Below are 69,884 nucleotides of genomic sequence, written 5' to 3'. Positions count from 1 at the left end.
CTACCTTCCATACACTGGGGCTCTGCCCTTTCCTTCCTATGGAAAAAACCTCTCCTTCTTTTCCAGGTGCCATGATCAGAACTGGGATTTCACCTCCAACATTCCCTATTGTGACAGACTGGAGGAGATTGTTGGCTCAAAACCATTCATGCGTCAGCAGGAAGGGGCAGATCCAGCCTTGCCCTGCCCCAGAACCCCAGCACTGCCCTGCCCTGGAACCCCAATCCCCCCAGAGCCTCTATCCCAGCCCAGCAGTGGCTGCCAGTCCCTGGCACAGCACAGGCAATGCTCCACAGCCACCTCTGGAGCCACAGCCCAGCTCCTGAGTGACCAAATGAGCCCAAGTCCCACCTGGGGAAAGGGCCCAGGAAGACCAAGGGGTATTGAAGGCTGACCACAAGGCAAGCACACATCTTGACCCTGCATCCTCTTGGAATTTCCATCTGAACAGTGCTGGAATCCAGACATTGGGAGCTGTGTGTGTGCTCCTCTGTGCCATTATTGTTTTCTTCTCTTTTTGTGTCTGTGATGGGAATGTGCCCTTTTTGTTCACTAAAAACAGGAGAGAGCATAAGGTTGTGATGGGAATGTGACCTTCTTGTTCACTAAAAACAGGAGGAAACATAGTGTAAACAAGTAACCGCCAACTAGCATGCGATAACATATGAGACTAAACATTGCTGAGCTAATCAACTCCAAATTGTTCCAAGTTCCAGGTTCCCAGAAGGGGGGGGGTACCGAGGAAAAGTACCAGAGGCCTTCATCGACGACCACCAGGAGGCAGAAGGAGACCCTCTAACAACCGGGCGGACATGCGCGGAGAAGCACCGGAAATGCGACGGGGCTAAGAGAGCGGGAGGGTACAAAAGGGGGAACGGACCAACTTTCGGCGCGGCAGTTGGTGGAGCGAGGACTGCCCTGCCGCCCAGCGCTGCAATTTGCTTTCTCTTTTCTGTATTAATAAATTGGCTATATAATTGACCCGACTGGCCCATTGCGCTCATTTGTAACAACTTGGTGCCGTGACTCGGATCGGTGGCCATCGGAGAGGTCTCTCAATACTGGGGGGGGCGCCCCTCCAATTCGGAGGCCCCAGGACCCGACCGACGAACCCCGAAAAGAGGAAAGGAGGAAGCAAAGGGAGGTTGCAGGCCCAAGGAGACCCCTTAAAAGATTTGTGCACAAAGTCCGGACGAAGACGCGGGACGCGTAAGTATTACGGGATCTGTCCGGGTGGGGTTGGGATCCCGGAGTGCGGCGAGTGTGTGGTGTGTGAGAGGAGAGCTGGCAGCCAGACTTTCCAAGTGAGTGTGGACCCTTAGTAGTGCGTTTCCCACAGACCCGCGAGGGCTTGGGCCACGAACCAGGGGAAGCGAAAGTTGATTGTGTGAAAGAAGGCACTCCGGAAGAATGGGACAAGGGAAGAGTAAGCCCCCTGCCGAGGTGAAACTCCCTCCGATACCTAGGGAAAGCCCTTTAGGGTTTATGATAGAAAACTGGGGACACTTTCCAGGCACACGGGACAAGGATAAGGCTAAAATGATTCACTATTGCGTGGAAGTATGGGGAGGGAAAGAAATCTCCAAGAGTGTGTTTTGGCCTGTATTTGGCTCTTCAGAAGACTGGGTAAGGCAAACCTTAAACATTTGGGTAAATAGTAGAGAACCCCCCTGTGCTCAGGAGGAGAGTAATTATGCTAAAGTTTGGGCAGAGAGACCCGAAGTGTTTCTCTTCAAACTTTCTGAAACATCGAAAGGGAATAAGAGTAAGAAAAAGGGGAATAAACCAGAAGACACTTTAGTGCCACCCCCACCTTATGTACTCCCACCCCAAGCACAGGCAGCGGAGGCTCCTCCGAATGCACCAGCAGGGACAGACTCGGATTCAGATGGGCCCGAATATACAGGGCCAATGACTCGAAGTCGAACCAAGAAAGGTTTATACCCCTTAAGAGAAATGCCTATGGGGGGACCCCAGGCCGGCATAGGGTTTGTATCGGTGCCCCTAAGCTCAGGAGATGTTAGGGAATTTAAGAAAGAAATGGGACACCTTTTGGAAGACCCGCTTGGAGTGGCCGAGCGGGTAGATCAATTCTTAGGACCCAATATGTACACCTGGGAGGAATTACAATCCATACTGAATATCCTATTCACGGCAGAGGAAAAAAATATGATTAGAAGGGAGGGAATGCGCATCTGGGATGCGCAGCACGCGCAGGGGCCGGCAGCAGATATAAAATGGCCATTACAAAATCCTAATTGGGATCATCAGGACCCGGCCCATAGAGTGCACATGCAAGACCTCAGAACAATAATTGTGCAGGGAATCAGGGAGTCTGTCCCAAGAGGACAGAATATTAATAAAGCCTTTAACGAAAGACAGAAAAAGGATGAGACCCCCACTGAATGGCTAGAAAGATTAAGGAAGAATTTTCAGTTGTATTCAGGAATGGATCCAGATGGACAGATGGGACAGGCAGTGCTAAAGGTACACTTTGTTTCCAAATCCTGGGAAGACATCAGAAGGAAAATACAGAAATTAGAGGATTGGCAAGACAGAGGGTTAGACAAGTTGCTAAGAGAAGCCCAAAGAGTGTATGTGAGGAGAGAGGAAGAGCGAGATAGGAGACAAGCCCGAATAATGATGGCGGCAGTGCGCGAAAGCCAGGGAACGGATAGGAGACCCGAACAAGACAGAAGGGAATTGAGGCGGAGTGGGCAGAAAAGCCCACGGGATAAACAGGAATTGAAGGTGTGCTTTTACTGCGGACGGAGAGGACACTTTAAGAGGGAATGTCGGACGCGGATTCGGGACGAGAAGGAGTTTAAGGAGGACTAGGGGGGTCAGGGGCTCTATCTCTTGGGGACCCAGAAACATCAAAGGGAGCCCTTGGTAAAATTGAAGGTGGGTCCCCAGGGCCAGGATATTACCTTCCTGGTTGATACTGGAGCTGAAAGGTCCACACTCCAGTCATTACCTAAAGGGTGTAAGTTATCTAGGGAAACCGTTACAGTAGTGGGAGCAAAAGGGGAACCGTTCGAAGTTAAAGTTATAAAAGAGGTAGTAGTAGAATCGGACTCCAAGATGGGTATTGGGAATTTTCTATTAGTACCAGAATCAGATTATAACCTATTAGGCAGAGATATGATTGTAGAATTAGGTATTCAAATCAAGGTGGTAGAACAGGAGATTCAGATTAAGTTGTGTCCCCTAAGATTAGAAGATGAGAGAAAAATCAACCCTGAAGTATGGTATAATCCGGATAGTGCTGGCAGATTAGAAATTACCCCCTTCAAGGTAACCATTAGAAATCCGGAGATTCCAGTAAGAATAAAACAATACCCGATGTCTTTGGAAGGGAGCAAAGGGTTGAAACCGGAAATTGATAGACTAATCAAACAAGGATTATTAGAACCCTGTATGTCCCCTTATAATACCCCAATTTTACCAGTAAAGAAATCAAACGGGTCTTATCGTTTAGTACATGACCTGAGAGAAATAAACAAGAGGACGATAGCTAGGTTCCCCGTGGTGGCTAACCCTTACACATTATTGAGCAAACTAAGCCCGGATAACCACTGGTACAGTGTAATCGACCTGAAGGATGCCTTTTGGGCTTGCCCCTTAGATGAAGCGAGCAGGGATTATTTCGCCTTCGAATGGGAGGACCCAGAGACAGGGAGAAAACAACAGCTTAGATGGACGGTGTTACCCCAGGGCTTTACAGAATCCCCTAATTTATTTGGACAAGCTTTGGAACAAATTTTGGAGGATTACCAAACCGAACCGGGGATAACCCTGATACAATATGTAGACGATCTATTGTTAGCAGGGAAAGATGAGGAGGGAGTACGAAGAGAAAGTATAAAACTTTTGAATTTCCTGGGGCTTAAAGGACTAAAGGTTTCGAAGGCTAAGCTGCAGTTTGTAGAGGAAGAGGTAAAGTACTTAGGACACTATCTCAGACGAGGTGAGAAAAGAATAGATCCGGAAAGGGTGCAGGCTATTCTATCATTGCCAACCCCCAGGAACAAGAGACAAATCAGACAAATCTTAGGTTTAACAGGATACTGTAGACAGTGGATAGAGAATTACAGTAGTAAGGCCAGGTTCTTATACCAAAAATTGACTCAGGATGGGTGGATGAAATGGACTCAGGAGGATACAGAAAACCTGAAAGAATTAAAGGAGAGCTTGGTGCATGCTCCAGTTCTAAGTCTCCCTGACTTAAAAAGACCCTTTTATTTATTCGTCAATATAGAAGGGGGAATTGCCTTTGGAGTACTAACCCAAGAATGGGCAGACAAAAGAAAACCGGTAGCGTACTTATCGAAACTTTTGGACCCCGTGAGCAGGGGATGGCCTACGTGTTTACAAATGTTAGCCGGGTGTGCCTTATTAGTTGAGGAAGCTAGGAAAATTACCTTTAACAGTAATCTTAAGGTTTTCTCCCCCCATAATATCAGGAGCGTAATGCAGCAAAAAGCAGATAAATGGATATCAGATGCTAGGCTCCTGAAATATGAGGGGATTTTACTAGAAGCACCAAATTTTACCCTAGAAACAACTGCTATTCAAAATCCGGCTACTTTTTTGTTCGGGAATGTAGAAGAAGCACCTTTAATACATGATTGCTTAATAACTATTGAAGAACAAACCAAGATTAGGCCTGACCTGGAAGAAGAGGAGCTAGACGAGGGAGAAAAGTTGTTCATAGATGGGTCCTCCCGGGTGGTAGATGGGAAACGCCAATCAGGATACGCTATTATTGGGGGCACAGACTTACAAGTAGTGGAATCAGGGGCTTTAGATAAATCCTGGTCAGCACAAGCCTGTGAACTATACGCTATTCTAAGAGCTTTGAAGCTCTTGAAAGGGAAAGAGGGAACGATATATACCGATTCTAGATATGGGTTTGGGGTGGTACATACCTTTGGAAAATTATGGGAAGAAAGGGGATTAGTAAACTCACAAGGGAAGGGATTAGTTCATCAACAATTGATAACTGAAGTACTGCAAGCCCTGAGGGGACCAAAAAGAATAGCAGTAGTACATTTGAAAGGCCACCAAGTAGGAACAGACCTCAAGACGAGGGGTAATAATGCAGCAGATCAAGAGGCTAAACGAGCAGCGGCTAGAGAAATGCTCTTGAGAGAAAAACCAAGGGAGCAGGATAGCCAGGAAGATCCAGAATTGGTCTTCACTCCTGAAGAGGAGGACAAATTGAAGAAAATGGGACTGTCTAAACTTAATGGGGAATGGGTAACTCGGGATAAGCGGAAAATATTGCCAAAAGCCGTAGCCCAAAGAGTCCTATATAAACTACACCAAGGTACACATTGGGGAGCACAAGGGTTAGCAGACCACTTCGCAACCCAATATATGACTATAGGGCTACATGATATCGCCAAATACATTACCAAGAGTTGTCCAACATGCTTACGGGTTAATCGAAGCAACCTGAGGAAGTTGCCCCCAGGGGGTCGGCCGTTGGCAAAAAGACCATTTTCACATATACAAATTGACTTTACTGAACTTCCAAAGGTAGGGCGGACACGATACCTCTTGGTAATGGTGGACCACCTTACCCATTATGTAGAAGCATTCCCAACTACCAGAGAAACCGCCCATACTGTAGTAAGAATCCTATTAGAGGAAATAGTGCCAAGATATGGAGTACCTGAAACCATAGATTCAGACAAAGGGCCGCATTTCACCTCAAAGGTAACCCAAGATCTAGCCGACTCCCTAGGAATAAGGTGGGAGCAACATACCCCTTATCATCCCCAGAGTTCGGGAAGGGTGGAAAGAATGAACGGGGAAATAAAAAAACAGCTAACCAAATTAGTATTAGAAACTAAGTTGTCCTGGGTAAAGTGTATACCCCTGGCATTACTAAACATTAGGACACAACCCCGGGCGGACACAGGGCTATCCCCCTTTGAGATGCTATATGGAATGCCCTACAACTTGGAAAAAGTACAGATAAACCCTAATATCAATAATAAGAGTTTGAACAGTTATTTGGTTACCTTGGAAAAATACAGAAAGAAACTGTGGGAAAAGGGAATGTGGGTTCAACGACCTCCCTTGAATCTTGTGTTACACCAGGTTCAGCCAGGAGACTGGGTGTTAATCAAGAGTTGGAAGGAAAATCCTTTAACCCCAAGGTGGGAAGGCCCATATCTTACCCTGCTCACCACAGACACTGCTGTGAGAACTGCCGAAAAAGGGTGGACTCACGCCAGTCGAGTGAAAGGACCAGTGAACCCTTCCGACTTTCCTGAGCATTCACAGAACTGTCAGTGGAGAATAAAAGGACCCCCAGACGGCCTAAGACTGACATTCACCAAAACACCAGAAATGGGCCGTCATCCCGATGACTGAGCAATGGGAAAGGCTAGGACCAGCGGACCAAAGGAGGGTCCAACAGAAGCTGTCATTAACTTTACAGCCGTATCTACTAAGTTTAGCACGCTTCAACTCAGCAGCTCGAGAAGCCTTAACGAATCCTCCAGACAATTGGGTCTGGTGGATTGAAACTTATGGACCCCAAGAGGAACCCTCGTTCCGACCTCTTAAACGCAGTCCCTGCTGTAGCTGCGGAAAAGAACTTTGTGAGGCATGGGTAGCCTTTAAATGTGGAGGTTGTAATAAGGTTTATTGGAAAGAACAAAGGTTGATATATCACTTGTGGTGTGGGAGGTGTGCAGGCAAGGACATTAGGAGGGGAGATTGGGCTCTAGCATTAGAAAGAGAGAACGGAATACCTTATACTCAATTTCGGAGTGTGTATGAGACCCCAGAACAGCTCTTGTTAGCATGGGCAAGGTGGCAAATTAAATGTTGGTTGAAAAAGTGCCGACAGATCGCCAATTCCCGTATTCTAACTGCAAGGTGCCGACATACGGTACCATACTTAAAGACCTCAATAGTCGGACCCCTAGGAGAAGACATAGACCCAGACACAGCTTTAAATAATTGGATTGCTAAATTTGAACGTCTACATATCAAGAAAAGCCGGGTCAATCCGTCCCTGTCATAAACTTTGTAAAAGGTTGTGGTGAGTCCACTGCCAGAGAGGGAGGGCTCCCAGAAAATACTTACCAACCTCGTCGGGAGGGATAACTAGGGAAAGGACTCTAGAATATCCTAACCAGTCTCTTGGTCCTTACAAGGGTAAAACTCGTAAGCGAAATAACAGCTACAGGTGCGACTCCCTGTTAACCCTCTTAAGAGGCGAAGGAGGTGCAAACTCCATCCCTCAGAAGATCCTTGCCGCCGAGAAGATAACAGCCCTCGTAACTAGTCGCAAACTAGTTGACGAGTGAGGCGGAGGGATACTTAGTGGAAGGATGGAATTTCACAAAATGGGAGCACCAATAGAGCTTACAGGCAGGGATCAAAAGAGCCAAGGGACTCAAGTTGAAAGGGTGAAACTGGACGGGCTGATTATTCATACCCATACTGGCAGTGGATGTTACTCAACTTTAATGCGAATATTGATGATATGGTTGCTGATCAGGGAAACATTAGGGGACAGCGTAAGCCATGAACCCTTCAAATGGTCACTTATTAGGTGGGAAGATCAACGAGTCATAACAACAACTACAACTTCAGGAGTCCCCTCCTTTAGGTGTCAGCTATGTGACATTATCCAGGCTAAACCCTGTTTAAATAGGATAGGGTTTTATATGTGCCCAGCGTCGAATCCAGGGAAACCATACTGCAACTATCCTGGACACTTTTATTGTGGATATTGGGGATGTGAAACTATAGCTCATGGCTTTACCCCAGGAGGAGGGAGGGACTCATATATAAGAGTCGGATGGTACCCATGGGGCTGTACCCCTCCCCGATTTGATTTTGCCGGTGGAGTGACAACGGGGGGGAACTGCCAGTCCATTCAGATAAACGTGACCAATGACAAAATTAACGATCCAGTTTGGGTCACAGGAAAAACCTGGGGGGCAAGATTATGGGAACCAGGAAAGGATCGGGGAGGGCATTTTCTAATAAGAAAAGAGCCAGTCCCTCATGATCCGGAACCTGTGGGGCCGAACCCCGTACTTACTGAAGAAGGGAGAAAGGGAGAAAGGGGCAATTATTCATTAGTAGAAAATCTCACAAGGAAGCCGACTCAGTCGGGAGATTGGCCACTAACAGCTCCACCTGCTCGGGAGTATAGTATGCTGTGGAAAGTGATGCAAGCTACATTTAGAGTTCTCAATACTACGAACCCAAATTTAACCAATGAATGCTGGTTGTGCTATACTGTTAACCCGCCTTTTTATGAAGCTTTGGGAACTACAGCAAAACCTAGGAGGATTAACGGAGCCAATCCACGGGAGTGCCTTTGGAAGAGAGGCCAGGACAGAACCCCAGGGATATCAATAGTTCAGGTAACAGGGAAAGGGAGGTGCGTAGGAAAAATTCCATCAGACAAAAAACATCTGTGTGAAATAGATATGACAACCGTCAAGTCTGAAAAACCGGCTAAGTGGCTTCTCCCTGCAGTAAATCCCAAATGGGTATGCAATACACTGGGAGTCACTCCATGTATATCTATACCTCATTTCAATGAGACATTCGAGTATTGCATACAGGTTGTGATAGTTCCCCGAATTATATACCATCCAAAGGAATATGTATACGAACATCAGATCACTCCTGAACATCATTTAGTGAAACGAGAACCCTTTACGGCCACAGCTCTTACAGTAGCCGTCCTATTGGGTTTAGGAGGAGCAGGAGTAGGAACAGGGGCAACTGCCCTAATAAATCAGCAGAGGGGTATGAAAGACTTGAGAGCCTCAGTAGATGAAGATCTAAGTAGAATCGAAAAAGCAATAGATGGACTAGTCAAATCAGTAAGATCTTTATCGGAAGTAGTACTCCAGAACAGACGGGGATTGGATATACTGTTTCTACAACAAGGAGGGTTGTGCGTAGCATTACGAGAGGAATGTTGCACATATGCAGACCACACTGGAATAGTGATAGATACCATGGCCGAGCTCAGAAAACAATTGGAAAAGCGAAAAAGGGAAAGGGAAGCACAACAAAACTGGTACGAATCATGGTTCAATCGCTCCCCTTGGCTCACCACACTCCTGTCCACTATAGCGGGACCTCTCATATTGTTTATCCTAACAATCACTTTCGGGCCTTGCATATTTAATAAATTGATCAATGTGGTAAAGGGAAGATTGGAAACCGCCCACCTCATGCTCATTAAGGCGAGGTATGAACCTCTAAGCGATGGGAACACAGAGGATTACTTAGAGCTCAGCAGAAAGGAGCTTGCCAGATTCAGTGAACAAAAAGAGTGACATAAAGAAAAAAGGGGGGTTTGTGATGGGAATATGACCTTTTTGTTCACTGAAAACAGGAGAAAGCATAAGGTTGTGATGGGAATGTGACCTTCTTGTTCACTAAAAACAGGAGGAAACATAATGTAAATAAGTAACCGCCAACTGGCATGCGATAACATATGAGACTAAACATTGCTGAGCTAATCAAATACAAGTTGTTCTCAGTCCCAGGTTCCCAGAGAGGGGGGGCGCCGAGGAAAAGTACCAGAGGCCCTATTTGACGACCACCAGGAGGCAGAAGGAGACCCTCTAACAACCGGGTGGACCTGCGCGGAGAAGCACCGGAAATGCGACGGGGCTGGGAGCGCGGGAGGGTACAAAAAGGGGAACGGAACAGTTTTCGGCGCGGCAGTTGGTGGAGCAAGGACTCCCCCGCCGCCCAGCGCTGCGATTTGCTTTCTCTATTCTGTGTTAATAAATTGGCTATATAATTGACCTGACTGGCCCATTGCGATCATTTATAACACTCTGCAGAGGGAACTGGGCCCGGGGCTGCAGAGCTGCCCCACGGCTCTGCTGCAGCTCTGCCTGCACAGGAGGGGCTTCACGCCTTGGAGCCCCGGCCCTGAGGGCAGAGGCTTGGCTGGGGACAGGAGGGAGGGGGCTTGTTCAGAGGGAGGGGCTGCACTGGAGGGGATCCTGTGGGCATCTCTAAACTCTCCCTGCCACAGCATTGCTGGGTTTTGTTTTCTGTCATTGCCAGATCTTCTCTCTGCTTCCTGCAGATTTTCCTCCTGCAGGTGTTTCCCTGTGCCTGATCACTCCCTGCCAGCACTCACAGACCCCAAATCTCTGTGCACTCTCCCTGGCCCTACAGAACCCTGCCTGTTTGCAGGGCACTGGCTGGGGCAGGTTCTGTTTGCAGCTTGGAGAAAGGGCAGCTCACACTGAGCCTGACGGGTTTAGCAAAGGTGATGCTGCTTCTGTCCATGGGCAGAGCGGCTGAAAGCACATTAGGGATCTCCTGTGAACCTATTGATCGCTAAAAGTAACAGTTTGGATGTCTCAGGCACTTGTCAAAATTCATCATCAACCTTTAATATTTATCCCACTCCCTGCCATTCTCCAATACCAGGAAAATTAATACAAAGTCTTTGGAAATTTCTGCATTTTTATCAAAGTCCTTGTCTTGGAAATATTCTATGACTGATCAGAACCCCTAAGCATGTCAGAGCTTCATGAGCATTTCACCTCCCCTGCACCAGAAATACTCAGAGTTGGACTCACAGAGTCTGTAGGCATTGGGATGTTCCAGCTTTAGGAGATCAATCCAGGAGCTGCAGCTGCATTGTCCTACAGCCAGAGGTTCCTGTGCCAAGGGCTGGCAGTGATTCTGCCCCAGGCACTTCTCAGCACCTTCCCAGCCCTGACTGATTGAAGCTCTCTGTGCCTCTGGGCTGTGCCCGGGGGGGCTGCAGGCAGTGCCCCAGCCCTGCTGGGCTGGCAGAAGAGCTGCTCATCAAGAGAAATGTGCTTTTGAAGCTCTTCTTGCTTCCCAGGAGCTGCCTCTGTGCCAGGAGCCCAGCCCAGCTCAGCAGCACAGACACAGCACAAGCACTTTAATGACCCTCTGGGGCTTTGTGCTCAGGCCCTGAACATCAGTCCCTGAGAGGCAGCTGAAGAAACCTCTCCAGAACTCCAAGGCAGAATCCAACTCCAAAGTTTCTTGGACTTTTAATGGGTCCCACTGAGGGACACGACTGAGAAAGTGTCCCCAGGCCCCAGGCAGAGCAGAGAACTGGAGGCACTGATGCCAGGTGGGGACAAAGAGAAGCCAAGTCTTGGTGGCCTGGGGCACAGCAGCAGGGTCTGTGCCAGCAAGGGCTGGGAGGAGACACCTTGTCCTGAGGCCCTGGGGCCTCCTGGCACAGCCCCAGCCAGGCTGGGCACTGTCAGCCCCTTGTCCTGCCCTCAGCATCCCCCCCTAGCCCACATCCCAGTGGCCTCAAGGATCTGCTGGAAGGAGTCCCTGGGGAGCCTTGCTCACCAATGGCCCTGGGGGCTCCTGAATGCTCCCAGGGACTGCAGGTTTTTCAGAGGACTTTGGGTTTGGCTTTTGCCATGGAGTCTCTGAGAGGTTTGTGCAATCATGGGCTCCAATTATCTGCTGTAATTAGTCCCTGGAGAGGCTTTGTCAGTAACAACACTCAGTGGGGCTCATTAATGCTTCAAGATACTTCAGTTATTTGAAGGTACTTGGTGTTTCCCTTTTCATACAGACTCTGTGAGAGGTTTGTGCAATCATGGCCCCAATTATCTGCTTTAACGAGTCCCTTGAGAGCTTTGAATTAACACTCAGTGGGGCTCATTAATACTTTGAGATACTCAAGATTTTTAAGGTACTTTGAATTTTGCTTTTCACACTGAGTCTTTGAGAAGTTTTCGTGCCATCCTGGCTTCCAATTCTCTCCTCCAAGGAGTCCATGGAGGAGCCTGTGTTGGGGATAGACCTTAGTGGGCCCATTCATGCTTTGAGACACTTTGGGGTTTTCTTCTGACTTTGACTCCTGGACAGGTTTGTACAATCTCCTCTCAGATCCTGAGGTTCCAGGGCTCAGTTCTAAATGCACCATGGGGCTTATTAGCATCAAGCAAGTCCTGACAAACCATGGCTCTGCCTTGATTTCCCTCTGCTCTAGTGCTGTTCATCAGGAAGTTTTCCCGCTGGTGAAATATTTCAAAGATTTTCTAGTGAATATGTATTCTTATTTTCAAGGATGTCTTTTATTATTTTTCTTATTACACAAGAGGTGATTGAAGCATTCTGTGACTGGTATTGATCCAGGGACTCTGCTAAGGAGGTCTGGCCTGTTCAGAGAAGCTGTGCCTTGAGCTCTGACCCAGTGTCAACAACCTTGCTCCACATTCCCCAGCCCCATCCTGTCTCTCCTCACTCACTTGGGATCTGCTTTGCTTGGAGATCTGACTGCACACAGCCAAAGAGGGGTTTTGTCTTTTTAATTCTTTGAAGCAATCTAAAACTCTTGAGTTTCTCTCTTGAAAACATAGACCATCCTCAAGTCTGTGCCAAGCCCAAGGTGCCACCAAGGTGCCACCAAGGCCACTCCAGGCCTGCCCTGGGCCAGCTGTGAGGGTGGATCATCATCCCAACCTGCACTCGGCCATTGAAAAAGAAACCTTCTGCTTCATTTGATGCTGATTTCTGTTAGGGACCAAATATCCCCCTACCCCAGAGACAATATTTTCTAAAAAGTCCTTGTTGACCACACCAGAAACATATTTTTGAGCCCTGTAATTGTTGCTGGGGCCCCTTAAAGGGGAATGGCATGGCCACTAGGGCCTCTGCAACTCCTTGCCCAATGGCCTGGGCTTTTACGGCTGCTACGTGTTCTGCTGTCCTGAGGCAATTACAGCCTCAATCATCTGCAGGAGTGTGGGTTCCATCTCTAGTGGAAGGGCACACAGCCCTTTCTTACATTCCAGGTTGGCATTGGCTACCCCCAATGAGTTTAGTAATTCATTTTGAGTCTTTTCATCCCGGACTTGTTTCTCTAGTGCCTGTTTAGGGCAATCAATCAATTTCATGCAGGGCTCTCTGGGTTCTTGTCTTATGTTTACATAGTCCAAACTGGGGGTGCTACCATCCGGTACCTGGATTAAAGCTTTCAAAGCCATCTCTTTTATATCATCCAATACTTCTCTGGGGATACCTGCTGCTTGATCATCTGGCTGGCTGTGTTGTCCTTTTCCAGCTAGATGGCTGATTGTCAATTGCGCCCTTGCCTCATTATTAGCATAGTCTGCTATTCATTGATTTAGTAAACACTTCCATCCCCCTTTCCCACAGGGTGTATTCTGTAGGTGGTAAAAACATGCTCATAATATATTTTAAATCATAGGGGGTTACATGTGCTGTAAACATGGCCCTCATTAGGCCATTAAAAGAAGGTGAGTCCTGCCTCTAGTCTTTAGCTGCCCCACACAGCTCCTTGATTTCCCCGTAAACCAATGGCTGATACCTGGGATTCTGCTCCCTTCTTTCCTAATGTCCTGGGGCAATGAGGAGTTTCAAGACTATTTGCCAGTCTCCTTCCTTAACTGCTTCCTTCCAGATCCTTTCCCAGGGATCTTCTAGGGTTGAGGGGAGAGGTGGCTCTGGGGAATCCAAACTGTCTTCTGGGGAGGAAGAATAACTTGGAGCAGAAACACTTGGATTAGAAATAGTGTGACAGTTTGGCTTAGTATCCTTGACCATGGGGTTTCTATTGTTGCTGGAGGGTGAGTAAAGGGCGCTGCCATTTTGTCATTTTCTGGAGCTGTGGCCCAGGGTGGGGGTGGAATGAATGACAGTGGAGGCGTGACCTGCAATCCCGGGGATGGAGTCTGGAGGTTCGTTCAGAGTGGAAGAGAAGGTTGTGGGAGCAGGAAGTGGAGGAGCCAGGATGGAGGGAGGGTGGCCAGGCTCCCGAGCCACATTCGGGCTTCTTCCATCTTGGGTCTCCAGGGCACAATGCTCCAAGACAGCGTGGCCATTGCCATCTTGGACCATCATGGAAAGTCCAAGAAAGGCAGGTTTCAGGGGAGGTCCCGGGTTAGGAGTGACTGATGGATCAAGTTTTCGACACACAGCTTGCTGGTGAAGGGTCTCAAGGATGGTGTAGAAGAAGGGGAGCATGCGGGGTGCAATGGGGTCCCTTTTGATCGAAAGGTTGTACAATTTGAATCCCACAGAGTCATAAAATCATTTATGGGATGTGGATCAGTATTTTAAAAACATGGTGGCAAAATGGGTGATAAATGTCCTGCATTTTCCCAAACCCACCTGCAATCATCCCCATGAGGAAACCATCATCATCGCCACCAATGCTGGCTCAGGTCCCTTGAAGTGATAGTAAATCCACTGGGCCCAGCACAATCCACAGTCCCAGGGAGCCCTGGCCTATCTCTCAGCTAACCCCAGCTGATGCAACTGAATGTCAGGGTCCCAGCTCAGGGGCTAGATGTCACAGTGAGGGTGGCTGAGACAAACCTCTCTGGTTCCCTGACTTAAGAGTGAAGTTGGCGAAAATGAAAAGGAGCGGGTTCAGTGGATTTGCCCAAAAAAACCTTCAATAACGGGGTGAAAAACAATAAACATGGAGAAGTTGAGCACAGTATGAAGGGCAGGATCCAAAGACCTGAGATAAAGGGGAAGCAACAACATATACATTTGGGGCTAGCGAACTAGAACAATACCCATATAGGGGAAACAAGTAACCAGTAGGGAAGCTGAACTTGGACAACTTAGCATAACAAAGCTAAAGACTTACGGGAAATCTCCCAAGCTCATCCTAAGTTAAATAAATTATTCCCAGGGCTTGAACCTCATATAAATGATTCCCAGGGCTTGAACCTCATGCCAGGATCTTTCGGGGTAAAATCTGGCTGACTCTGAGTTACAGCCAAGCTAACTCCCACATTGCTGCTTCACACTGGCCCCTTGGGACCATGGGGCCCAACAGAGCCACAGTGATGTCCTTGGTTCCACAAGGCGCCACAGTGTCACAATGGTCCCTTGGATCCATGGTGCTCTGCAGTGTCACAATGGCCCTTCATTTCACAAGGCCACAAAGTGTCACAATGGTCTTCATAAGAAGGAAACCACAGAACCCCCATGTTTCAGGAGCTGATGAACGGCAGCCACCAGAGGCCAAGGCAAGCCTGACCTGTCTGTCCTGGCAGGTTTGTCTGGGAGCAACACTTACATATTCAAAATTATGAATGTGGAATCCTAATTCAGACATTTGTGCCTGGAGAAGGAGGATTTTTTCCACAAAAAGAAAAGCATAGAGCCCTTTCCAGTGTTTGGAAAACAGGTCAGTGCTGGTACTCAGGAATTCAAGACCAGCCAGATCTATCTCTTCTGGCAGCTTTTCTCTGGCAGCAAACCTTGGATACACAGAAATTTGGAGGTGGAATCCTAATTTTGGCCATGGATACCTGGAAAAGATGGACAGTTCTTTTCCATACAAAGGAACGCCCAGAGCCCCAGTGTTTCAGGGTCAGATGGGAATGACCTTCCACATTCCAAGGTCAGCCAGACCAGTCAGGTGACTCCTGGGAGGCCAAGGCAGCCAGACCTATTGTGTGTTCTCTTGGTTCCATGGGGCCCTGCAGTGTCACAATGGCTCTATGCTTCCATGAAGTCTTGCAAAATCACAGTGGTTCTCTTGCTTCCATGATGTCCTGTGGCATCATAATGGCCCCTTGGTTACACAAGTGCTTAAGGATCTTAGTGGTGTCCATGGTTCCCAAAGGCCCCACAGTGTCATAATGGTCTTTGTGTTCCATGAAGCCCTGCTGTGTCACCATGGCCCCTTGGTTCTGTTTGGGGCCCAGTATTGCAACAATGGTTCCACAGCTTCCCACAGTGTCACAATGACCCCTTCCCTCCATGAGGCCCTGCAGGGTCACAATGGCTCTTTGGTTCCCTGGGGACCCACAGGGTCACAATGATTCCATGGGGCCTTGCAGTGCCACAATGCTCTCCATGGATCCATGATGCCCCACTGGATCACAACGGCCCTTCGGCTCCATGAGGCCCTGAAATGCAACAATGGCCTCTTGGTTCCACAAAGCCCTATGGCTTCACACTGGCCCCTTGGGACCATGCGGCTCAACAGAACCACAGTGATGTCCTTGGTTCCGTGAGGCTGTACAGTGTCACAATGGTCCTTTGGATCCATGGTGCTCTGCAGTGTCACAATGGCCCTGAATTTCACAAGATCCTAAAGTGTCACAATGATCCCATGGTTCTTCAAGACCCTACAGTGTCACAATGATCCCATGGTTCCTCAAGACCCCACAGTGTCACAATGATCCCCTTGGTTCCACAAGTTCCTACAGTGTAACAAAGCCCTTTGGCTCCACAACGCCCCACAGTGTCTCAGTGGTCTCCACAGGAAGAAAAGAGCCGAGCCCCAGGGCCAGATGAGAGGCAGTCACCAGAGGCCAAGGCCAGCCAGACTTGACTGTATTGGCAGATTTTGTCTGGGAGAAAGCCTAGGGAATTTTAGAGGTAGAATCCTAATTTAAGCCATGGGAGCCTAGACAAGAAAGACAGTTCTTTCCATAGGAAGGAAAGCACAGAGCCCAGTGCTTCACAGTCAGATGGGAAGTGGCCCTTGACATGTCAAATTCAGCGGGACCTGTCAGACAGGCTCCAGGAGGCCAAAGCAGGCAGACCTGTTCCATGTTCCGCTGATATCATGGGTCCCCACACCATCACAATGGTCTCCTTGATTCCATGAAGTCTGGCAATGTCACAATGGCTTCTTGGTTTCATGAGCCCCAACAGAGTCACAGTGGTCCCTTGGCTCCATGCGGCTCTGCTGTGTCACAATGGCTCCTTGTTTCTATGGGCCCCACAGTTTGATCATTGACCCTTGCTTCCACAGGGCCCCTGAATTGCACAATGGTTTCCTTGATTCCATGATGTTCCAAAGTCCCACCACAGTTTCCTTGGACCCACATTGTCACAGTGACCCTTGGTTCCATGAGGTTCCGGAGTGTCACCGTGGTCACTGTCAGAGGCTGGATGAGATCGATGTCCCGAGACACCTCGGGATGCTGGGAATGCCCGTGTGGGGCCAGGGCCGGGTCAGGCCTTGGTTTGTGGTGGGAGAGAGCCCCGCCCCCAGCCCTGGCAGAGCTGTCAATCACACAGCAGGGGCGGTGCTATACCAGCTGTGATTGGCAGCAGAGCAGATGTTGATGGGACAGGAGCCCTGGGGGCTGGCAGGGACCTGCAGCTTGCAAGGTGCTCTGCTCTCCCTCAGGTGCTCTCGGAGAGATCCAATCTCAGCTGGGCACCTCAGGGCACAAGTGGCACTGCCTGTTCATGGGCACACAGCTGATGTCTGCCTGGAAATGGGCACAGGTTTTAATACCTGTTAGTGTCATAATATACCAGAAAATATTTCTTATCTGGATTACTTGAGTACTTATAAGAAATGGCAGAGTTTTCCCACCAGGAACAGGAGTTTCCTGGATCTCATGGATTCTTCTCCTGATGGCAGGAGAAAAAATACTGATCTTCCCCTCTACCTTTGCCAGCAACATTCAGTCTAGTATTTCACGGCCCTCTTCCTTCAGGTGTTTCCAGCTCTCCTGGTAAAATGGCCGTGTCTAAAGACATCTCTTCATTTAGAGCAGCTGGATCTCTGCCCTTCCCCTTGCTCCCAGATTTCCTCCTGCAGCTGTTCTCTGGTCAGTTCAATGTGTCTCCCTTGACTGGCTTCATGCTTTGAGCATCAGGGAGTTGCCCAATTTTTCAAAACTTTAAATGTCTTCTTAGTCAGCATCTTAGTTGTGTTTTTATCTTTTATATCACCTCTTCCTATGGCTCTGTCTAAAATCCTTCCTGTATGGCAATCCCTTGTGGATGGTGGACATGTCAGATGTTGCTGTCACAAGGAGCTCAGGGAAGGGTTTTCATGTTTATAGAATTTATTAAATTTTAACATGTTCACATTTTTTCTACTGGCCATGAAAAGAAACCCTTCTGTGCCTCAGAGTCTCACCAGTTCCTGGACCCTCAAAGGACACAAACCTGATCAGTTGTAGTTCCCACTCCAGTGGCTGCACTTGGACCTCCCTCCATAGCCGGAGCAGAGCTCCCTTGTCCCAGAAAGTGCCTAGCAAAGGAGGGATGAAGGAAACAGGACAGGCTGTGGGGATCAGGGGCAGGGCAGAGCCAGGGAGAAGAATGACTTTTGCATTTGATGGAGCTGTGCCTTCCCTTGGATTTGTTGGCTGACAATCAATGAACATCCCTCTGTGTCTCGGGCAGCTCCTTCTCCAAGGAAAGCAGGTGGGAGTTGGAGCCAAGGAGCTGAAAGCTGCAGGTGCAGCCTGGGCTGGAGGGAGCTGAGATTTGCACAAGGCTGCTCTGAGTGCCAGGGCTTGGATGGGGGAAATGGTGGGGTGGGGGTAGGAAAAGAGTCTGATTGATTGTCAGCCATGAAGGGTCTTGATTTTCATATCTATTCAGACTGCATGAGGAGGTACTTGGATTCACTGCCCATTGGAGATTGCACATATCAATGAATTAACAGAAGAAATAACCTAAATAAGACCTAAAATAATGTTTTCTCACTGTCTTTTAAAATAGAATATCTTCAGTTTGAATACACTACTGAAATCTCTCTAATTAACCACAAAATATTTAGAAACTGAAATCAAATTATCCCCAGAGGCTTGGCTTGTTAAAGTGTTCTGAATGTTAATGAGCCCTGGGACACTGAATTCCTGCACTGAAGAGCTGAAAGCTGAACAAGCCTCTGGAGCAGTGAAATCCAGCAGCAGCCTCCAAGTTGCTGAGGATGTCAGCAGCCCCCACTGAGGCCATCCCTGCCCAGAGACCGTGGGGGAAAGGGCAGACAAGGAGAGCGTCCCTGGGGCTGGGCCAGCAGAACTCAGAGGCACCAGCGGCTCCAGCTGGGCAATGGAGTGTGGAATGTGGCTGGGAAAGCCCTGCCTGGGCTGTGCCAAGCAGGACAGACAAGCCCTGACTCCCATCCACTAAAAAATTCTCTCAAGGAGACATTTAACAGGAATTGCAATTGTTTGTGTACTCCGAGTTGGACTCCCTGGAGAAATACCAATAAGAGATCCTCAGAAGCTGAAAACAACAAAACAGCCTTTACTGGCAAACACAGAAAATCAAAGAAACGTCAGGAAAAGGTTTAATATGATATTCAATCAACAAAAAACCACTTCTTAACACAATAATGTGGCCCATTCAAATTCAGAAACTGTAAGGATGTTCAATTTAATTAAATTCAAAATTTGCAAGGGGGATGGAATTAGAAGAGGATACAGAAAGAAAGACAAACAAACATTTAGAAACACACATACACACAGCTACTAACTCCTGGATTCCAGCAGTGTTCAGATGGAAATTCCAAGAGGAGGTAGGGTCAAGATGTGTGCTTGCCTTGTGGTCAGCCTTCAATACCCCTTGGTCTTGCTGGACCCTTCCCCCAGGTGGGACTTGGGCTCATTTGGTCACTCAGGAGCTGGGCTGTGGCTCCAGAGGTGGCTGTGGAGCATTGCCTGTGCTGTGCCAGGGACTGGCAGCCACTGCTGGGCTGGGATAGAGGCTCTGGGGGGATTGGGGTTCCAGGGCAGGGCAAGGCTGGACCTGCCTCTTCCTCTCTCACACATGAAATGTTTCCAGCCAACAATCTCCTCCTGTCTGTCACAATAGGCAATGTTGGAGGAGAAATACCAATTCTGGCTGTGGGCACCTGGATGTCAAGGACAGTTCTTTTCCATAGGAAAGAAAGCACAAAGCCCCAGTGTTTGGAAGGCAGGTGTGAATCTCACTAGGCCAAGGCCAGCCAGACTTATCAGTAATGGCAGATTTTGTCTGGGAGTTATCTTTGCATGTATCAAAATTTGGAGTTGGAAAACCAGTCTTGGCCCTGGGTGCCTGGAGAAGCAGGACATTTTATTCCAACAGGCAGGAAAGCATGGAGCCTTCCCAAGGCTTTTTGGGAACAAATGAGAGCTGACCCTTGGGAAACCACTGCCAGCCAGAGTTGTTCTGGCACTATTCCTGTGGGAAGAATCCCTGGATATAAGGAAATTTGGAGGTGAAACCCCAATTCTGGCCATGGGTGCCTGGAGAAGGACAGTTCTTTTCCATTGAGAAAAAAAAGCACTGAGCCCAGTGTTTCAGCAGCAGATGAGAAGAGACCCTCAACATGCCAAGGTCAGCTGGACCAGCCAGGCACTCCATGGGAGGCCAAACCAGCCAGACATGTTCCATGTTCCCTTGGTCTTATGAAGTCCTGCAGTATCACCATCGTTTCCTTGGTTCTATGGGGCCCCACATTGTCCTAATGGTCCTTTGATTCCATGGGGTCCAGCAGTGTCACAGTGGACCCTTGGTGTCACAAGGCACCACCGTGTCACAATGGTCCCTTGGTCTCACAGGGCCCCACAGTGTCACCATGGTCCCTTGGTCTCACAGGGCCCCACAGTATCACCATGGTCCCTTGCTTCCATGGGCCCTGTGCTGCTGCATTCCCCCCTCCCCTTCTCAGCCCACCCTGCCAGCTCAGAAATGCTCCTTGGGCCTCAGCCTTGGCCAACAGCCCCTGGCTCAGCTCCTCTGCAGCTCAGCACAAACACTGTCTGCTCCAGGCTCTGCTGCTGCCCAACCAGCTCCTGCTTGCTGGAGGAGCAGCCCTGGGAACTGGTTTTGTTCCCTCAGTGGCACAACATCCCTGTTCTCACACTGCCAAAGAAAGTTGTTGATGCCAAGTGTGGCCAGGATGAACCATTGCTGTGACTGCAGCCCCTCTCTTGGGGCCCTACAAACAGTGCTGCAAAAGGAGCCCCTTGGAGCTCTCCTGGGCCAGCGACTCCCTCTGAGTGGGGCCTCTCCCAGCCGGGAACTCTCCCGTTTGCTGCACTCGGGGATCCTGAACAACGAGGGAGCCTGGGCCGATCCCCCCACTCCTCCAGGCTCAACCCTTCACCCGCTGGGGAGATGCCAAAGCATCCACAGGGAGCATTTCCTGCCCTCAGGGGAATTTCTCACAGGTGCCTTGCACTGACTCTTTGTGTCTGTGTGCACACAGGAGTGCCTGTGCTGGGGAAATGTGGCAGAAGTGCTGCTCTCTGAGGTGCTGGAGTGCCTTGGATAGCTGAGTCAGGGCAGTAAGTAAGGTTATGTCATGAGGTCTAAAAGAAGTTCAATGTTTCTAAGAGTTGTTCTTTTGCTAAGTTATTATTTTTAATATAAGCTATCAGCTAATTTAAATACTGTTAAATGTTATTCCTCTGTAAAATTGCAAAGTCATAGATTTTTAAGTTAGGTTATATATTGTTAAGGGCTGTTCTTTTGCTAAATTGTGAAGTTGAAAGTAGAAGTTGAGGTTAAGGTATAAGTTAAGTCCTGTTAAGTTTGAGCTCTGTTCAGCTTTTAGATCATATTCCTTTTATCCTTGTCCTCACTGTCCTTGTGTCACACACACACACACATACACAGGGACAGTTCTTTGTTCATTTCTGTTTTGTTTGCCTGGATTTGGTTTGGTTTTGTTGTTGCTTTGTTCCCCCGGTGTGCCTGAAGTGTCCAGTCAGGAGCAGAGTGACTCTTGCCAAGGAATTTGTGGTGCCGTCCCTTAATATTAAATCTGGTTGTTGCTGATCCTTTGCCTGGGATTTTTTCAGCGTTCTCAAGCCCTCATTTGTAACAGGGTGAAGGAGCCCTGGCCCTGGAGGATATGGGATGCTGCCGGGGGATCCCTGTCCCCCTGTCCCACCCCCCAGGGCCCTGGCCCCCTGTCCCCGTGTCAGCCTCTGGGGTCGATCTCGTGGAATATCCTCTGGGGGAGGCTGCGGCGCCGGGGGCGGGGGGACCCGGGGGGACAGGGGACCCCACTGTGCACGAGCAGCGTTGGACTGCTCTGGGGGAACTGTGAGGGGGGGCTGGGGCAGAGTGACCTCCCCAGTGACCTCACACAGATCCTGTGATGTCACACAGCAACCCCGTGATGTCACACAGAATTGTGTGATGTCACAAAGCCCCCTATGATGTCACACAGCCCACTCTGGGATGTCAATCTGGAATGTCATGCAGCTGCTCTGTGATGTCACAATGTCACCATGTGATGTCACAGTCTGTTCTGTGATGTCACAGCTGGCTCTATGATGTTACACAGCAACCTAGTGGTGTCACAATCCACTCTCTAATGTCACAGAGTCACCCTTCATGATGCCAGGATCTGCTCTATGGCCTCATACCCTATCTATGATGTCAAAGACAGCCGTATGATGTCACAACCCCATCAGTTTAGACACAAAAACCTCTGTGATGCCATACTGCCACTCTGTAATGTCACAGCACACACTTTGACATCACAGCCTGCTCTGTGATGTCATACAGCCATGCAATGATGTCTCAGCCTGCTCTGTGATGTCACACAATCCCCTCTATGATGCTGTATCTGCTCAGTGACTTCACACAACAAATTCTGTCATGTCATAGCCCAACCTGTGACCTCACACAGCCCACTCTGTGCTGTCACACAGCCCCTTGCTGACATCACAGCTGCTCTGTGCCTCTAGGACACAGCCACAGAGGTGCCGCTGTGACACAGCCCCCTCTGGGACATCCCCCAGCCCCTGCCAGTGCTGAGCCCCTGTCAGCTCTGGCTGTGCCCTGCTGCTGTCCCTGAGCTGCCCTGGCAGTGCCCCAGCCCTGCTGGGCTGTGCACAGGAGCTGTTCCTGGCCAGAGCTGTGTCTCTGCAGCGCTGCCCTTGCCAGGAGCTGCCTCTGGGCCAGGAGCCCGGCCCAGCTCAGCAGCACAGACACAGCACCAGGACTTGAATGACCCTCTGGGGCTTTGGTGCTCTTTGCATCAGACTCAGTCCCTCAGAGTGTGCTCAGAGAACTTCTCAGGGACTCAAAAGGGAGTGAAATACTGATGTTTCTCATACTTAAAATAGATCCTTTTGAGGGACAGGTCTGAAAAAGTATCCCCATGTTCCAGGTAGAGCAGAACACTGGTGGCAGTGATGGCAGGTGGGGTCAAGCGATGGAAAAGTGTCTCTGATGCTGAGCAAACCTCTACCTCTGTCCCTGCAGGCTGTCGTCATCCCCCGGCTGCCCCACCTGGCTGGCCCCTTCCTTTGCTGACAGCTCTGCCTCTGCCTGCCTCTGCCTGCCCACACAAAGCCTTGCGCTGCTCCAGGCTTCTTCTGGGGGATGTGTTGCACCACAGCCCTGCCCTGGCGAGGGAATTCATTTCTCCTGGTGTCCAGTCTGGGCCTCCCCAGCTGCCCTTTGAGCCATTATCTTTCTCAGGATCATTTAAATATGAAGCTGTAGCATCTCTGAAACCACCCTTCAATCCCTCCCAGGCTACTCCTGTTCTGTCCTCAGTCTGCCCCACTGAGCCCAGAGCCATCAGCCTCTCCCTGCTGGTTATGTGATGAGACGTCCAAACCCCATCTTGGGAGATTTTTGGGTCCTCTCCAAGATCTGTGAAAACAGAAAAATAGTGGTCAAGGTTATTTTCTCTGAAATCTTGCAGTGACAGAACAAGGCTCAATATCTTTCAACTGAACGAGGAGGGATTTACATTTGTTAGAAGGAGAAATATTTACAATTATGAGAGTGGCCAAAAACTGCAACTGTTTTTCCAAAGAAGTGAATGCCCCATCACAGGAATGCTCCAAGATCAGGAGCTTTGTGCAACCTGACCCAGTGAAACCCTCCCATCCCCAAGGACAGAATTCCTGTTGTGTGGGTTCTCTGCTGTGCTGGGTGCCCTCACAAAGCTTCTGGCCAGAATGTCTGCTGAGGGCAGCCAGGCTGCTGCAGGGGCAGTGACCTCACAGCCATCACCATGGCAGCCCTGTGCCCTGGGCCTGGCTCTGCCCTTTCCTCTGCCCCTGCCTTGTCTCTGCTGGCATGAAGAGTTTTGTCATTCATATCTTGTCCCCAAGGTGCTGGGGCCAATGGCTTCCCAGGCAGGCTCCTGGAGCAGAAGTGGCTTTTCAGAGCCCAGGCAGAAATGAGCCCTGAGGCAGCAGCTCTGCAGTGCTGGCCACCAGGCCGGGCTGCCAAGGGAGGCTTCTGGCCATGCCCTGCAAGCAGCTGCTGCTGCCAAGGTGCCTTTGGTGCCTCAGGCTCTGCCTGGCACAGCTCCCAGCACGGCACTCTGCCCTTGTGCCCGAGCCCTTCCCTGTGCTGGGGCTGGCCTGGGGCTTTTCCTGCAGTGGCACCTGCCCTGCTCCTGGCACAGGAAAGGCAGTTCCTGCTGGAGCAGGAGGCTCTGCCTGCAATGGGCTCCAACAACTCCAGCAAGGCCCTGTTGACTGCAAAATTGCTTCCTAGAGCAGAATATTCTAATAATTGTTATAGCTCCTGTACTGTGGAGTAAACAACTGTGGTTAAGTTCTTTGTTCTAATAATGATCAGAATCAATAAGAGCTGTATTTATATAAATCTATCTGGTATTCCATCCTTAATCCTGTGGGACAAATTGCATTAAGTTCCAATTCCACCTGTCCAATCTTTACACTTTGACAAAGTCTGGGGCCAGCATTGGATCCAGTCACTCCCAGTCTCCTCTTTTAGAAGGAATTTTAGAAGTCTGATGGCCCTGCAGGGGTATGAGGATCCATGGTCGGTGTTGGGTGGCATTTCTCCACTTCATGATGCAGTAGGATTTTCTCCAATAAAGAAATAAAGCTTTTGCCTGAGGCTCCCACTGTGCCCATGACAGGAACCCCTGTCAGTGTCTGGGACATCCCGGCCCTTTGGCAGTCTGGGGACTCCTGGGATGTCACTGTGGAGCCCCCGTGAGTGCCTGTGACAGATTGGTGCCTTTGCAGCCCAGGGTGCCCTGGGATGTCACCATGGAATGGCTGTGACTGCCTCTGACCACACAGCTCTTTACCATCCCCAGAAACCCCTGGGAGGTGTCCATGGAGCCCCTGTCTCTGCCTGTGACATTCCAGCTCTTGAACAGCCTGGAGACTCTGGGAAAGTCCCCATGGAACCCCTCTGAGGGCCTGTGACAAATCTGATCCTTAGTGGGCAACCATCACCAGCCCCATTCCTATGGTCAGTTTCCATGCCAACCATCCCCAGACCCCTGTTGCCCCAGATCCACCGAATTGGCTGAGCTGGGAGGGACCCATCAGGATCCTGGCATCCAGCTGCTGGCCCTGCACAGGACACCCCAACAATGCCAGCCTGGGCCTGGCAGTGCTGTCCAAACGCTGCTGGAGCTCAGAGAGCCCTGGAGCTGGGACCCTTCCCTGGGGAGCCTGGGCAGTGCCCCAGCAGCCTCTGGGCAAAAACCTTTTCCTGAGATCCAACCTCAGCCTGCCCCGACTCAGCTGCAGCCGTTCCCTCCAGTCCTGTCCCTGGGCACCAGAGGGAAGAGGTTCCCACAGCCCCAGCCAGGGACCCGCTCCCAAGGCTGCTGCCATGGCCACCAGGGCTGGGACCAGCTGGGATGCTCTGTTTCCATGGGCCGGGATTCAGGAATGGGATTCCCCAATTTCCTGCTCCCGCTAAAACCGCGCTGCTGCTTGCTGCCCTCCCACCTGCCATGGAAAGCACAAAAGGCAAAGATCCCGGGCTGGGATAAGAACAATTTACTGGGAACAGCAACGAGATAAAGAACAAACAGAAACAGAAACAATATTGATAACAGAAGGGATAAGACAAACAATTTACAGGGAAAACTACAACACAACTGACTGGCTTTTCCCAGCAACATATTTCCCTCTCCTAGGAAAGGACACCCTTCTCCTCGGGGAGAGAGAAAGTCTCTTTCCTGCCCCTGGCAATGACCTGTGGTGGGAGTGGATGTAATGATACAACCCTGGCCAGCCCCTCATGATCTTCAGTCTCCCATCATGTCATTGGCAGAGGCAGGAAAATGGACAGGCATCTTCCCAGCATGGATCACAAGGAACATGGATCACAGGTCTCTTCCCAACATGGGTCCTCCAATTGGGTATGAAGCTGGAGCCAGGCACGAAGCTCTCCCTGCAGGGACATTTGCAGGGCTTCCCTTACTGGTGCTTCCGTAGGTGTCTGGTCAAGTCAGAGCTCTGGGTGAAGCTCTTCCCACACTGGGGACACTCGTAGGGCCTCTCCCCAGTGTGGATGCGTTGGTGGGCAATGAGGTTTGAGCTGCACCTCAAACCCTTCCCACATTCCCCACACTCGTAGGGCAATTCCCCAGTGTGGATCATCTGGTGGTGGATCAGGTGGGAGCTCTGCCTGAAGCTCTTCCCACACTCCAAGCACTTGTAGGGCTTCTCCCCATCATGAAGCTGCTCATGGGACATGAGCTCCGAGCTCTGCCTGAAGCTGTATCCACCTTCCTGGCTCAGGGTGGGTTTTCTCTCCTCAGAGCAACCTGGGCTGGGTTTGGTGCCCCTCCTCCTGCAGCATCTCTGGGGCTTTTCCTCCCTGTTGGATTCCAGCCATGTGGAGCCGCTCAAATCTGCCTCTTCCTTGAGATTCTCTTGAGGGGATTTGTCCTCCCTGGTCTCCATCCTCATCTCCTTGTCTGGGGCAGGTAGGACAAGGAGAGGATGGGATTTGCCCCTATGCCACAGGGAAAGGGAAGAAGATTCCCCAGTGCATCCCCAGCAGGAAAGCAGTGGGATTGTCCTGCAGCCGGAGGCATTGCTGGGCTGGGAGATGGAGCAGGAGAGAGGGGGAAAGGGGCACTGACTTCCTCCTCACCTGCCTGCGTGTCCCAGGCCATCTTCCTCTTCCTTACAGCCTCCTCCTCCATCCAGCCAGTTTGGGAATGAGAAATCCTGATTTGGGGAAAAATACAGAGTATGAGTACATTGGATTAGGGGGTTCCTCCTGCCCAAGTCCATCTCCAGTGTTGTGGCACATCCACAACGAGTCCCTGTGAGCAACCTGCACTCCAAGGGCCTGGAGCACGCTTGCTTAACCTGCTGATGGACAAGGCCAGAGACAGTTCCAAATGCAGTTTATTGCAATGTAGAGGGTCTAGACCCAGAAACAAAATGGGGCTGAGGACACAGGGTTTGATAAAGGGGGGAAAGGGGCAGGCCTGAGGGCCAAGGGCCAATGGGAACTGAGCACAGGTGGTGCAGAGGAGGGGCAGCCAACTGGGGAACCAATGAGGTAACAGGGGCGGAGCATTGCAGTAAACCTGGGCCAATGGGGGACAAGAGAGGGGAGAACATTCTAGGGGGGGCACATATAAGGAAAAAAGGGCAGCTGGACTGGGTGATACCAATGAAGCCTGCTGCATTCACGTGAGCCTGCAAATGCTGATGGTGCGAGCATTGTCCTCAGAGGGGTGTCTCTCTCTGACCCTGGTCACCTTTGCCCTGAGCTATTACAGTTCCAGTGTTGGGCACCTGGGCCTCCACACTCTAGAAGTCACTGGGAATCTGGTGCCCGTGTAAACCCCCAAAACACTGAGATTTAGTCCCCCAAAATACAGAAATGACCAAGATTCAGCAAAAACACCCAACCCTGGATTTCCCCTCTCTGGTCTCTCCACTTTTGGCTCCTGGAGGCCCCCTGTCTGGGCTGCTGCGGGTCAGGTTTGTATTGGTGTTCCCCTCTCTGGGCTGCTGGGGCTCCTGGCAATCCCGCAGGTTCCCCTTCTCTGGGCTCACCACTTTGGCATCACAGGTGTCCCGGGGTCAGCACTGTCCGGGGTCCCTGTTTCAGAGTCCTGGGGTATCCATGGCTCCCCCCTGTCCATGCTGCCAACATGTCCAGGCTTCTGGAGCACCCCCAGCTCTCGCATTGCCCGTTTCTGCTCCCCCCAGGGCCGGTTTCCCTGCCAGCCCTGCCGGTCCCGGGCGATCCCCAGGTGGCTCTGGGCTGACAGTGCAGCCCCTGGGCCGGGCAGAGCCAGCCCCAGCACGGGGGGACCCTGCATCCTCCGCTGCCTCGGCAGCCGCACCCAGCGCCGGGCACAGAGCTCGGGCAGCCCCCGCCGCCCCCTGCCCAGGGAGCCCCGGGGACCCCCGCAGCCGGGGCCGGCTCTGAGCGAGGCGGCCCCGAGCCCGGCTGCGCGGCCAGGGGGGCACGGCGAGCCCGGGGCCTCTGTGCCAGCGCTTCCCCCGCTCTCCCTCAGCCTTTGCCCGGCCCGGCCCCCGAGCACAGAGCTCTGCCCGGGGCTCCCGGCCCGAGGGGAGGCTCCGGGCCCGCCCGGCCGCTCCCGGCTCCCACAGCCCGCCCAGGGCCGCCAACAAAACATCCCAGCACCAAATCCACAAACCAGCCACTGCCACCCTGTCCTGCTGTGCCTTCCCAGGGACCCCAACCCCGCGGCAATGCCCCCGGCGCATCGGGACAAAAAGCTGCTCCAGCCCAGCCCCTCGGAAGCCCCAGCTGCGGCCCGTCCTTGGCACAGCGATCCCGGCAGCTGCCCCGCTGTCGCAGCTGGGCTCTGGAGCAGGGAGGCTCTGCGGGACCCCCGGGCTGGGCCCCCTCCCAGCCCGTGCCCACCCCGCACCTTCAGCCCGGCCTCTCTCGCTGCTCCGGCTCCTGCACAGTCCCCGCTCTCAATTCCTCGGCCCCCTGGGCTCTCCTCTGGGGCTCCTACAACACCCGGCAATGGAAAACAATCGATTTTGGTGCTCCCGGGTGAAGCCACAACTGAAACTTTGTTCCTTTGGCCTGGCTGCAGAGACCCCCAGGGCGTTTTCTGAAGGCGCTCCCTGCAAATGTCACTGTGCCAGGGCCCTGTCCTTGCTGTCACCTGCTGGGGCTGGCCATGCACAGAGCTCCTGGACTTGCATTTCCAGCTGCTGTGCAGCCAAAGATGAGGGACCTGCAGCTCTCTGAATGCAAAAACTGGAATAGGAGCCTCTCTCCAGGGGGAAATTTCCCCTCCTGTGCCAGCCCGTGGCAATGCTGCCATTCTCTGCTGCTGCTGGGGCACTCGGGGCTCTGGCTGGACAGCAAAGGTGACCCTGAGCCAGGAGCTTTCCTTGGCTGCAGCAAAGCCTCAGCACACAAAGCCCTTCCCTGCGCTGTGCCCTGTGCCAGGAGGGATTGTGCCAGCCGAGCTGACCCGAAATTTCTTCTCCCAGGCAGCTTTAGGACACGCACCATGGAGAAGCAAGAGCCCACTCTCAGCTTTGCGCAGTCCTGCAGAAGAATCCGGTGTGTGAAGCAGCCTGGGAACAGGGTTTGGTGTCAGGGGAGGAGAACTCAGAGCCCTTTTCTGCCCTGTGGGCTGAGGCTCTGCATTTGCAATGGCCCTGCAGCTGCCAAAGGGGCTCAGCTGAGAACAGTTCTGCTGAGACCCTGTCCTAAACCTGCTTTTCCTGCAAATGTGTTCAGAGGAATCCTCATTTTTTTGCAGCCCCAGGTCTTGTGTGTGGGCAGGTGTGACTGTTGAAGGATGGAAGACCTCTACTTGGAAAAGTACTCCTTTTTTTTTTTTCTTTTTCTTTTTTTTTTGTTTGCTTAGATTTGGTGTGGTTTCTTCTTTGGGGTTTTTTTGGGTTGTTTGTTCTTACTGGAGTTTTGGTTTTGTTTTGTTTTGGATTTCATTCTTTTTTTGGGTTTTTGTGTTGTGTTTTTTTTTTTTTTTTTGTTTGGGTGGTCGGGTGGTTTTATTGGAATGATTTTCTTTTCTTTTCTTTTCTTTTCTTTTCTTTTCTTTTCTTTTCTTTTCTTTTCTTTTCTTTTCTTTTCTTTTCTTTTCTTTTCTTTTCTTTTCTTTTCGTGTTGCAGAGGGGTGTTTTTTCAGGTTTTTTTTTATTAACTCCCATGTCAGTGCTGGGCAGAGCTCTGTAAGTGTGTCTGACACTTGTCTGTGGCACTGTGCAGGTGGCCAGGGGGACCCTCCCCGAGCTGTGTGCAGAGGAATCCACATCAGCCCAGGCCGGGCTGGGCAGTGGCCGCTCAGTTCCATGGACTGGACGCGGCTCTGGACGCTTCCCTTGGAGCGTCTGCAGGGAGGGAACGCTGGGGCTGTCACCGCTGGGGTGTCACACACAGGGGAACGCTGGGGCTGTCACCGCTGGGGTGTCACACACAGGGGAACGCTGGGGCTGTCACCGCTGGGGTGTCACACACAGGGGAACGCTGGGGCTGTCACCGCTGGGGTGTCACACACAGGGGAACGCTGGGGCTGTCACCGCTGGGGTGTCACAGACAGGGGAACGCTGGGGCTGTCACTGCTGGGGTGTCACACACAGGGGAACACTGGGGCTGTCACCGCTGGGGTATCACACACAGGGGAACGCTGGGGCTGTCACCGCTGGGGTGTCACACACAGGGAAACGCTGGGGCTGTCACTGCTGGGGTGTCACACACAGGGGAACGCTGGGGCTGTCAGCGCTGGGGTGTCACACACAGGGGAACGCTGGGGCTGTCACTGCTGGGGTGTCGCTGGGGCTGTCACCGCTGGGGTGTCACAGAGAGGGGAACGCTGGGGCTGTCACTGCTGGGGTGTCACACACAGGGGAACGCTGGGGCTGTCACTGCTCCTGCCCTGTCCCCAACAGCTCTGCCAGCGCCTCGAGGGGACACAAAGGCTGAGCCAAAGGGTGAGAATTGCAGAAGGGGCTGAGATGGGAGGGACCCATTGGGATCAGTGAGTCACAGAATCACAGAATTACTGGGTTGGAAGAGACCTTCAAGGTCATCAAGTCCAACGCAGCCCTAACACCTCAACTGGACCATGGCACCAAGTGACACATCCTGTCTTTTTTTTCAACATATCTAGGGATGGTGACTCTACCACCTCCCCAGGCAAACCAATCCAATACTTTACCACACTTTCTGCAAAAAAACCTTTTCCTAAAATCCAACCTATATCTCCCTTGGTTTAGCTTAATACTGTGTCCTCTGGTTCTGTCAGTTGTTGCCTGGAGAAAGAGACTGACCCCACCTGACTACAACCACCTTTAAGGAACCTGTAGAGAGCAATAAGGTGACCTCTGAGTCTTCTTTCCTCCAGACTGCAGCTGGAGAAAAGACAACCCGAAGAAACAACCCCAGCTCCTTCAGTCATTCCTCACAGGATTTGTGTTCCAAGCCCCTCACCAGCCTTGTTGCCCTTCTCTGGACATACTCCAGCCCCTCCATGTCCTTCCTAAATTGGGAGGCCCAGAACTGGACACAGCACTCGAGGTGCTGCCCAGCCAGTGCTGAGCACAGGGGAAGAATCACTGCCCTGCTCCTGCTGGCCACACCATTCCTGATCCAGGCCAGGAGCCATTGGCCTTCTTGGCCACCTGGGCACACTGCTGCCTCATGTCCAGCCTGCTGTCCATCAGTCCCTGCAGGTCCCTTTCTGCCTGGCTGCTCTCCAGCCACTCTGTCCCCAGCCTATAATTCTGCAGGGGGTTATTGTGGCCAAAATGCAGGACTCCACTCTGCCCTTCATCCAACCATTCCAGGTCTCCCTGCAGAGCCCTCCTACCCTCCACCAGATGGACACACGCTCCCAGCTCAGTGACATCTGCAGATTTACTAATGAAAGACTCAATCCTCTCATCCATGTCATCAATAAAAATATTGAACAGAGCTGGCCCCAGCACAGAGCCCTGAGGGACAGCCCTGGTGCCTGGCTGCCAGCTGGATGCAGTAGCGCTCACCAGCACTCTCTGGGCCGGCCATGCAGCCAGTTCTGAACCCAGCACAGAGTGCTCCTGTCCCAGCCCTGGGCTGCAGCTTTTCCAGGAGTGTGCTGTGGCAGACAGTGCCAAAGACCTTGCTGGAGTCCAAACAGACACATCCACAGCCTGTCCTGCATCCATCAGGAGGGTCACCTGGTCATAAAAGGAGACCAGGTTGGTTAAACTCGACCTACCCCTCCTGAACCCCTGCTGGCTGGGTCTGATACCCTGGCCATGCTGTAAGTGCTGGGTGATGGCACTCAGTATAAACTGTTCCATTTCCTTAGTGGGTACTGAGGTCAGGCTGACTGGTCTGTAATTACCAGGATCCTCCTTCCCACCCTTGTTGTGAATGGGTGTCACATTGGGCAGCTTCCAGTCATCTGGAACCTCCCCAGTGAGCCAGGACTGCTGGTAAATGATGGAGAGCAGCTTGGCAAGCTCATCTGCCAGCTCCCTCATCACCCTGGGGTGGATCCCTTCTGGTCCTGTGGATTTATGAACATCCAAGCAGCTCAGAAGTTCTCTGACTGCCTCCTCCTGGATAATGGGGGCACCATTCTCCTCCTTGATACCATCAACCAACCCAAGAGGACAGTTGTCCTGGGGACAAGCCGTCTTCCCACAAAAGATTGAGTCAAAGAAGGTGTTAAGCACTTCTGCCTTCTCCGCATCTGCAGTTACTAAGTTCTCTCCCTCATCCAGTATAGAACAGAGGTTGATCTTACCCTTCCTTTTACCATTAATATATTCGTAAAACATTTTTTTATTATTCTTTTCAGAAGTTGACATTTTAATTTCAAAATGAGTTTGGCCTCCCTGATTTTTTTCCTATATGCTCTAGAAGCCCTCTTATATATTTCTTGAGAGACCGGACCCTCCCTCCAAAGATGATTCATCCTTTTTTATTCTTAATGTCCTCTAAAACCTCCCTCCCCCTCTAGCTGGGCGATTGCCTCGTCACCTCATCTTTCAGCACACAGGGACAGTCTGTTCTTGTGACCTCAAGATCTCTGTTTTGAAGCACATCCACTTTTCCTGAACCCCCTTGCATTTAAGGACTGCTTGCCAAGGAACTCTTTGAATAAGCCTCCTAAATAGGTCAAAGTCTGCTCTCTGAAAGTCTAGTATAAAAGTCTTATTAATGTTCCTCCTGACTTCACCAAATATCAAGAATTTTATAATCTCGTGATCACTCTGCCCCAAGTAGCCTCCAACCACCACATCTCCCACCTGCCCATCTCTATTTGCAAACAACAAGATCTAACGCAGTACCTCCCCTGGTGGGCCACCCACCAGATGTGACAAAATGTTGTCCTCCACATACTCTAAAAATTTTCCTGGACTGCCTTTTTTCTTCTGTATTAAGTTCCCAGCAGATGTCTGGCAAGTTGAAATCACGAACAAGAACAAGGGCTGATGATCCAGAAACATCCTCTAGCTGCTTATAGAATGAGTTGTCAAGCTCTTCTTACTGCTTGGGTGGACAATAACAGACTCCCAGTAGGATGTCAGCCTTGCTGGCCTTCCCCCTAATTCTCACCCACAGACATTCAACTTCATCATTACTTTCAACATCCATAGCATCAAAGCCCTCCCTAATATAAAGGGCCACCCCTCCACCTCTTCTCCCTTTCCTGACTCTCCTGAAGAGCTTGTAGCCACCCAGTGCAGTGCTCCAGCCATGTGAGTCATCCCACCACGTTTCTGTGATGGCAATTACATCACAACTCTGCTGTTGGACCATGGCCTCCAGCTCTTCCTGTTTGTTACCCATGCTGTGTGCACTGGTATCCATGCACCTCAGCTGGGCTGCTGATTTCACCCCTAACTCAGGCTTACCACCCTTGGGCCTGCTTCCAGACAGCCCAGCTGCATCCCCTTCCCCCTTCAAACCTAGTTTAAAGCTCCCTCAGCAAGTTCTGCCAGTTCATGAGCTAAAAACCTTCTGCCCTTAACAGAGAGATGGAGCCCATGTGGTTCCAGCAGACCAAGTGCTTTAAAAGTTGCCCTATAATCAAAGAATTCAAAATTCTGCAGGTAACACCAACCCTTAAGCCACTTGTTAATAATTTGAGTCTTCTATTCATTTCACTGTTCTTCTTCGCCACCAGAAGGACTGAAGAAAAGACTACCTGTGCCCCCTAATAGTCCTATTAACTATCTGAACCAATGCCCTGAAGTCCCTATTGTGAGAATCCATGGGATTAGAGGATTTTAGAAAAGCTGGGAAAAAGAAAGGCCTCAGAGACAGTAAGGACAGTGAAATGCTAAAGCAGCAGAGAAGAGATATCAGCAGTAGTGGAGACATGAGAAATAGAACAATAAAGCTATGTAGTTTGGCATTCTAAGTTGCAAAAAGGTATATTTTAGTAAATATTTAGAAGGTTAAATATGAATAGGGCTCTGTGCTTTGTCTTTTATAAATGAACTATTGTATGAGAGAAAAAGTTGCTATTGTTTTAACCAAAGCTACGCATGCTTCATGTGGTTGGATAGAACTACTGTCAATATGCTTTTGCTCTCTGTGATTGGCTGAAACTGGGTCTGAAACTATCTTATGTTGCAACATTAAGTTTCCTGGGCCTTCTGTCTGGATAGCGAGCTGCTCGCATCGATCCATTGCCATAGCCATGTAATGAGACTGATGCTTCTTAAATAAATAGCTCACGACGCTATTCAGGTGTGGTCCCGTTGCGTTTGTGTCTGTATATAACTGCCGGCATCATCTTTTAATTGTCCTGACATTCTCCTTTTCAGTCTCATCACTGCCAGCCTGGAGTATCAGCAGTGGGTAAAAATCACAGGGCTGAATCAGCCCAGGCAGTCTCTCAGTATTATCTTGTACCCGGGCCCCAGGGAGGCAGAAGACTTCTCTGTGGGGTGGGTCCGGTTGACATATGGGGCCCTCTGTTCCTTTCAGAAGGGAGTCACTCACCACGATTATCCTTCTTTCCTTTTTGATGTTAGAGGTGGTAATCCTTCTTAGAGATGAATCATAACTGGGAAGGTCAATGGACAAATAATTTTCTTCTAAATCATGTGGCTGACTCTCCAGATCCAGGGGCTCATACCTGTTCTGAAGTGTCACCTGGCTGGGGAGTGGGGGTGAGGAGGGATTTTATTATTCCCTCCTCGAGTGGATATCTACTTCCACTCCCCTTCATCTCCTAGGTGTCCTATTGTCTGAGAATAGGAGGTATAAAAGACAGTAAGAACGCAGGAGAGCATTGCTGCACTGCCAGACCTCATGGAACCAAGGATCCACTGTGACCTGCAGGGCCTTGGGGACCGCGGTGCCATTGTGACACTGTGGGGCCCAAGGATCCATGGGACTTTGTGACACCAAGGGGTCCCATGGAACCAAAGGGACATTGTGACAATGGGAGGCCTCATGGAATCATGGAGACCATTATGACCATGAGGGAGGCCTCATGGAATCGCTATGACAACCAGTTGTCTGGGAGTGTTGTTCTGCTGGAAGGTAGGAGGGCTCAGCACAGGGACCTGGACAGGCTGGATCCAGGGACCAAATCCAACAAGGTGAGGTTTAACAAGTCCCAGTGCCGGGTCCTGCACTATGGCCACAACAACCCCTGCAGCACTACAGGCTGGGGACAGAGTGGCTGGACAGCAGCCAGGCAGAAAGGGACCTGCAGGGACTGATGGACAGCAGGCTGGACATGAGGCAGCAGTGTGCCCAGGTGGCCAAGAAGGCCAATGGCTCCTGGCCTGGATCAGGAATGGTGTGGCCAGCAGGAGCAGGGCAGTGATTATTTCCCTGTGCTCAGCACTGGTTGGGCAGCACCTGGAGTGCTGTGTCCAGTTCTGGACCAATTTAGGAAGGTCTTGGAGGGACTGGAGCATGTCCAGAGAAGGACAACAAGTTTGGTCAGGAGTCGGGAACACAAATCCTGTAAGAAGTGGCTGAGGGAGCTGGGGTTGTTTATCCTGGAGAAAAGGAGGCTCAGGGAGACAAGGCGGTGTCAGGGCACAGGTTGGACTTGATGATATCCAGGGCCTTTTCCAGACTTGCTGATGCTGTGATTCTCTGAAACCAGCCTTGGAGCAGTTGCAGGATGAGCCCTGGGCCTCGTCTTCAGAAGCTGCAGCAGCCCAGGTGCCTCAGCTTCTCCTGCCAGCCCCAAAGCCCATCCTGTCAGTCCTGCAGAGCCTCTGCAGCTCCTCCTCATTGCCCAGAACAGGGAGCCCCACAGGCAGACACAGCAGCCCAGATGTGCCCCCCTGGCCTGGGCTGCCTCTGGCAAGGGAGCAGCAGGAGGCACTGCAGGAGCCTGCAGACAATTCCTGCAGCACTTGGAGGATGATCCTGCTGCCCAAGGGACGTTCCCATGGTGCCAAGTCAGGAACTGCAATGGGGAGTGGGGCCAGAGAGGAAAGGGCAAACAGGGATGGGCTTTTTGCAGGGGAGGGAACAGGGGTGGGCAACAGGAAGAAATTAGTACAAAAAAAAAAGGGGGAAAAAAAAGGAAAGGTGAAGCCAAGGAAATGCTCAGGGCAGTTCAGGGGTGGCTGCCAGGCAGCCCTGGCTCTGAGCAACAGCGTCTGCAGTGGCACAGGAAACTCCCAGCTAATGGGAACAAACTTTGTGGCTGACTGCAGAGGCCAGGACAAAGCTGAGTGATTTCCCTGGTGTCTCCCAGCCCTTGCTGGCCCCAGGGGCTGATGGCATTTGTGCTCCCTCAGGTTCATGTCCCCACAGCAGCAGCATGGGTGTGCTCCCACCTGCTCTGTGCAATGCAAACAGGGGCTCCTGAGCCAGTGCTGCCGTGTCTGTGCCTGCAAGGCTGCGGCACCTGTGTGAGCTGGGGGAGAGGCCAGGGCTGCAGAGGGGGGATGTTGTTGGCAGCTCCATCAGGACGCTCTGGGACGCTGCCCTGGGCTGTGCAGCGCACTGGGGATGGATCAGCCCCTGCTCTGCTGCTCCTTCCCATCTCCCCCAGGGCCCTTGCAGAGCCCCAGCCATGCTGTTTGCCCCCAGCCTGCCCACGGCCAGCCTGGGGCTGCTCACCCTGGGGCTTTTCTGTGCTGAGCATTGGCCTGGCCGTGTTCTTGAGAGAGCCTGGGCAAGGAGCCTGCAGCCCCCAGGGCCTGGCCTGAGGCGTCAGCGCTGCCCCAGCAGTGCCCATGGCCTGTCCCTGCTGCAGCCCCGGCACTGCCACCCCCAGGGCTGTGCCCGGCCCCGAGAGCACTCAGGCCCTGCAGCAACACCAGGGCCACCAGGGCAGCGGGGCAGGGCCACGGCAGCAGCACTGGCAACACCAAGTGCTGCTGCTGCTGCTGGGCACAGCTGCTGTGCCAGCACTGATCTGCCCCAGCTCTGCACACAGACATTGCTGCTGCAGCTCCAGGGAAGGCAACAAAAGGGTATCTGTGCAGAAAACTCTGCTGGGAGATCCTTTAGTTCCTTTAAAACGTTTGAGACTGCAGCCCCTCATTGGCACAGTCTGTGGCCACAGGGAAGGTGGAGAGAAACAAAGTCAGAGATGGCAGAAACAATCGTCTAGCTTTAGGAAGAATATTTAAAAAGGAAAACAACAGGGAAATCAAAGAACCAAACCAAAAGAGCTATAAAAGATGACTTTTATTACAAGTGATTTGCCGAAATTGGCAATGAGTTTAATGCTTCCTAAGATGTGCAGTCATCAGTCTCCTCACTGCAGCCTTGAGCTCCTGGTTCCTCAGGCTGTAGATGAGGGGATTCAGGGCTGGAGGCACCACCCAATACAGAACTGACACCAACAGATCCAGGCATGCAGAGGAAATGGAGGAGGGTTTCAGGTAGGCAAGTACTGCAGTGCTGAGAAATGCATTTCTCCTGCATTTTCCCTTTTCAGATTCTTTCAGTCATCTCCTGAGAGGTACAGTTTGTTCTGGGGCTTTTCATGAACTGATTGTACTCTTGATTTAGATGGAGACTGTGGAATTGTTTTCAGATGTAGAAGAATCTGGACTGAAGACAGAAACAAACTCCCTCTGTCAGGCGATTTTCATCTTCTAGATAATTTTCAAGATGTCCTTGGGGGTGTTGGAATGATGATCACACAGCTCTCCACTTCTGGCTGCAGGCTCTAGAGTTTCTTTCTCTGCATTCAGTCAGGCTTGCATTCCCTAAGAGTTCTTGGTAGCCTGTCATGTTTTCTTAGGGTAGAACAGTAACAATGAAAACCTTACCATTGGCACAACTGCCCAGCCCACAAGGAAAAGAAAAGAACAAGCTGCAAAATTCTTCAAATATTTGTCCTGCTTTGCTGCAAGTGTTGTGCTGCACCCACAGTGTGGAAAGCTGCAGTTGGCACACCTTGTGACAGAAGCTGCACCTCGTTCTCCGGGAAAGGTTCTTGGAAAAAGCAAACAGGACTGAGGAGAAGATTCTGGAAAAACTGAAAGAGCTTTTAAGAAATTAAATGAAAATTGAAACAATTCAAGAAGTTTTTCTCGATTTATTTTTATGCTCCCCTTTTCCATCTTGCACTAGTTGTCCATCCCATTAATTCCAAACAGATCTCACTTCTAAGATCCATGAGTTGGCAAGTTTTAGACATTTTAAGATACCATGACCTACACACAGTTTGGCTTCCCCTGTTTTTCTTGGAAATCAATGCTGGAGAGGTAAGTGCAGTGCTTGGGTCAGCTACAAATTCTGCATTCAGGGAATGCGCTCTGGGAGTGTTTGACCCTCAGCAGGGACAATGCACAGCAGCGACTGAGGGGATTCCTGAGCCACTGTGCAGGAGTCCAGACTCTGGCTCTTGGCTGAACTCGGCAAAGTTCCCGTGTTTGCAGAGGCTCAGGGGCTGCCCTCGGGGAACGTGGGGCTCGGGGCGGGGGCGAGCGGGCAACGGACAAACGGACACGGGGACAAACGGCCCCGGAGCTTCAGTTGCAGCAGCAGCAGCAGCAGCAGCGGCAGCAGCAGCAGCAGCAGCAGCAGCAGCAGCATCGACAGACAAAACTTTAGATTCCCTTCCCCTCTCCCTCTCCCGCTGCCCCGTACCTCTCCCGCTCTCCCTTTCCCGGCGTCCCTCTCCTCTCCCCGCCTCCCTCTCCCCGTGCCGGGCCGGGCCATGCCCCCGGCCCGCCCCCGGCCCCGGGCGGGGCTGCCCCGTGCCCGCCCCCGGCCGTCCCGCCGCCGCCTGGCCTCAGCCCGGCTCTGGCCGTGCTGGCGCTGGCGCTGCTGGGCGGGCGTCAATGCCTGGGGCTGGGGCGGCATCGCCGGCTTTTGGCTCCGCCTGGCCCGAGCCCGGCCCCGGCCCCGACGCAGGGTCCAGTCCCGACCCCGACCCCGACCCCGGCCCCAGCCCCGGCCCCGGACCCGGTCCCGGCTCCTCCCGGGGCCCGCGGAGGACACAGGCGGCGTTGCCTCTCCCGCCGCCTCCGCCGCGGCTTGCCCGGCCCGAGCTCCGCCGCTCGGCAGCGCAGCCGCCGGGGCGGGTGGGGATGCCCGGCCCGGGGCGGGTGAGGGGCGCTCGGGGGCCGTTGCTGGCCCCGGGCCGAGCGCTGACAGCCGCGTCCCGCCCGCAGGGAAGGCGCAGGAGGCCCTGCAGGAGCGCTACCGCCTGGGTTCCCTGCTGGGGCGCGGCGGATTCGGCAGCGTCTGCTCGGCGACGCGGCTCTCGGACGGCGCCCCGGTGAGCGGCGGGGCCGGCGGTGGGCGGAGGAGGAGGGGGCGCAGGAGGAGGAGGAGGAGGATGGGGCTGGGCAGGGCGGGCGTTGAGCTGAGCCCGCTGCTCCCCTTGGCTTGCAGGTGGCCATCAAAAGGGTGCCACGGAACCGCATCCGGCACTGGAGCGAGCTGGTGAGTGAGCCGGGACAGCGGGAGAAGCCGGGCCGTGCCAAGCGGGGATGAGCCGAGCCCCGGCAGGGTGGAAGCCGCCAGGACGTCTCGAGGGGGAGTGGGCGTGGGGCCAGCGCAGGGCACAGAGCATCCCGGGCTGGCTGAGGGGTTGCCCAGCCCTGGCACGGCATCAGCCCCCACTGACGGCATCGTGCTCCTCCCGCAGCCCGACGGCACCAGCGCTCCCATGGAGGTTGTGCTGCAGGACAAGGTGTCCACAGGCTTCCCCGGTGTCATCCAGCTGCTGGAGTGGCTTGAGCTCCCCAGCGACATTCTGATGGTGCTGGAGCGGCCAGAGCAGTCTCAGGACCTCCTGCATTTCATTCGGGCACGGGGGTTCCTGCGCGAGGAGGTGGCGCGGCAGCTGTTCAGCCAGGTGCTGGAGGCCGTGCGGCACTGCACCAGCTGCGGGGTCCTGCACAGGGACATCAAACCAGAGAACATCCTGGTTGACCTGGCCACCGGGCAGGCAAAGCTCATCGACTTTGGCTGTGGCACCTACCTGCAAGAGACAGCCTACACTCACTTTGCAGGTGAGCCTACACAGGGCTGTGCTCCCGCTCCTGGCATCTCATGGCCCAAGATCTCACAGCCCAAGCTGGCTGTGGCAGCGGGGATTCTCCCTTTTGCTGCCACTCAGGGGACTGAATCTGCAGCTGAGTTGCTTTAGAGCAGGGCTGGGTGGGGAGTCATCTTCCAGCCCTGCTGGCAGGATTTGCCCACCACTGTGCCCAGGACTGGGGCTGGGCTGGTGCAGCCAGCCTGACAAAAACAGCTGTGGGTGGGGGTAGCAGAGAGGGAGGTCGGAACCTGTGCCCCAGGTTTGGTGTGCAGGGAAGTAGAAGGGCTTGGACTGCTCCACTCGCCCTGTTTGCCTTGGCTTCATAATATGTTTGGGGCAATGCAGGCAGGGAGAATGAGGGCATGGTTTTTCCCCAGCACACAGTGGGTTTTTCCTTTGCGTGTCATGGTCAGGCCTAGCCAGGGCTTCCGCTGTCCTCTTCCCACACCAGTGGCTTCTTTTCCAACCCAAAGTTTGTACACCAGTCCCAGGTGCTGGTGAGAGGGCAGTGGTCACCCTGTGTGCCACTGCTGCAGCCCCTGCACGCCCAGGGATGCTGGGGCCAGGCTCTGGGAGCAGCAGCATCCCCCTGATGAACTCCATCTGTATTCCACAGGAACACCATCATACAGCCCCCCGGAATGGACCCGCTTTGGCTGGTACCATGGCGAGCCAGCTACCATCTGGTCCCTGGGCATCCTGCTGCACCAGATGGTCTGTGGGAAGATGCCTTTCAGGAGGGGCTGGAACTTCAGCTGGGGCCAGCTCTCACTGCCACAACGGCTCTCTCCAGGTGAATCCTCTTCTCTGGGCATGGGGGGAATGCCAGTGCTGGGAGACAGCAGCGGGCTTGGGAGCATCCCGCTCTGGCATCTGCTGAGGAGGTGGCACATGTCCTGCTCTCCCCCAAAATCAAGAAAGTTCCGGCCCAGCTCTGAGCGCATCCAGCATGGCCTGGGCAGGGAACAGTGGGGCAAAGCAGACAGGAGCCTTCTCCAGCTGACGGGCAGTTTCTGATTTCTCTCCCCAGAGTGCCAAAATCTCATCGGGTGGTGTTTATCCATGCACTCCTTGGACAGACCCTCATTAGAAGAGGTGTTCTGTCATCCTTGGATGCAGGATATTCCTCTGCCATAGAAGAAGGGAGAGAGCCACAGTCACACTGTGATGCAGGGCCCTGGTAAGTTACAGCTGCACACATGCCTTGGCAATGAGAAGCAAAGGAACCCAGCCCGTGTCACTGTACCAGGGTCATGGGATGGGAACACGCAGCCCTTGTGCTGGAGCTGAGCTGCTCTGCCCAGCCCTGGTGGCCGCCATCCAAGCAGGTTTTGCTTGTCCTGGTTCCCTGACAGCTGGGGCCCTGGGCAGAGCCCTGACAGCCTGGTCTCACCCCAGGGAAGGAGAAGGAGCTCCCAGAGAAGCTGTACCAGGTGGGGCTGCTGCTGCAGGAGACAGCGAGGATGACATCAAGGATGACAACCTCTTCCTCAACCTGGCCACCAGCAGTTGAAGGTGATGCACTATTATTGTGGCACCTTCTTCAAAGCCAAACTCCACAGGGAATTTGCAGATGAATCCACACGTGGGGAAATATGCTCCCAGATTCGGGCATTGCCCAGCCTGGCTGGGAAGCAAAGGTTCCCCCTTGGCTGGGGCAGATGGAACTAAATCTTCAGTCAGCTGCCCAGCTGCTTTTTTGGCAGGGCTGGTGGGATGGGCTGGGGTGGGTACGAAATGGGAGTGGGCTCCTGGCCCTGCCAACAGCCCCCAGCACCCACCGTGCCCCGGGCTGCGGCTGGGGCAGCCAGCCCGACACAAACCCCCGTGGTGGGAGCAGAGGTGGGACTCCAGAACCTGTGCAGGGGCTTTGCTGTGCAGGCAAGGAAGGGCTTGGGCAGCTCCACTGCCCTTGTTTGCTTTGGGATCACGGTTATTTTGGGGGGCAGTGCAGGGGGAAAGAGAGAAAGTGTGGACTTCCCTCACCCATGGCTGGATTTTTCCCTAGCATGTAGGGGTTGGGCCTTCCTCAAGGCCCTGACAGAGCTAAGAGTTTTGACCTTTCTTCTTCTTTTCCCTTTTTGTCTCTAAGCTCTTTTCAACAATTTGTTTGTTTTTTCTAGAGGAAGCATTCTAGGTGGTCCAGTCTGGATTGGGAAGTGCTTGGGAGCAGCTGCAGCGTGGATGGGCCGTGCCCTTGGAGCAGGCTGAGAACATCGTTTGAGACCAGCTTTTTTTCCAGCCGTGGATGGCGTGAGGTGGGTCCCAGTGTGCTTGGCAGGGTGGGATCAGAGCTTTTGGGAGATGGCAGCGAGCACAGGAGCATCCTCCTCTGGGCAGCTGCTGAGCAGGTGGATGTGCCATGGCTGGCTGCAGGCTGGGCACATATCCTGCCCTCCTGCCCTGCTCCCAAAGGCAGCTCTGGGCACAGCTCTGGGCACGGCCAGCATGGCCTGGGCACTGCGGGCAGCTGGGACAAGGGGACAGGAGCCATCAGCTGACGGGCAGTTTCTGCTTTCTCTCCTTGCAGCCAGGCTCTGCGGATGCTGAGGCTGCTCTGGGCTCTGCCAGGGCTCTGCTGGAGCTCAGCACCGGACTGGAATCAGCCAAAGAAGAAATGGTGTCACCTGCAGCACAGACTTGCTTGAGCATTGTGACAACACAGCTCAAGTTTGCAGCGTGGACACCTCCAAGGGAAAACATGACACCTCCCAAAAATTAAAATTGTTCAATAGCTTCTGAAATCAAATCAATCTGGGATGACTCCAAATGATATTTTTCAGCTTGCTCAAGATGTAGCTCAGCCCTTCTCTGAACAGTTCTCTCCCCCACCTGCCTTTTACTTCTCAACTGCTCCCTCTTTTCCCCCAGTGAATTCCCAGCCCATCGCAGTCTCCATCACTCGGTGGACTTCCTTGTTGCCCCTGACCACAAGGAAGGCTGAGCCCCAGGCTTGGGGACTCATGCTGTCACTGGCTGAGGAGCAGCAATGTTTCAGAGGTCCAGTGGCATTTTAGTGTCATTCAGAGCCACTCTCCAGCCCTCAGCTCTCCTCACTGCTGAGTTCCCACTCCCTTTTCTTCATCCTTGCAGCAGGATGAGCTCTGTGAATCCCCTTGAGCCTCCCCACTCTTCCCAGCCCACGCAGCCACCTCAGTGAGGCTGAAGCTGAAGCTTCTCTGTCTCCTCTGGCACACCAGTCCAGTCCCCTGTGTGGGGAGCCCCAGCCCCAGAGCACAGCACACAGCAGTGCAGTCCGGGCTGCAGCAGCTGCCCTGCAGCCCTGGCTTGGCTGTTTGTGGCAGCTGAATGCTCCCTGTTTCCAGCTGTCCCTGCAGGATGGCCCCAGGGCAGAGCCCAGCAGGGCTCCCACTGCAGCCCCTGGAGCTTGGGGCAGACAGTGCTCCCAGAGCTGAGGTTCACGGGGAGGACCCGGACCTGTGCCTCGCACTCAGTGTTGGCAAGTGTTGTGTTCTCATCTCCTGCAGCCTGAGGGGAAAACAACCTGTGCTGCCAGGCCAGCACTGCTCCTCTGGGCAGGGACAATGCTGAAGGGCTTTCCCATTCCAGAGGAGCTGGTACTGAGCCTTGGCAGGGCCTGGCAGGGCTGGAGCCGGGTCTGGCCTGCTGTCCGGGACTCGCTGCCCACCAACCGCCCCCACCCACCACGCTCCATCCTCCAGAGACAGAAGGGTCTGTGTGTGCCAGGGGCTCTTGGGTGTCTCTGTATCCATGGACAGAAGGGTCTGTGTGTGCCAGGGGGTTTGGGTGTGTCTGTATCCATGGACAGAAGGCTCTGTGTGTGCCAGGGGCTCTTGGATGTCTGTGCATCCATGGACAGAAGGGTCTGTGTGTGCCAGGGGCTCTTGGATGTCTCTGGATCCATGGACAGAAGGGTCTGTGTGTGCCAGGGGCTCTTGGATGTCTGTGCATCCATGGACAGAAGGGTCTGTGTGTGCCAGGGGCTCTTGGATGTCTCTGTATCCAGGGACAGAAGGGTCTGTGTGTGCCAGGGCTCTTGGATGTCTCTGTATCCATGGACAGAAGGGTCTGTGTGTGCCAGGGGCTCCTGGATGTCTCTGTATCCATGGACAGAAGGGTCTGTGTGTGCCAGGGTTTCCATAATGTCTCTGTACCCATGGGTATGGGATGAACATGGACAGTGAAAGTGTCAGTCACGTTGCTTGCACACTCCTTCCTTTGTGTACAAGACACATCCATGCACACCCCCACATATTGGTATATTAATAGGATAGGGATGGATAGAGACTTCACACAGAGCTCTAACTTTGGCATAACTCACCCTTTAGCCAGAGACCAGGGGATTTTTTCCCCAGCTCTGTGTGAGAAGATGTCCAAGAGCTGAAGGAGCAGCATTCAGAAGCAGTTTCAGGATTTCTACGCAGGAAGTGGAGCTCACAACCATCCATATAACTTGCCATATTCATTGGGATGGGCTGCTGCTTCTCTAGGAATATGGCCCAATGCAGACACGAGACTTGGAAAAATCCCAGCTCTCTGTGAGTTTGTGCAAAAGGGGGAGCAGCACAAATGCTTTGTGCCTGCCTGGGGAACACAAGGTCCAAGGAGCTTTGGTGGCAGGTGAAGTTCCATTCTGTGACATTCTCAGAGTGGCACAGGACAAAGGTCCAAGTACCCCCAATCCCACTGATGAAGTCCTTAGAGTGCTGCACATCCTCTAGGAAAAGCTGCTGTCAGACAATCTATTGGGATTTATAACTTTCATTTGCAACACTTTAAATCCAAATTTCAAACTGCAATATTTTTACATACAAGACACAGTAATGCATAAATTCATGGTAGATCTCTCAATTTCCTATTGATTCAATCATAATTTAAAATAACATTATATTGCAAAGAAAACCCTGAATGTTTTTAAAAAGGGATGCTGAGGTCAGTAAGATGAATCCATGCCATCAGAACATTTACAGAGTAACTGATTTCTCTTCTTGAAAAGATCCGTTTCCTCTTAATCCAAAGTTACCGAAGATTTTCACTACGCATTTGTTTTTTTGGTTTTATCTTTCATATTTTTTTCTTTTCTTTTTTGTCCAGTGTTTTTAACAGAGAACTCGTCCTACAAAAGGAATGTACAGCAAAAAGAGAAATATTTCTGATAAACAATGAAAATGTAGGCTCCTCCTCTGTTTCTTTTTCTATGGATACCCTGAAAAAATATCTAGCAGATATGAGCAGAGGTGTGAAGTGTTTCATTTGGACTGTGCTGGAGTTAGCACTGCTGACATCCTGATCCAGTCAAGAGCTGCAGAATTCTTTTGCAGATCTCAAACCTTGTGTTTGCAGGCACAGCACCTGCAGTGCTGACACACCAATGCACATGAATAACTGTTATTCCCTCTCAGAATTTGGGCTCTGCCCCAGCACGAGGTGCTGCAGCCCTTTGCTCCTGGTTCCCATGCGGAGCAGCTCCCTTCCTGCTGGCTGAGCTGCTCAGGCAGAGCCCGGCAGCTCCTGTCCCTGCAGGGCTGAGGCTTTTCCCCATTGCTGGGCACAGACTGATGGAGCAGCACTGCTGAACACGGGCACACCCAGAGGCACCAGGAGCAGCTGCCTTTGTCCACCTGAGGCTCCAAGGCCCAAACTCTGAGCAGCCAGGGCTGGAAGAGACTCGCAGGCTCCCTGGTGGCTGTGCTGCCCCACTTGTGCCCGGCCCAGCTCTGCATGAGGCAGAGGGAGAACAAGGGGCAGCTCCCTCCCAGCCCAGCCCAGGGACCCCTCCAGCCCCAGGGCTTGGGGTACTGTCAGCACCTGGTGCTCCAGCCACCACTCCTGCTGGCCCTGACAGCAACACCCAAACTGGGGCTGATCCCGAGGGAGCAGCAGCAGGGCCTGGATCTGATCCCTGACTCTGGGGCACGGCTGGACAAATGACCCCACAGCAGCAGCAGCACATGGAGCTGACATTCAGCACAGCCCCTGCCACTCTTCCCTCCCGTGTGCAGTGGTGTCACAGCAGCCTGAGGCACCTGGGAGCCCCCAGTGCCAGCAGGGACTTGAGATGGCAGCCCTGGGCTCCTGGAGGTTGTGCAAGGAACTGAGCTGGAGTCTCCCAGTCCATGTGGAGCTTCCAGATGGAAAAAGCTGCTGTGAGCAGGCAGCTCCAACGCCACAGCAAGGAGGGTCTTGACCACTGGATCTGAGCCAGTCCCACAGTCCTGGGCAGCAGCCACTGAGCCCTGGGGGAACAGAGGGCACAGCAAGAGGGACAAAACTTGGCAAGGTCAGAGACTGGAGAGAGCCAGACCTGGGACAGGAACAGCTGCTCCATTGCACTCTTGGAGAAAGCTCCTGGCTGGTTCAAAGTGCTGAAAGGTGTGAAGGGCAAAGAGGAGGCCACAGCAAACCATGCTCCTGTTTCCACAGCCTTCCCTCCCCGTGTCCCAGAAGGAATTGGATGGACTGTGTTCTTCTCTCCAAGTTGTCTTGTTCAGCATGAGCAGCTTAGCACCAGGAGCTGAAGGAGCTGAAGCCTCAGGCCACAGGAGCTGAGCAAGAGATTTTCTGAGCAAATGAGTGCTGCTAACCTGGACCTAACTGAATTCAGCAGATAGAATCCTGGAATCACAGCATCCTTTCTGTTGGAAAAGACCTCTGAGCTCATCCAGTCCAGCTGTTCACCCAGCAGTGCCAAGCCCAGCACTAAACCACGTCCCTGAAGTGCCAAGGCCTGGACAACAGCCCTGAGTGAGGCCTGAGCAGCAGGCCCTGAGCCAAACGTGGCCTCTGGATGAACCTTACAACCAAAGGTTGTCTTTGTATCTGCTCATTAATGAAATATGCATGGTCATTAGCATTGTGATAGATGTAGCCACTCCTTAGTGACACATGTATTGATCTTTTTGTATTTGCAAGCCAGACAGGGCCATGAAATCTGACATCTGGCCTTGTTTGGGGCTGAAGGATCAAAGTCACCTCCCTTGGTTCCTCCTTGAGCCCTGGCCAGGCTTTGGGAGGGACCCAAGAGGAGGATGAAACCAGATGTTGCCGCACTAGAAGTGCTGTCAGTTTGTTCATTCAGCACTGTCAGAGCTGGGCCCTCTCACAGCGAGGTTGGAGCCTCACCTGTGGCTGGAGGCACCTGCAGGAATTCCCAGTGTCCAGGAGTGGCTCTGCAGCCCTTGGCTGGGACAGCTTCCCCCAGCTGCTGTGTGGATCTGGGGGATGGTAAAGGCTGAGGGGAACTGGTGCTGAATCTTTCTTAATCACTGCAGGCAATCTTTGGTGCTGATGGTTGGCTGCATTGCTGAGCTGCTCCTTTTGTGATTCTTTGCTGCTTTGAGCTGCAGTAAATGACACTGATTCCTTCCGTTGGAGTCTGTGTCTTTGGTGCTGACCCTGCCCACTGGTAAAACAAAACTGGCAGAGTCTGGCCAGATCACAGCAAAATGTCACTTGTTAAATGTAAATGTGAGGAATCAGTGGCATCAGAAATTCCCAGATGGGAAGCCCTTCCCTGGAGTTGGCTGGCTCTGGAGTGGGCTGAGGTCGCAGCACTGTGTGAGCAGTGGGGCAGTTGGTTAAAAGAAGCTGAACCCCTGGATGTCTTAAAATGCATCCAAAAATTGCATACGGAAAAGGAAAATAATTTGTGAGTTTGGGCAGACAAAGATGAATTTGTTAACAGTACATTGGAAATAGCACCTTCAGAAGGAACAATTCTTGTAGGAATGCTCCCACATGGAGCAACAGAAGAAGGTTTTAATCTTGAGCTCCGATGCATTTGTGCAAGTGAAATATTAATATCATAAATAACTATGTACATATTTATAGTATAATAAGGCCTTAATATATATATTGATAGATATATTTTTATATGTATGTTTATACCTATCTAGCTATATCTATATTTCTATATCAATATCTATATCTATGTATAAAATAGTAATAATGTGAAATAGTGCTGACAATACTAATTTGGTAGCTTTGGCTGCTCAGGGATGTAACATTAAACACTCTACAGAAAAGGATTGGCCAGGACCCTAATGTCAGAGGTAAACTTTGTGAGATTGTATACAATGAAAAAAGGAGGAGGGGATAAAATTGTCTATTTTTACAGGGTTTGCTGATACTGTGATGAAGAGTGCTTTGTCTGTTACTGTGGAAAATACCGTGATTAAGACTGCTGGGTTTTTCATGTAACAGACTATCCTCAAGCTGCAGGATTTGTTGAACAGGTGAAGGGGTTGTTAAAAGAGCAGTTGAAAAAAGGAGGAGATGGGAACCTGTCCCCATGGAGAACCCATCTCCCAGGTGTGCTCCATACCATTAACAATGGCCCACTGGGGAAATGGAAACCCCCTGGCTGTGCACAGCTGCACCCAATTTGCACCTACAACCATGGGCAGTGAGGCTTGCACTGCCTGGGAAATTGTTGTGGATGTGATGGCCCCTGGCAGGGCCAGCCCAGAGGCTGCAGGGCTGGACCTTCATGCATTGGAATTAATTAGGATAAATCCAAAGCAAATGAAAGCTATCTATAGTGAGACAGGAATTCTGATTCCTCCAGGACTCTTTGGTTTGGTAACTGCTCGCTTGGAGCTTGGTCTTGCAAAGTGTTCATGTCATGGCAGGAGGAAAGGAGGAATTGATGCTGAATATAAAGGAGAAATTACAGTAATTCTGTTAAACAATTGTCAATAAGATTGGATTATTCAACCCCATGACAGGGTAGCACAATTATTGATATTGCAATTTTAAGCACAATTGTGAAAAATGGAGATCCACCTCCAGTCATTACCATTTGTGGAGATAAAGGGTTTGGATGCAGCAGTCCTAACAATGGAGCCAGAGTGTGGGCCCGGAGGCCAAAAGGCCCTCCTGAGGCAGCTGAAGGAGCAGCTCCTAGGAAAGACAATATTGAATCCTGAAACCTGGGCAGGAACAATGGGAATATGTCCCTGCAGCCAAGTATTCTGTGTGAGAACAAGTAGATATTACAGGATACTGTTTTACACATCCTGCCAGACCAAATCTCCTTGTTTGCCCCAACGGCCCCTTTGGAAAATGCTCTGATCCACAGGGCTCCATGTGAATGCTGCTGTGGCACTGAGGGACTTCCAGACAAATTCCATCCAGGAGCCTGGGTGCCCTCAGGGACTGGGACCCGGCCCCCTTCCAGCCCAAGGGGAAAGGGCCCCACCAAGCCTTGTTAGCCACAGACAACATGGTAAAGCTGAACAGCAAAGGACTTTGGAGGCATTGTTCTGGAATTAAAAAGGCTCCATCTCCATGGACAACAGAATTATTGTTCCTTACTCAAATGAGATTGAGAAAAAATTAAGAACGGTGTCACTAAAGTACTATTGATGTCTGTAAGTTGTACCTTGATAGTCAGCCAGAATCTTTGTTTGCCACAAACACCTCCAGTGTTTCACCAAGGGATCAGTCATCAAAATTTAATGATTAGTTCTGAAAATTTCAAGATCAGGGTAGCCAAAGTACTCCATGTCACTAATTGCTGGGTTTGTTCTCAGCTGATTTTGGGAGGAATGGGGCTCCCTTGGAGGGCCCACCCTGTGGGGTGGCCAGAACTCAGTCTATGGGCTCTGATTTGTAACTGTCAATGAAGGGACAGTTCAAGAAAACACAGGAATACAATGATCCGTTTGACAGGATTCACTAAGATTTCCCTTCAGGAGAAACCGAAGCCTGTTCTAGTTACAGAGGCCACAGTGTGAGAGGATTTCTGTGCTTTACCATCACTGCCAATGTCAGTAGAGCTTGGGCTGCTGGAGCTGGTCGGTGTCAGCGTTACCCCACTCCTGGCTGCAGGGCCACCATTTAGGGTCCTTCAGCAACAACCACAAGGAAGACCTGGAGCCCAGAGAACATTTTCCCCCCAAGGAGTGCCTTGGGTTTCAGAAAGCAAAAGATTCTGGTTCATCCTGTGCCCCATGTGTGCTGTCCCATCCTGTGGAGTTGACTGGATGGATTATTAGAAGAAGTAGCAAATGATGCTGTTAAAATGTCCAGTAGCACATCCTATGGGCTCCAACAAACACAAATGGGGACTCCACAGAACCGCATGGCCTTGGATTATCTGCTTGCTGGCCAAGGAGGAGCCTGGGCTGTCATGGCACAGGAATGTTGCACTGCTGTCAGGGATGGGTTTGAAGGCCAACAGTCAGCAATCACCTTGACAGAAGGAGCAGGAGAAGAGTGGCAGAAAGAAGAAAATTCTTCTTGGTGGGATTAGCTTCAGGGCTGCCAAATTGGAGGCTGCTGTGAAATGCATTTGTGGCAGTGTCTGTCATCATTGCAGTGTGTGCACTTGGTGTGCACTCTAACATTCCATGTTCCAGTTGTCGTGACACTTTGTGCTGGGAAGTGGAATATTGAGACTTGTCTTAAAAGAGACAGTCTCAAGAAAAGAGAGACATTTGATAAATAACAGAGAAGAACAGCAACTCTTTAGGCATGTTTGAAAAGGAATGTGAATAGCTCTGAGTAATGAAATTTAACAGCACTTAATTGAAGCACAAGGGGAGATGTCTTTATGCCTAATATGTAAATCTAAACTGTGCTATTGAAAGAATGGTTATGAAGGTTGTACTTCATTGTAGATCTCAGGACCCATCCAAGTAGCAAGGCCTGAACAGGCTGGGATCAAGGCCTGAACAGGCCCAGAGGGAAAGTTCATCTCTAGATGAACCTTCCAAATAAATGTTATATTTGTATCCACTCACTAACAAAGCATTATTAACAACGTGATCAGTGGATGTGTTCCTTGATAAAACATGGATTTCTCTTTCTGTATTTAGAAACCAGACAAGGCCCATCTGGCCTTGTTTGGGGCTGAAGGATCAAAGTCAACTCCCTTGATTCCTCCTTGAGCCCTGGCCAGGCTTTGGGAGAAACCAATCAGGAGAATGAAACCAGATGTTCCCACCCTAGCAGTGATGTCAGCTTGTTTGTTTGACAGTGTAAAAGCTGTGTCCTCTCACAGCGGGCTTGGAGGCTCCTTGACTGCAAAGGTGGAGGCACCTGCAGGAATTCCCAGTGTCTGGGAGTGGCTCTGCAGTCCTTGTCTGCCCCAGCTGATGTGTGGATCTGGGTGATGGTAAAGTCTGAGGGTAACTGGTGATGGATCTTTAATCACTGCGGGCAATCTTTGTTAGTAATGACTGGATGGATTGCTGAGCTTCTTTTGTAATTCTTTGCTAATGATTATGTGCTTTGCTGAGCTTATCCTTTTGTAATTATTCGCAGCTGTGCATGATATAAATTACAGGATTCCTGAAGTTGGTGTCTGTGTCTTTGGTACTGATGCTGCCCACTGGTGAAACTGGGCCCCCTCTTGCCTAAGAGTTACCTGGGAAGGCAAAACCCCTCACTCCAAAATTCCCCCCTTCCTCCTTGTTCCCTGCACTTCATACACTGAGCATGATGTCCTGTGGTCTGGGGTATCCCCGGGGTCAGTTGGGGTCACCTGTCCTGGCTGTGTCCCCTGCCAAGCTCCCCCACAGCCCCAGCCCCTGCCCAGCGTGGCTGGAGGAGGGGCAGGACAGGCCTTGGCTCTGTTGCAGCTCAGCAAGAACAAAACCATCTCTGCGTGCTCAGCCCTGTGCTCAGCACCCGGCCCAGCAGTGTCTCAGTGCCAGTGTCTGTGCCCTCAGTCCCTGCCAGGGCTTTCCATGGCAGCTGCCAGGACAGGTGACCCAGGTGTCACCCCCAGTGAGGGCTGCCATGGAAACAGTGCCAGCACTGCCCCTTTCTGTCTGGCTGAGCTGGCCTTTGGCCCTGGCAGTGCCCTTTGCTGCTGGTTCCTGGTGCCTGAGCGGCCAGCGCGGCACAGGGCAGGTGGCCATGGCACAAGCCCCCAGCCAGGGATCCCCTCTGGCTCTGGGCAGTGACAGCAGCACTGAGCAATGGGCTGGCGCGCTGGGGTCGGTGCAGTGTCCATCCAACAGTGTCTTGTAATGGTCCAGTGCAGACTGGGATGATGATCCACCCTCCCAGCTGGCCCAGGGCAGGTCTGCAGTGCCCTTCCCCACAGCCTGTCTGCACAGAAGCACTTGCTGGGTTGTCGTGGTTTGGCCGGAAATGTGTTTCTAGAAAAGTCTAAGTCCGGCCAATCAGTGGCCAAATTCAAAATTGGCATTTGATGTGGCCACTAAGGGTCTGGATACGCCTCTGAGAACACACGGGGGTTAAAAGCAGGAGATTCCCAGAGAACTTCCTCTTTGGGAATCCGGCGTGGGTGAGTAAGGTCCGACCTCTCCCCTGCCCAGCTGTGTCTGGGTGGGGGAGGGGGAGGCCATGACAGGGAGGAGGCCGGGAGCCCCAAAAGCTGCAGAGGTGGAGGAGAACATGCAGGGGTTGACGAGATTTGAGATGTCTGGGCAGCCCCCCCCCCCCCCCCCCCCCCCCCCGGAGAGAGGGACAGAGATTGTGCTGGCGGCTCAGCCGGCCAGAAGCGGGGGAGGTGGCGAGAGAAGGTGCCCGGCAGCTGTGGGAGTCCTGGACAGGCAGAGGTGAAGTTTTTAACCCCTTGGTAGAGTAATAGAAACCTTGCAAATACTGCTCCTCCTGAATCAGAATGAGGAGAGAGAGATGATGGACTGCATGTGAGGAAAACTGGAAGAGATGAGAAGAATCCTAGGTGAGAAGAGATGATGGAGTGGCCTAGAGCGGGACTCTTTCTTGTATGGCCATGGACAGACCCATACCTGGAGACTGTATTTAGGGGGAGACAATACTTTGGAGCCAAGAGTGAAGCAGTGGAGTGAACAGAGACGGCTGAGGAGGGTGTGGGATGCCCTCTGTCTCCGTGGAGGGGAAGATCTCTGCTCACGAGCCCCTCGGCCCCAGGGGGTAAATTTGGGGGGGGACTGGTGTCCCAAAGTTGAGAGACTGCTGCTTTTGGAACTGGGTAGAGCATCCTTAAACACGATACCCTAAAAGCAGTCCTGGCCTGTGTCCAGTGGTGAGAGCACTGGACATGGGGGGGAAGCCTATGGTGCAAGGGAGGACTTCTCTCTCCCCGATGGATTTGAGGGTGAATTATTTGAAAAGATGATGATGGACTGAAAGCTGATTACCTGAAAGGTGGGAATCTATGGTGTTATCTCATTCTGTGGAGAAAAGGGAGGGGGGAGGAGGAATGTATTTGGAAAGTTTTTATTCTTTGCTCTGTGTGTGTGTTCCTTTATGGATATTGTTATTAATAAAATGTTGTGTTTTTCCCTCCATCCCCGAATGGAGCCTGTTCTGTTCTGTTCCCGGGTAACATCTCACAGCAACCCTTTTAGAAATATACTCTTCATGGAGGCCCTGGCATTGTGCTAGGGTCAAACCATGACATGGGTGCTCTGCATTTCCCTTCCCTCACTCTTGGGTCTCTCCCACACCTCCCAACTCGGAGTTTTCAGCTGCAAGGAGTTCAAAGCTGGTCTGTCCTTCAGGAGTTGGTCTAATTCTGCCCTGAGCAAACTCTGGATTTGTGTTTATTGCAGAACTTCCTGTGTGTCTAAAACATTCCTTGCCGGGTTCTGCCTTGGGGAAAGGGAACCTCCTTGGTGGCAGCTTGGGCTTGGCACACACTTGAGGAGGACGTCTGTTTTCAATGGGGAAACTCAGGAGTTTTAGATTGGTTCAAAATATAAAAGAAGATGACCCCTCTTCGGCTGTGCACAGCCAGTTCTCTGAGCAAAGCAGGTCCCAGGTGAGTGAGGAGAGACAAAATGGACATGGGGAATGTGGAGCAAGGTTGTCCACACTGGGTCAGACCTCAAGGCACAGCTTCTCTGAGCAGGCCAGAGCTCCTTAGGAGAGTCCCTGCTGGATCAATATCAGTCACTGAATGCTGCAATCACCTCTTGTGTAATAAGAACAGCAATAAAAGACACCCTTTAAAATAGGAATACATACTTCCTAGAAGCTCTTTGAAATATTTCTCCATAACTGAAAAAGGAAACCCTCCTAATGAACTGCACTAGAGCAGAGGGAAATCAAGGCAGAGCCATGGTTTGGCAGGACTTGCTTGATCCTAATGAGTCTCACTGTAAATTTGGAGCTGAGCCCGGGATCCTCAAGGCCTTAGAGGAGATTGCACAAGCCTTTCCAGGAGTCCAAGTCAGAGGAAAAGCCCAAAGTGACTCAAGGCATTAATGGGTCCCACTGAGGTCCCTCTCCAAGACAGACTCCTCGTGGACTCCTTGGAGGAGAGAATTGGTGGCCAGGATGGCACAAAAACCTCTCAGAGACTCAGTGGGGAAAGGAAAATCCAAAGTAGCTTAAACACCTTGAGTGTCTCAAAGCATTCATGAGCCCCACTGAGTGTTGTTACTGACAAAACCTCTCCAGGGACTCGTTAAAGCAGATAATTGGAGGCCATGATTGCACAAAGCTCTCAGAGACTCCAAGGCAAAAGCCAAACCCAAAATCCTTTGAAAAACCTGCAGTCCCTGGGAGCATTCAGGAGCCCCCAGGGCCATTGCTGAGCAAGGCTCCCCAGGGACTCCTTCCAGCAGATCCTTGAGGCCACTGGGATGTGGGCTAGGGGGGGATGCTGAGGGCAGGACAAGGGGCTGACAGTGCCCAGCCTGGCTGGGGCTGTGCCAGGAGGCCCCAGGGCCTCAGGACAAGGTGTCTCCTCCCAGCCCTTGCTGGCACAGACCCTGCTGCTGTGCCCCAGGCCAGCAAGATTTGGCTTCTCTTTGTCCCCACCTGTCATCACTGCCTCCAGTTCTCTGCTCTGCCTGGGGCCTGGGGACACTTTCTCAGTCGTGTCCCTCAGTGGGACCCATTAAAAGTCCAAGAAACTTTGGAGTTGGATTCTGACTTGGAGTTCTGGAGAGGTTTCTTCAGCTGCCTCTCAGGGACTGATGTTCAGGGCCTGAGCACAAAGCCCCAGAGGGTCATTAAAGTCCTTGTGCTGTGTCTGTGCTGCTGAGCTGGGCTGGGCTCCTGGCACAGAGGCAGCTCCTGGTAAGCAAGAAGAGCTTCAAAAGCACATTTCTCTTGATGAGCAGCTCTTCTGCCAGCCCAGCAGGGCTGGGGCACTGCCTGCAGCCAGCCCGGGCACAGCCCAGAGGCACAGAGAGCTTCAATCAGTCAGGGCTGGGAAGGTGCTGAGAAGTGCCTGGGGCAGAATCACTGCCAGCCCTTGGCACAGGAACCTCTGGCTGCAGGACAATGCAGCTGCAGCTCCTGGAGCCATCTCCTAAAGCTGGAACATCCCAATGCCTACAGATTCTGTGAGTACAACTCTGAGTATTTCTGGGGCAGGGGAGGTGAAATGCTCATGAAGCTCTGACATGCTGAGGGGTTCTGATCAGTCATAGCATGTTTCCAAGACAAGAATTTTGATAAAAATGCAGAAATTTCCAAAGACTTTGTATTAATTTTCCTGGTATTGGAGAATGGCAGGGAGTGGGATAAATATTAAAGGTTGATTATGAATTTTGACAAGTGCCTGAGACATCTGAACTCTTGCTTTTAGTGATCAGTAGGTTCACAGGAGATCCCTAATATGCTTTCAGCCTCTCTGCCCATGGACAGCACTAGCTTCACCTTTGCTGGGCCCATCAGGCTCAGTCTGAGCTGCCCTTTCTCCAAGCTGCAAAGAGAACCTGCCCCCAGCCAGTGCCCTGCAAACAGACTGGGTTCTGTAGGGCCAGGGAGAGTGCACAGAGATTTGGGGTCTGTGAGTGCTGGCAGGGAAAGATCAGGCACAAGGAAACTCCTGCAGGAGGAAAATCTCCAGGAAGCAGAGAGAAGATCAGGGAAGGAGAGAAAACAAAACCCAGCAATGCTGTGTCAGGGAGAGTTTAGAGATGTCCACAGGATCCCCTCCAGTGCAGCCCCTCCCTCTGAACAAGCCCCCTCCCTCCTGTCTCCCAGCCAAGCCTCTGCCCTCAGGGCTGGGGCTCCAAGGTGTGAAGCCCCTCCTGTGCAGGCAGAGCTGCAGCAGAGCCGTGGGGCAGCTCTGCAGCCCCGGGCCCAGTTCCCTCTGCAGAGCACAGGGCTGGGAGCAGCTGCCCGGCCCTGGGGGCTCTGGGAGGGGGCACAGCTGGCTCAGGGTGACGCTGTCCCCAGTGCCTGGCTCTGGGCAATGCTGTCAGTGCAGCCAGGGAAGGAGCTGCATCTCCCTTCATCCAATACCAGCATAAGGAAACTTGGGAGCCTCCCTGAGATTTCAGTCCAAGCTGGGAGCTTCAATCCAGGGTGCAAACCTGTTCTGGAGCACCTCTGAGTTATAGCATTGATGGGAAAAGGCAGAGGTGTTCTGGCATTGAAAATGCTGTTGGGTTGGTGAAATGAGCAAAGCTTAAAAAGAAAACCACAGAACTCTTAAACGCAAAACCATGTCTGTGTCTGTTACAGAGGAGTGTGTATGGGAAATGGCTTTGACTTTTCTCACAGGTATCTCCTCTAACTCTTCACTGTCTTTTTGTCCATGAACAGGTCCCCATGTCCAACCCCAGGAAATGTCCAACAGCAGCTCCATCAGCCACTTCCTCCTGCTGGCATTGGCAGACACGCGGCAGCTGCAGCTCCTGCACTTCTGCCTCTTGCTGGGCATCTCCCTGGCTGCCCTCCTGGGCAACGGCCTCATCATCAGCGCCGTAGCCTGCGGCCACCACCTGCACACGCCCATGTTCTTCTTCCTGCTCAACCTGGCCCTCAGCGACCTGGGCTCCATCTGCACCACTGTCCCCAAAGCCATGCACAATTCCCTCTGGAACACCACGACCATCTCCTACACAGGATGTGCTGCACAGCTCTTTCTTTTGTATTTCTTCATCTCAGCAGAGCTTTCCCTCCTGACCATCATGTGCTACGACCGCTACGTGTCCATCTGCAAACCCCTGCACTACGGGACCCTCCTGGGCAGCAGAGCTTGTGCCTACATGGCAGCAGCTGCCTGGGCCAGTGCCTTTCTCCATGCTGTCATGCACACAGCCAATACATTTTCCCTGCCCCTATGCCATGGCAATGTCCTGGGCCAGTTCTTCTGTGAAATCCCACAGATCCTCAAGCTCTCCTGCTTACACTCCTACATCAGGGAACTTGGGCTTCTTTGTGTTAGTGGCTGTTTAGGACTCGGATGTTTTGTGTTCATTGTTTTCTCCTATGTGCAGATCTTCAGGGCTGTGCTGAGGATCCCCTCTGAGCAGGGACGACACAAAGCCTTTTCAACCTGCCTCCCTCACCTGGCTGTGGTCTCCCTGTTCCTCAGCACTGGAATATTTGCCTACCTGAAGCCCCCCTCCATGTCCTCCCCATCCCTGGATCTGGCCCTGTCAGTTCTGTACTCGGTGGTGCCTCCAGCCCTGAACCCCCTCATCTACAGCCTGAGGAACCAGGAGCTCAAGGATGCAGTGAGGAGACTGATGACTGGATGGTTTCACAAGAATTAAACTGCTGGCCAATTGTATGCAAATCTCTTGTAATAAAAGTCATCTTTGATACTTCTTGTTGGTTTCAGTTTGGAGGTTATCTTTCTTTGTTTTAGTCTTTTCATATTATCCAAAAAGAAATATAATTTTTTGTGCCATTCCTCAATTTGCTTCTCCCCGTCTTCCTTTCCAGACTGTGTCAATGAGCTCTTGGTGTTTTTAAAGGAACTAAAGCATCTCGCACCTAAGTTTTGTGTAGAGATGCCCTTTTGTTGCCTTCTCTGGAGCTGCAGCAGCAATGTCTGTGTGCAGAGCTGGGGGCAGATCAGTGCTGGCACAGCAGCTGTGCCCAGCAGCAGCAGCAGCACTTGGTGTTGCCAGTGCTGCTGCCGTGGCCCTGCCCCGCTGCCCTGGTGGCCCTGGTGTTGCTGCAGGACCTGAGTGCTCTCGGGGCCGGGCACAGTCCTGGGGGTGGCAGTGCCGGGGCTGCAGCAGGGACAGGCCATGGGCACTGCTGGGGCAGCGCTGACGCCTCAGGCCAGGCCCTGGGGGCTGCAGGCTCCTTGCCCAGGCTCTCTCAAGAACACGGCCAGCCCAATGCTCAGCACAGAAAAGCCCCAGGGTGAGCAGCCCCAGGCTGGCCGTGGGCAGGCTGGGGGCAAACAGCATGGCTGGGGCTCTGCAAGGGCGCTGGAGGAGACGGGAAGGAGCAGCAGAGCAGGGGCTGATCCATCCCCAGTGCGCTGCACAGCCCAGGGCAGCGTCCCAGAGCGTCCTGATGGAGCTGCCAACAACATCCCCCCTCTGCAGCCCTGGCCTCTCCCCCAGCTCACACAGGTGCCGCATCCTTGCAGGCACAGCCACGGCAGCACTGGCTCAGGAGCCCCTGTTTGCATTGCACAGAGCAGGCGGGAGCACCCCCATGCTGCTGCTGTGGGGACATGAACCTGAGGGAGCACAAATGCCATCAGCCCCTGGGGCCAGCAAGGGCTGGGGGACACCAGGGGAACCACTCAGCTTTGTCCTGGCCTCTGCAGTCAGCCACAAAGTTTGTTCCCATCAGCTGGGAGTTTCCTGTGCCACGGCAGACGCTGTTGCTCAGAGCCAGGGCTGCCTGGCAGCCACCCCCAAACTGCCACAAGCATTTCTTTTGCCTCACATTTCCTTTCTTTACTGTTCCTGATATAAATTTCTTCCTTTTGCCCACCCCTGTTCCCTCCATTGCAAACAGCCCATCCCTGTTTGCCCTTTCCTCTCTGGCCCCACTCCCCATTGCAGTTCCTGACTTGGCACCATGGGAACATCCCTTGGGCAGCAGGATCATCCTCCAAGTGCTGCAGGAATTGTCTGCAGGCTCCTGCAGTGCCTGGTGCTGCTCCCTTGCCAGAGGCAGCCCAGGTCAGGGGGGCACATCTGGGCTGCTGTGTCTGCCTGTGGGGCTCCCTGTTCTGAGCAATGAGGAGGAGCTGCAGAGGCTCTGCAGCACTGACAGGATGGGCTTTGGGGCTGGCAGGAGAAGCTGAGGCACCTGGGCTGCTGGAGCTTCTGAAGAGGAGGCCCAGGGCTCATCCTGCAACTGCCCCAAGGGTGGTTTCAGAGAATCACAATATCAGAAGTTTGGAAAAGTCCTTGGAGATCATCAAGTCCAACTGGGTGCCCTGACACTGCCTTGTCTCCCCTGGGCCTCCTTTCCTCCAAGATAAATAACCCCAGCTTCCTCAGCTACTCCTCATAGGACTTGTGTTCCAGACCCCTGACCAACCTTGTTGCCCTTCTCTGGACATGCTCCAGCCCCTCCATGTTCTTCCTAAATTGGGGGGCCCAGAACTGGACACAGCACTCGAGGTGCTGCCCAGCCAGTGCTGAGCACAGGGGAAGAATCACTGCCCTGCTGCTGCTGGCCACACCATTCCTGATCCAGGCCAGGAGCCATTGGCCTTCTTGGCCACCTGGGCACACTGCTGCCTCATGTCCAGCCTGCTGTCCATCAGTCCCTGCAGGTCCCTTTCTGTCTGGCTGCTCTCCAGTCACTCTGTCCCCAGCCTGTAGTGCTGCAGGGATTGTTGTGGCCCAAGTGCAGGACCCGGCACTGGGACTTGTTAAACCTCACTTTGTTGGATTTGTTTCCTGGATCCAGCCTGTCCAGGACCCTGTGCAGAGCCCTCCTACCCTCCAGCATATCAACACTCACACCCAGCGTGGCATCACCACAGTTCCTTGAGGCTTCAGAGTGTCCCAATGGCCTCCATTATTCCATGAGGCCTGCTAGTGTCACAATGCCCCTTTGGTTCCATGGAACCCCTTGGTGTCACAAAGTCCCTTGGATCCTTGGGCCCCGCAGTGTCACAATGGATCCCTGGTTCCATGTGGTCTGGCAGTGCAGCAATGCTCTCCTTGGTTCCCAGTCTCTTTTATGCCTCCCACTGTCAGACAATAGAAGGACACCTGGCAGATGAAGGGGAGTGGGAGTGGATATCTTCTCAAGGAGGTAATAATGAAAATTCCTCCTGACCCCCACTCCCAAGCCAGGTGCCACTTCAGAACAGGTATGAGCCTCTGGATCTGGAGAGTCAGCCAGATGATTTAGAAGAAAATTTTCTACCCAGTGAGCCTCTCAATTATAATTCATCTGTGAGAGGGATCACCACCTCTAACATCAAAAACGAAAGAAGTGTAATCATGATGGGTGACTCCCTTCTGAGGGGAACAGAGGGCCCCATATATAAACTGGACCCAGCCCACAGAGAGGTCTGCTGCCTCCCTGGGGCCCGGGTACAGGATATCACTGAGAGACTGCCTGGGCTGATTCAGCCCTCTGAGTATTACCCACTGCTGATACTCCAGGCTGGCACTGGTGAGACTGAAAAGAGGAGTGTCAGGACAATTAAAACGGACTTCAGGGCACTGGGACAAGTGGTTGATAGGACAGGGACACAGGTAGTCTTTTCCTCAGTCCCTTTGGTGTCTAAGAAAAACTGTGAAAGCAATAGGAGAGCTCACATTATCAACAAGTGGTTCAAGGGTTGGTGTCATCAGCAGAATTTTGGATCCTGTGATCGCGGGGCAACTTCTGCAGTACCTGGCCTGCTGGAACCAGGTGGGCTCCATCTCTCTGTTAAGGGCAGAAGGTTTTTAGCTCATGAACTGGCAGAACTTGTTGAGAGGGCTTTAAACTAGGTCTGAAGGGGGAAGGGGATGCAGCTGGGCTGTCTGGAAGCAGGCCCAAGGGTGGTAAGCCTGAGTTAGGGGTGAAATCAGCAGCCCAGCTGAGGTGCATGGATACCAGTGCACACAGCATGGGTAACAAACAGGAAGAGCTGGAGGCCATGGTCCAACAGCACAGCTGTGATCGAATTGCCATCACAGAAACGTGGTAGGATGACTCACATGGCTGGAGGACTGCACTGGATGGCTACAAGCTCTTCAGGAGAGACAGGAAAGGGAGAAGAGGTGGAGGGGTGGCCCTTTATATTAGGGAGGCTTTGATGCTATGGATGTTGAAAGTAATGATTGAAGTTGAATGCCTGTGGGTGAGAATTAGGGGGAAGGCCAGCAAGGCTGACATCCTACTGGGAGTCTGTTATTGTCCACCCAGCCAGGAAGAAGTGGTGGACAACTCATTCTATAAGCAGGTAGAGAATGTTTCTGGATCATCAGCCCTTGTTCTTGTAGCTGACTTCAATTTGCCAGACATCTGCTGGGAACTTAATACCGAAGAAAAAGGCAGTCCAGGAAAATTTTAGAGTGTGTGGAGGACAACATTTTGTCACATCTGGTGGGTAAACCCACCAGGGGAGGGGTTGTGTCAGATCTGTTGTTTGCAAATAGAGATGGGCTGGTGGGAGATGTGGTGGTTGGAGGCCACTTTGGGCAGAGTGATCACGAGATTATTAAATTCTCAATATTTGGTGAAGTCAGGAGGAACATTAATAAGACTTTTATACTAGACTTTCAGAGAGCAGACTTTGACCTATTTAGGAGGCTTATTCAAAGAGTTCCTTGGGAAGCAGCCCTTAAATGCAAAGGGGTTCAGGCAAAGTGGATGTGCTTCAAAACAGAGATCTTGAGGGCACAGGAACAGACTGTCCCTGTGTGCTGAAAGATGAGGTGAGGAGGCAATCGCCCAGCCTAGAGGGGGAGGAAGGTTTTGGAAAACATTAAGAATAAAAAGAGGATGAATCATCTTTGGAAGGAGGGTCAGGTCTCTCAGGAAATATTTAAGAGGGCTTCTAGAGCATATAGGAAAAAAATCAGGGAGGCCAAACTAATTTTGAAATTAAAATGGCGATTTCTGTAAAGGATAATAAAAAATGTTTTTACAAGTATATCAATGGTAAAAGGAAGGGTAAAACCAACCTCTGTTCTATATTGGATGAGGGAAAGAACTTAGTAACTGCAGATGAGGGGAAGGCAGAGGTGCTTAACGCCTTCTTTGCCTCAGTCTTTGGTGGGAAGACGGCTTGTCCCCAGGACAACTGTCATCTTGGGTTGGTTGATGGTATCAGGGAGGATAATGGTGCCCCCATTATTCAGGAGGAGGCAGTCAGAGAACTTCTGAGCTGCTTGGATGTTCATAAATCCACAGGACCAGAAGGGATCCACCCCAGGGTGATGAGGGAGCTGGCAGATGAGCTTGCCAAGCTGCTCTCCATCATTTACTAGCAGTCCTGGCTCACTGGGGAGGTTCCAGATGACTGGAAGCTGCCCAATGTGAAATCCATTCACAACAAGGGTGGGAAGGAGGATCCTGGTAATTACAGGCCAGTCAGCCTGACCTCAGTACCCACTAAGGAAATGGAACAGTTTATACTGAGTGTCATCACCCAGCACTTCCAGCATGGCCAGGGTATCAGAGCCAGCCAGCAGGGGTTCAGGAGGGGGAGGTCGAGTTTGACCAACCTGGTCTCCTTTTATGACCAGGTGACCCTGCTGGTGGATGCAGGAAAGGCTGTGGATGTGTCTATTTGGACTCCAGCAAGGCCTTTGGCACTGTCTGCCACAGCACACTCCTGGAGAAGCTGCAGCCCAGGGCTGGGACAGGAGCACTCTCTGCTGGGTTCAGAACTGGCTGCATGGCCGGCCCAGAGAGTGCTGGTGAGCACTGCTGCATCCAGCTGGCAGCCAGGCACCAGGGCTGTCCCTCAGGGCTCTGTGCTGGGCCAGCTCTGTTCAATATTTTTATTGATGACATGGATGAGGGGCTTGAGCCTTTCATTAGTAAATCTGCAGATGTCACTGAGCTGGGAGTGTGTGTCCATCTGTTGGAAGGTAGAAGGGCTCTGCAGGGAGACCTGGAATAGTTGCATGGATGGAAGAGTCCAATAAGATGAACTTTAATAAGTCCCAGTGCCCAGTCCTGCACTTTGGCCACAATAACCCCCTGCAATGCCAGAGGCTGGGGATGGTGTGGCTGGACAGTGCCCAGGCAGAAAGGGACCTGGGGGTACTGCTCGACAGCCGGCTGAACATGAGCCAGCAGTGTGTCCTGGTGGCCAAGAAGGCCAATGGCTCCAGGCCTGGATCAGGAGTGGTGTGGCCAGCAGGAGCAGGGAGGTCATTCTTCCCCTGCACTTGGCACTGGTGTACTTGGCATTCTTCCCCTGTACTGGCACCGTACCTCGAGTGCTGTGTCCAGTTCTGGGCCTCCCAATTTAGGATGGACATGGAGGGGCTGGAGCATGTCCAGAGAAGGGCAACAAGTCTGGTCTGCAACACAAGTCTTTTAAGGAATGGCTGAGGGAGCTGGAGTTGTTTATCCTGGTTAAGAGGAGATTTAGAGGTGACCTTATCACTCTCTACAGGTTCCTGAAAGACGGTTGAAGTCAGATGGGGGTTGGTCTCTTTCTCCAGGTCACAACTGACAGAAACAGAGGACACAGTTCTAAGCTGAACCAAGAGAAATAAAATTTGAATATTAGGAAAAAGTTTTTTAAAAAAGGGTGATAAAGAGTTGCATTGGTTTGCCAGGGAAGGTGGTGGATCTCGATGTGTTGAAAAAAAAGAGTAGATGTGGTACTTGGTGCCATGGTCTAGTTGAAGTGTTAGAGCTGAGTTGGCTTTAATGATCTTGAAGGTCTCTTCCAACCCAGTAATTTTGTCATTCTGACATTCAGTGAATTGTTGATCCCAAAGGGCCCCTGCCAGCTCGGTCCCTTCTGCAATTCTGACACTTTGGCTCAGACTTTGTGTCCCCTCAAGGCGCTGGCAGAGCTGTTGGGGACAGGGCAGGAGCAGTGACAGCCCCAGCGTTCCCCTGTGTGTGACACCCCAGCAGTGACAGCCCCAGCGTTCCCATGTGTGTGACACCCCAGACAAAGAGAAAAAAAAAAAACCAAAAAACCCCAAGAAAAGCAACAAAAAACCCCAAATATACAAAAAAGCCACCTAAACAGAAACAAAACCCAAATAAACAAACAATAAAACGCCAAAAGCCAACAAAAACAAACCAACATAAAGAAAAAAAAAACCCAAATCAAACAAAAAAAAAACCCAACCCCCCCAGACAAAGAGAAAAAAAAAACCAACCAGAAAACCCCAAGAAAAGCAACAAAAAACCCCAAATATACAAAAAAGCCACCTAAACAGAAACAAAACCCAAATAAGCAAACAATAAAACGCCAAAAGCCAACAAAAACAAACCAACATAAAGAAAAAAAAACCCCAAACCAAACAAACAAAAAAAAAACAAAACAAGAAAAAGAACTCGCCCCAGCAGAGCTGTTCCATCCTTCACTTGTCACACCTGCACTCAAACAAGACATAGGGCTGCAAAAAAGGAGGATTCATTGGACACATTTGTTGGAAAAGCAGGTTTCGGACAGGGTCTCAGGAGAACTGTTCTCAGCTGAGCCAAAAATGCCCCTTTGGCAGCTGCAGGGCCATTGGAAATGCAGAGCCTCAGCCCACAGGGCAGCAAAGGGCTCTGAGCTCCCCTCCCCTGACACCAAACCCTGTTCCCAGGCTGCTTCACACGCAGGATTCTTCTGGAGGACTGCGCAAAGCTGAGAGTGGGCTCTGGCTTCCCCATGGTGTGTGTCCTAAAGCTGCCTGGGAGAAGAAATGTCGGGTCAGCTCGGCTGGCACAATCCCTCCTGGCACAGGGCACAGCGCCAGGAAGGGCTTTGGGTGCCGAGGCTTTGCTGCAGCCAAGGAAAGCTCCTGGCTCAGGGTCACCTTTGCTGCTCAGCCTGAGCCCCGAGTGCCCCAGCAGCAGCAGCAGCAGAGAATGGCAGCATTGCCACGGGCTGGCACAGGAGGGGAGATTTTCCTCTGGAGAGAGGCTCCTAATCCAGTTTTTGCATTCAGGAAGCTGCAGATGGCTCAGCTTTGGCTGCACAGCAGCTGGAAATGCAAGTCCAGGACCTCTGTGCATGGCCAGCCCCAGCAGGTGACAGCAAGGACAGGGCCCTGGCACAGTGACATTTGCAGGGAGCGCCTTCAGCAAGTGCTGGGGGCTGGGACTGTGTGCAGAAAACACCCTGGGGGTCTCTGCAGCCAGGCCAAAGGATCAAAGTTTCAGTTGTGTCCTGGCCAGGGAGCACCAAATCCATTGTTTTCCATTGCCGGGTGTTGTAGGAGCCCCAGAGGAGAGCCCAGGGGGCCAAGGAATGGAGAGCGGGGACTGTGCAGGAGCCGGAGCAGCCAGAGAGGCCGGGCTGAAGGTGCGGGGCGGGCACGGGCTGGGAGGGGGCCCAGCCCGGGGGTCCCGCAGAGCCTCCCTGCTCCAGAGCCCAGCTGCGACAGCGGGGCAGCTGCCGGGATCGCTGTGCCAGGGACGGGCCGCAGCTGGGGCTGCCGAGGGGCTGGGCTGGAGCAGCTTTTTGTCCCGATGCACCGGGGGCATTGCCGCGGGGTTGGGGTCCCTGGGAAGGCACAGCAGGACAGGGTGGCAGGGGCTGGTTTGTGGATTTGTGCTGGGATGTTTTGTTGGCGGCCCCGGGCGGGCTGTGGGAGCCGGGAGCGGCCGGGCGGGCCCGGAGCCGCCCCTCGGGCCGGGAGCCCCGGGCAGAGCTCTGTGCTCGGGGGCCGGGCCGGGCAAAGGCTGAGGGAGAGCGGGGGAAGCGCTGGCACAGAGGCCCCGGGCTCGCCGTGCCCCCCTGGCCACGCAGCCGGGCTCGGGGCCGCCTCGCTCAGAGCCGGCCCCGGCTGCGGGGGTCCCCGGGGCTCCCTGGGCAGGGGGCGGCGGGGGCTGCCCGAGCTCTGTGCCCGGCGCTGGGCGCGGCTGCCGAGGCAGCGCAGGATGCAGGGTCCCCCCGTGCTGGGGCTGGCTCTGCCCGGCCCAGGGGCTGCACTGTCAGCCCAGAGCCACCTGGGGATCGCCCGGGACCGGCAGGGCTGGCAGGGAAACCGGCACTGGGGGGAGCAGAAACGGGCAATGCGAGAGCTGGGGGTGCTCCAGAAGCCTGGACATGTTGGCAGCATGGACAGGGGGGAGCCATGGATACCCCAGGACTCTGAAACAGGGACCCCGGACAGTGCTGACCCCTGGGACGCCTGTGATGCCAAAGTGGTGAGCCCAGAGAAGGGGAACCTGTGGGATTGCCAGGAGCCCCAGCAGCCCAGAGAGGGGGAACACCAATACAAACCTGACCCGCAGCAACCCAGACAGGGGGGCCCTCCAGGAGCCAAAAGTGGAGAGACCAGAGAGGGGAAATCCAGGGTTGGGTGTTTTTGCTGAATCTTGGTCATGTATGCATTTTGGGGGACCAAATCTCGGTGTTTTGGGGATTTACACGGGCAGCAGATTCCCAGTGACTTCTAGAGTGTGGAGGCTCAGGTGCCCAACACTGGAACTGTAATAGCTCAGGGCAAAGGTGACCAGGGTCAGAGAGAGACACCCCTCTGAGGACAATAGTCTCACCATAAGCATTTGCAGGCTCATGTGAATGCAGCAGGCTTCATTGGTATCACCCAGTCCAGCTGCCCTTTTTTCCTTATATGTACTTCCCCTAGAATGTTCTCCCCTCTCTTGTCCCCCATTGGTCCTGATTTACTGCAATGCTCTGCCCCTGTTACCTCATTGGTTCCCCAGTTGGCTGCCCCTCCTCTGCACCACCTGTGCTCAGTTCCCATTGGCCCTTGGCCCTCAGACCCGCCCCTTTCCCCCCTTATCAAACCCTGTGTTCTCAGCCCCATTTTGTCTCTGTGTCTGGACCCTCTACATTGCAATAAACTGCATTTGGAGCTGTCTCTGGCCTTGTCCATCAGCAGGTTAAGCAAGCGTGCTCCGGGCTCTGGGAGTGCAGGTTGCTCACAGGGGCTTGTTGTGGATGTGCTGCGACACTAGAGATTGACTTGGGCAGGAGGAACCCCCTAATCCAATGTACTCATATGCTATATTTTTCCCCAAACCAGGATTTCTCATTCCCAAGCCTTGGCTGGATGGAGGAGGAGTCTGTGAGGAAGAGAAAGATGGCCCGGGACACGCAGGCAGGTGAGGAGGAAGTGAGTCCCCCTTTCCCCCTCTCTCCTGCTCCATCTCCCAGCCCAGCAATGCCCCCGGCTGCAGGACAATCCCACTGCTGTCCTGCTGGGGATGCATTGGGGAATCTTCTTCCCTTTCCCTGTGGCATAGGGGCAAAACCCATCCTCTCCTTGTCCTTCCTGCCCCAGACAAGGAGGTGAGGATGGAGACCAGGGAGGACAAATCCCCACAACAGAACCTCGAGGAAGAGGCAGATGTGAGCGGCTGCACAGGGCAGAAATCCAAGGCGGAGGAAAAGTCCCAGAGATCCCACAGGAGGAGGGGCACCAAACCCAGCCCAGGTTGCTCTGAGGTGAAAGGCTGCACCCTGTGCCAGGAGGGTGGACAGAGCTTCAGCCAGAGCATGGAGCTGGTGGCCCATGAGCAGCCTCATGATGGAGAGAAGCCCTACAAGTGCTTGGAGTGTGGGAAGAGCTTTAGGCAGAGCAGCACCCTGATCCAGCACCAGATGATCCACACCGGGGAATGGGCCTACGAGTGTGGGGAGTGTGGGAAGGGCTTGAGGTGCAGCTCAGAACTCGTCACCCACCAACGCATCCACACTGGGGAGAAGCCCTACGAGTGTCCCCAGTGTGGGAAGAGGTTTCACACCAGCTCCAGTCTCCTCATACATGAGCGGATTCACACGGATGAGAGGCCCTTCTTCTGCCCTGACTGCGGGAAGGGCTTCAAGTACATCTCTCATCTCGCCAGGCACTGGCGCATCCACACTGGGGAGAGGCCCTACGAGTGTCCCCAGTGTGGGAAGAGCTTCACCCAGAGCTCTGTCTTGAACAGACACCTATGGAAGCACCGGTAAGGGAAGCCCTGCAAATGTCCCTGCAGGGAGAGCTTCGTGCCTGGCTCCAGCTTCATACCCAATTGGAGGACCCACGTTGGGAAGAGACCTGTGATCCATGTTCCCTGTAATCCATGCAGGGATAACACCTGTCCCTTTTCCTGCCCCTGCCAATGACATGATGTGGGATTGAAGAACATGAGGATCTGGCTAGGGCCATGTCATTATATTCACTCTCTCCTCAGGTCGTTGCCAGGGGCAGGAAAGGGACTCTCTCCCTGAGGAGAAAGGTGTCCTTTCCAGGCAGGAGGAAATACCTGGCCAGGAAGAGCCAGTGAGTTGTGTTTTGGTTTTCCCTGTAAATAGTTTTTCTTTTGCCTTCTGTTACAGTATTGTTTCTGTTCCTGTTTGTTCTTTATCTCGTTGCTGTCCCCAGTAAATTGTTCTTATCCCTGCCTGGGCTCCTTGATTTTTGTGCTTTCCGTGGGGTGCGGGAGGGCAGCGAGCGGCAGCGCGGTTTTAGCGGGAGCAGGAAATTGGGGAATCCCATTCCTGAACCCTGGCCCATGGAAACCGAGCATCCCAGCAGGTCCCTGCCCTGGTGGCCGTGGCAACAGCCGTGGGAGCGGGTCTCTGGCTGGGGCTGTGGGAACCTCTTCCCTCTGGTGCCCAGGGACAGGACTGGAGGAAACGGCTGCAGCTGAGTCGGGGCAGGCTGAGGTTGGATCTCAGGAAAAGGTTTTTGCCCAGAGGCTGCTGGGGCACTGCCCAGGCTCCCCAGGGAAGGGTCCCAGCTCCAGGGCTCTCTGAGCTCCAGCAGCGTTTGGCCAGCACTGCCAGGCCCAGGCTGGCATTGTTGGGGTGTCCTGTGCAGGGCCAGCAGTTGGACTCCAGGATCCTGATGGGTCCCTCCCAGCTCAGCCAATTCTGTGGATCTGGGATCCCATGACCCATAGCAACAGGGGGCTGGGGATGGTTGCCATGGAAACTGACCACAGGGATGGAGCTGGTGATGGTTGCCCACTAAGGATCAGATTTGTCACAGGCCCTCAGAGGGGTTCCATGGGGACTTTCCCAGAGTCTCCAGGCTGTTCAAGAGCTGGAATGTCACAGGCAGAGACAGGGGCTCCATGGACACCTCCCAGGGGTTTCTGGGGATGGTAAAGAGCCCTGTGGTCAGAGGCAGTCACAGCCATTCCATGGTGACATCCCAGGGGACCTTGGGCTGCAAAGGCACCAATCTGTCACAGGCACTCACGGGGGCTCCACGGTGACATCCCAGGAGTCCCCAGGCTGCCAAAGAGCCGGGATGTCCCAGACACTGACAGGGGTTCCTGTCATGGGCACAGTGGGAGCTTCAGGTAAAGCTTACTAGGGAAGCTCCTGTTGGTTCACGAGGTGCAGAATAGCCCCCACGGATCCCTAAATATCACCACTGATTCAGAGATGACACAAACTCAGATCAGAAAGCTGAGGGCTAAAAGCTGCCTATTTATTCACTCCTCTTCTTTTATACCTTCGTTTGCTACAGCTGGATCTCATTGGTCATTTAATCAACACATTTCACATGATTGGCTAATTAAGACAACACCCTTCATTGAGCATCTTTATGGAAAAACACCATCTTATTACAAATACCACCTATGGATAGTTTACAATTCCTTCTCTCCAGCTCCCTAAATGTTCTCAGACCAATTCATGGGAAAGCTTATCTTGTTTTCTCTGTCTCTGACTAGAGTGTCATATCAACACCCAAATTCCCCCAAGGACCTCCAGGCTTTCTAAATTCTTTCTGTGAGAACAGCATTGGAGGAGCTGGTTCCAATCTCATCTCCAGACTTTTCAAGCCTTCATGTATAAAGAATTATCAAAGTGGAATTAAGCCTTTATAGAATTTGTCCCACAGGATTAAGGATAGCAAACCAGAGATATTTATATAAATATCTATTATGGTAATGATGAGACAAAATGATCTTAATCAGAAGTTTTTACACCAAGACATAAGAGCTGTAACATATTATTTTAGGTAGAGCACTCGGAAGTGATTTCAAAGCAACTGTGTTAAAACAAAACCAGTAATTAAACAGAGATTGATGTCACTCCCCTAGACCAATGACCATGGGCATATCTCTTTGGTGTAGCCTTGAGGAGTGACCTTGAGGGGTGTCCCCACTGCAGGGAGGAATCTCCACACCCCCCAAGAAGGGAAATGTCAGGAGACGCTGCTGTTAAAATTTGGGACAGGGCTTTTCTAGTCTGAAGTGCTGCCCTGTCAGTCAGATGTGCCCAGGCTGGGCCAGGTCAGCAGCTCTGCAGAAGCTC

The 69,884-nt window shown here is 52.4% G+C and overlaps 2 protein-coding genes and 1 long non-coding RNA gene across 3 annotated transcripts; 2 read left to right on the top strand and 1 right to left on the bottom strand.

Moving 5' to 3' along the window:
• Positions 1 to 34,174: 34,174 nt before the first annotated feature.
• LOC135287659 (uncharacterized) lies at positions 34,175 to 34,819 on the bottom strand. The gene is made up of 2 exons (XR_010351218.1): positions 34,435 to 34,819; positions 34,175 to 34,272 (listed from the first exon to the last, which is right to left on the bottom strand). It is a non-coding gene; the product is annotated as an uncharacterized LOC135287659 (long non-coding RNA).
• Positions 34,820 to 56,388: 21,569 nt separating this feature from the next.
• Positions 56,389 to 57,354, top strand: LOC135287602 (olfactory receptor 14A16-like). Its single transcript, XM_064400880.1, has one exon. It carries the CDS (start codon positions 56,389 to 56,391, stop codon positions 57,319 to 57,321), a length of 933 nt encoding a protein of 310 aa, XP_064256950.1. The 3' UTR covers positions 57,322 to 57,354.
• Positions 57,355 to 65,621: 8,267 nt separating this feature from the next.
• LOC135287631 (zinc finger protein 239-like) lies at positions 65,622 to 67,684 on the top strand. Its single transcript, XM_064400904.1, has 3 exons — positions 65,622 to 65,809; positions 66,655 to 66,733; positions 66,913 to 67,684. Exons 1-3 carry the CDS (start codon positions 65,675 to 65,677, stop codon positions 67,581 to 67,583), a joined length of 885 nt encoding a protein of 294 aa, XP_064256974.1. The 5' UTR covers positions 65,622 to 65,674; the 3' UTR covers positions 67,584 to 67,684.
• The last annotated feature ends 2,200 nt before the right edge of the window (positions 67,685 to 69,884 follow it).

Source organism: Passer domesticus, chromosome 30, assembly GCF_036417665.1.
Source record: "Passer domesticus isolate bPasDom1 chromosome 30, bPasDom1.hap1, whole genome shotgun sequence".
In the NCBI taxonomy this organism is placed as follows: domain Eukaryota; kingdom Metazoa; phylum Chordata; class Aves; order Passeriformes; family Passeridae; genus Passer; species Passer domesticus.
This window is presented reverse-complemented; position numbering and strand designations above follow the sequence as displayed.

What these genes read in the sequence shown, in the direction of transcription:
- LOC135287602 (XM_064400880.1), top strand. Translation starts at nt 56,389, where the DNA reads ATGTCCAACAGCAGCTCCATCAGCCACTTCCTCCTGCTGGCATTGGCA.
- LOC135287631 (XM_064400904.1), top strand. Translation starts at nt 65,675, where the DNA reads ATGCGAGAGCTGGGGGTGCTCCAGAAGCCTGGACATGTTGGCAGCATG. An exon ending in ACGCCTGTGATGCCAAAGTG is followed by an intron (nt 65,810 to 66,654) that starts GTGAGCCCAGAG and finishes TCCCCAAACCAG; the next exon opens with GATTTCTCATTCCCAAGCCT. An exon ending in GGCCCGGGACACGCAGGCAG is followed by an intron (nt 66,734 to 66,912) that starts GTGAGGAGGAAG and finishes TTCCTGCCCCAG; the next exon opens with ACAAGGAGGTGAGGATGGAG.